The 72,089-nt window shown below is 40.8% G+C and overlaps 1 protein-coding gene across 3 annotated transcripts; it reads left to right on the plus strand.

Annotated features, from left to right (window-relative positions):
* Nucleotides 1-6,365: 6,365 nt before the first annotated feature.
* On the plus strand, nucleotides 6,366-58,595 carry LANCL1 (LanC like glutathione S-transferase 1). 3 transcript variants are annotated; one of them, XM_088827830.1, is made up of 10 exons: nucleotides 6,366-6,418; nucleotides 6,731-6,827; nucleotides 10,181-10,298; nucleotides 30,814-31,021; nucleotides 43,592-43,727; nucleotides 44,273-44,419; nucleotides 47,412-47,594; nucleotides 54,250-54,426; nucleotides 54,869-54,941; nucleotides 55,539-58,595. In XM_088827830.1, the coding sequence occupies exons 2-10, from the start codon at nucleotides 6,747-6,749 to the stop codon at nucleotides 55,613-55,615; spliced, it is 1,200 nt and encodes a 399-aa protein (XP_088683956.1). In that variant the 5' UTR covers nucleotides 6,366-6,418; nucleotides 6,731-6,746; the 3' UTR covers nucleotides 55,616-58,595. The 3 variants fall into 3 exon arrangements, with proteins under 3 accessions (XP_088683956.1, XP_055253485.2, XP_055253486.2); XM_055397510.2 differs by having other exon boundaries at nucleotides 6,399-6,522; XM_055397511.2 differs by lacking the exon at nucleotides 6,366-6,418 and adding an exon at nucleotides 6,426-6,556.
* The last annotated feature ends 13,494 nt before the right edge of the window (nucleotides 58,596-72,089 follow it).

Consider the following 72,089-nt stretch of genomic DNA (forward strand, 5'->3'; position numbering starts at 1 on the left):
AAGAGAGTGAAAAGGTTGGCTTGAAGCTCAACATTCAGAAAACGAAGATCATGGCATCTGGTCCCATCACTTCATGGGAAATAGATGGGGAAACAGTGGAAACAGTGTCAGACTTTATTTTTGGGGCTCCAAAATCACTGCGGATGCTGATTGCAGCCATGAAATTAAAAGACGCTTACTCCTTGGAAGGAAAGTTATGATCAACCTAGATAACATATTAAAAAGCAGAGACGTTACTTTGCCAACCAAGGTCCGTCTAGTCAAGGCTATGATTTTTCCAGTGGTCATGTATGGAGTGAGAGTTGGACTGTGAAGAAAGCTGATCACCAAAGAATTGATGCTTTTGAACTGTGGTGTTGGAGAAGACTCTTGAGAGTCCCTTGGACTGCGAGGAGATCCAACCAGCCCATTCTAAAGAAGATCAGTCATGGGTGTTTATTGGAAGGACTGATGCTAAAGCTGAAACTCCAATACTTTGACCACCTCACATGAAGAGTTGACTCACTGGAAAAGACTCTGATGCTGGGAGGGATTGGGGGCAGGAGGAGAAGGGGACGACAGAGAATGAGATGGCTGGATGGCATCACCGACTCGATGGACATGAGTTTGAGTGACCTCCGGGAGTTGGTGATGGACAGGGAGGCCTGGTGTGCTGTGATTCATGGGGTCACAAAGAGTCGGACACGACTGAGTGACTGAACTGAACTGAACTGATAACTGTAACTTAGCGTTCACCCTAATACACATCATAGCATTTTGAAATTTAGATCTTAGAAGAGAACTAAGGAGCTCACTGATGATACATGTTTTCTCAAGGAAGTTTAATATAACTTCCCAGATTTCTAGAAGTATTCTTTTTTTTGTTTGTTTCTTTCAAAATCTTTTTCTTTTTAAGTAATTAATTTATTTTTTATTGGAGGCAAATTATTTTACAATATTATATTGGTTGGTTTTGCCATACATTGACATGAATTCGCCCCGGGTTTACATAAGTTCCCCCTTCTGAACACCCCTCCCACCTCCCTCCTCCCTTTATCCTCCCTCTGGGTCATCCCCGCACACCAGCCCTGAGTATCCTATAACATGCATTGACCCTGAACTAGTGATTCGTTTCACGTATGACAACATACGTGTTTCAATGCCATTCTCCCAAATCATCCCACCCTCACCCTCTCCCACAGAGTCCCAAAGACTGTTCTATACATCTGTGTCTCTTTTGCTGTCTCGTATACAGGGTTATCATTTGCATCTTTCTAAATTCCATATATATGCGTTAGTATACTGTATTGGTGTTTTTCTTTCTGGCTTACTTCACTCTGTATAATAGGCTCCAGTTAGAAGTATTCTTTTTTAAAGGAAAGAATACAATAACTGTTTCCTAATGGTCCACACAAAAAAGATTCACAAATTAAGAGAAAGAACACTATAATGGTTTTTTTAAAAAAATCTAAATTTATCAAAAGTGAATGGTCTTTGAAAAATAATCAACAATCAAACTGGTATTAACCACAGATGTATGCAGACAGCATTGCCATATATGAAAATATAAGCACTATTATGGGTTGAATTGTGTTTCCCCAAATTCATTTGTTGAATCCCTGACTCCCAGTACCTAAGCACATGGCTAAGTTTGGAAATGTAGGCTTTTCAAGGAGATAATTAAGGTGAATTGAGGTCATGGGGTGGGCCCTAATCCAATATGACTGGTGTTCTTATAACAAAAGAAGATTAGTTCGCAGACACTTATAGAGAGAGGACCATGTTAAGACACAGGAGAAAACAACCACGTGCAAGGAAGGAGAGAGGATTCAGGAGAGATCAAGCCTGCTGGAACGTTATCTTGGATTTCCAACCTCAGAACTCGGAGATGATAATTTCTGTTGTTGAAACCAACCTGTCTAATTCTATTCTGTTATGGCCACCCCAGAAGGCTTATACAAGTATGTCAGTGTCAATCACTTTTCTTCTGAGTTAGAACCAAGGAGAAATTCTTTGGGTTTCTTCTAAAACAAGATAAATGAGTTCTATTTGCTTTCTAGTCATTACAATCTTTGATTTTTTTCTAATTAATAAAGAGAGGATTTGTCCTGCTTTGACTATATCTGAACTTTCAAAACAATTCTATACCCTTCCAAAATAATTTTGGATCCAGGCTTTACACTATATTCATAACTAAACTCCAGATAGATTAAAGACCTAAACATAAAAGTAAAAAACTAAAAAAAAAAAAAGTAAAAAGCTAATAAAATAAAATATAAGTCACCTTTGAAACAGGAATGGATAAAGACTTTTTGCGCATGAAGTTAATCCTGAAATTACAGTGTTAAAGTTGAATTGGTTTACCTTCATCAAAATGAAGAATTTTGGTTCAATGGAGAAAATCTGAGAAAAAGTTAACAGATGAGAAGATATCTGTAACATCTAAAGCCAAAGGAGATTAATAACTGGAATAAACTCTCCCTCCATCCAAAAAACAAAACAAAATAAAAACTCAACTGCTATAAATCAACAAGAAAATAATACAGTGCCCAAAGAAAAATGGGTAAAATATGTAAGTAGGTAAATCTTAGGGAAAGGTCAGATTGTCTAACAAGTATACGAAGAACTCAACACCATTAGCAATGTTCTGTTCTGTTCTGTTCAGGTCGCTCAGTCGTGTCCGACTCTTTGCGACCCAGTGGACTGTAGCCTACCAGGCTTCTCCATCCATGGGATTCTCCAGGCAAGAATATTGGAGTGGGTTACCATTTCCTTCTCCAGGGGATTTCCCGACCCAGGGATCGAACCCGGGTCTCCCGCATTGAAGGCAGACGTGTTAACCTCTGAGCCACCAGGGAAGCCCTCCATTAGCAATAAAAGTACTGAAAGTTTCACAATCAATGAGATTTCACGTTGCCCATTGGAACTGCAAAAAACAGAATACTAGATAATATCAAGTGTTGGAGAGGACATGGGAATGTCAGAAGCTATTAGGTACTGACAGGTAGCTATTAGGAGGGAATATAAAATTGACCATTAGTTCTGGAGAGCAATCCAACAGTACTGGGAAAGTTAAGTTGAAGACATCCTATGATTTAGAAATCTATTTATGGTACATATCTCAGAAAAAAGTCACAACCAGATCCTTTTAAACACAAGTACTTGGATATTCCTGGCTGTATTATTTGTGATATAGAAGTTAGAATCAATGCCTATCCTTGAAGGAAAGGATAAGTAAGATGAGTTGGAGACATATCATAAAAATACTAAGTATACAAGTATCTAAAACAACCAAGCATACACAGAGCAACATGAATAGATATAAAACACAAGTTGTTACTTATAGCACTACCCCACTTATTAAAAATGCATACCTACACAACCGGACATATTTTCCAAATATTATCTAAAGTAAACATAATGTTGTGATTGCCTCCTGAAGGAGAAAAACGAGTGAGAAAAGGGAATTAAGGGAAAAATTGAAATAGAATATGGTCTTTCATGCAGTGGTTTATAACCAGAGTCAATTTTGTACTTCCCTTTCCCCAGGGATACTTGGCATTTGGCAAAGTCTGAAAACGTTAGTTATCACCACTCGGTGACAAGGTACTACTGTCATCTAATGGGCAGGGGCCAGGGATGCTGCTAAATACACTACAGTGAACAGGATAGCTTCCACAACAAAGAGTCATCCCTTCCAAAATGTCAATAGTGTGAACATGAGGGTCCCTACACTATCTCACTACATTATCTATTCCCTTCTTTGGTTGAGAGGCTACCTTTCAAGCTGACTAACATGTTCCTTTCTTCTTTCCCATCTTCCTCTTCTACTTTCTCTCCCTGCAGCCTCCTTCCACTCTTCTTTCATTTCTGCTCAAGCACAATCTACTGTTTTATGATGCCTTCCTTCTTCTGAGTAGTTAAGTTGTGTCTGACTCTTTTGCAACCCCGTGGACTGGGGCTCCTCTGTCCATGGAATTTCCCAGGCAAGAATACTGGTGGGTTGCCATTTCCTTCTCCAGGGGACTCTTCCCGACCCAGAGATAGATTCCTAGTCTCCTGCATTGGCAGGTGGATTCTTTACCACTGAGCCACCTAGGAAGCCTGACTCCTCTAGTAGTCATGAGTATACATAAATATCACTCTGATTTTAATTGCTCAAAGACTGTGAATAGGATAAACTGATACTAACCCTTAAATAATTAAAGAAAAACAATTGAAAATGGCTCTCACTCCATTTCTTTCCTCTTATGAGTTGCTCCTCCACATACCCATCTATTATAATAAGAAGAGTTCCAATTTAAGAGTCACTGAGGGCTTCTACTAAATTTTCATGAATTTGATGAAGGAGCTAACAAGTGTCCTAGTAAGGCAGTGGTTCAAAAGAACAAACTGAGCCAGAGCAAGGGCAGAAGGAGACTTTTGGATGACAGCCACAGAAGAACAAGCTTAGGCCAAGGTGGGGATGGGCTGGGGATTGAGCTTCCACAAGAGGTTTGGGGCTAGGGACCTTCACTGGAACACAAGGAAGGAAAGAGAAGAGAAAGTGACTATTTTTTATCATTTAACTTAAATTCAAAATTATCTGAGCAACAGAATGGGCCTAATGTGTACCAGGTGGGATTTAAATTTAAACGGAAGCAAAATTTTTCAAATACTAGAGACTGTTAAACATTGAAATTGAATGTTATGAATTGAATGTTACGCCTTGCTCTATTGGACATTGTTATCTTTTTAAAGGGCTTGGGTATACAGTATTGTGGTCTAATTTAAACTAAAGGAGCAGATTAAAGTTAAGAGTTGTGATTTATGCTTTCATGTTATTTTCCTTGAAGTTTTAGCAGCTGCCATGTGACACCTTGCCATTGGCCACTCACACTGACTGAGTGCCTTTGAGGTTAAATTATCATAAATTATCTCCAAAGATCTTTGTCACTAAGAGTGATGATGGTGTTTTATTACATTTTTTGTTTAAGGGGAAAAAAAAAACCTTTCAAATCTCTGGAGAGACGAAATCCTCCTCAATTTTATTCAGTCCTTCAGTCCTAGCAGTAGGACTATGAATGTGTTCAGATCTCAAAGTTTTCTTCTCCAAATTAAAAAAAAAAAAAAAAAATCAAGTTCTTGCAAATCATCTGGACTTGAATCAGTTTACTTGATTTTTTTTAATTTAAAGGAGAATAAAGGTAGGCTTCCCTGGTGGCTCAGAGGTTAAAGCATCTACCTCCAATGAGGGAGACCCGGGTTCGATCCCTGGGTCGGGAAGATCCCCTGGAGAAGGAAACGGTAACTCACTCCAGTATTCTTGCCTGGAGAATCCCGTGGACGGAGAAGCCTGGTAGGCTACAGTCCACGGGGTCGCATAGAGTCGGACACGACTGAGCGACGGAACAGAACGGAAAGGTAGGAAACATTGCCCACCGTTACACATTACTCTAAGATATGTTCCCTCTCCAGCTCTCCAGGAATAAATCACCTGTCCCACCCTTTAGAAACAACACTTCTATCTCTTTCAGTTCAGTTCACTTCAGTCGCTCAGTCGTGTCGGACTCTTTGTCACCCCGTGAATCGCAGCACGCCAGGCCTCCCTGTCCATCACCAGCTCCTGGAGTTCACTCAAACTCATGTCCATCGAGTCGGTGATGCCATCCAGCCATCTCATCCTCTGTCGTCCCCTTCTCCTCCTGCCCCCAATCCTTCCCAGCATCAGAGCCTTTTCCAATGAGTTAATTCTTTCCATGAGGTGGCCAAAGCATTGGGAGTTTCAGCTTTAGCATCAGTCCTTCCAATGAACACCCAGGATTGATCTCCTTTAGAATGGACTGGTTGGATCTCCTTGCAGTCCAAGGGACTCTCAAGAGTCTTCTCCAACACCACAGTTCAAAAGCATCAATTCTTTGGTGATCAGCTTTCTTCACAGTCCGACTCTCACATCCATACATGACCACTGGAAAAACCATAGCCTTGACTAGACGGACCTTTGTTGGCAAAGTAATGTCTCTGCTTTTTAATATGCTATCTAGGTTGGTCATAACTTTCCTTCCAAGGAGTAAGCGTCTTTTAATTTCCTGGCTGCAATCTGCAGTGATTTTGGAGCCCCCCAAATTAAAGTCAGTCACTGTTTCCACTGTTTCCCCATCTATTTCCTATGAAGTGATGGGACCAGATGCCACGATCTTAGTTTTCTGAATGTTGAGTTTTAAGCCAAACTTTTCACTCTCCTCTTTCACTTTCATCAAGAGGCTTTTTATTTCCTCTTCACTTTCTGCCATAAAGGTGGTGTCATCTGCATATCTGAGGTTATTGATATTTCTGTCTCTTTAACAAACTGAAAATGAGAAGAGGGCGGGCCTCTGGAGTGACGAAGGCTCTGATTGGCCCAGCTGGCAGGAAGTGGGCAGTGAAAGCGTCGCTTCAGTGTTTGTCCGGAGGCGGCCGGGTGAGTGGCCAGAGACCGTACAGGGCTTTGGGACATTGGACGGGCAGTTGCGTGAAATCGCAAGAGTGTGAACGTGGGGTGCAAAACGGACCCCCTTCGTCGCGGTGGGTTAGGATCCCTGGCAGCCCTTTTGCGGAGGTGCCACTCCCTGACGGCTGGGCCGCGGGGGGCCAGGGGTCCACTCGAACCGCCAGGACCGCGCAGTGGCCGAGGGACTGGAAGGAAGGTGTTCCCCGGGCGCTGGCCTCCGCCTTCGCAACGCGGCCTGGGCCCGTATCTCAACGTAGATTCTCTTTTTCCCCTGTTCTGCAGGCTCGTTTCTGGCATCATGGCGCAAAGGGCCTTCCCGAATCCTTATGCTGATTATAACAAATCCCTGGCCGAAGGCTACTTTGATTCTGCTGGGAGGGTGAGTTTGGGAAATATCTGCCTCCATCCCTACCTCCAAACCCCAGTGTTTGGAAAGGAGTTCGATTTTGCCTGAAAGAAAGGGATGACCATCCCTTTTTTAAAAATGCATAATTTCAGTATAAACATACAAAAGACTTTGTATAAAATACATATGAAAATAGTTTGAGCTCTAACATGCTGAACTTATGTAAGAAGTTGTTGATAATACTTGTAATAGTAATTGATCATTGAAACAACTTCAGTCATTAATATTTAAATTATAAAAATTGGCAGCTCTGCAATTTACTGTGTAATCTTGCCTTTTTTTTTTTTTTATCATTTTTGGTTTGTTTTTTAAGAGGTGAGAAATCCTACTGGCTTTTCACATGCGCAATGTTAACTGTTTTATGATTGAAAAGTACAGGCAGGATAAGGACAAGGGTAAACCAAATGCAATGAAGACATCTTTAAACTGCAGCTGCTAAGAGAGGTTTGGGGACATAGGCCTGAAATCTTTGTCCCATTTCCACTCAACCCCACAACTGGAAAATAAATAATGAATGCACGAAAGTGGTCAGTTAAACTGATGGGCACTTCATAAGTCACTGTAACATTACAAAGAGAACCTGGGCTTGAGATTCCAGAGGCCTGTGTTTTCTCGTGCCTGTGAACATAATTGTTAAGAGGGTATACACCTAGTCAAGAAATCCTAAGTGTTAAGTGGAAAGAGTGATCTCTTTAAATGTGCACACATTTTTAAATTTTACCAGCTAATTTCTTCTAGGCTCATCAGCCATACCAAAAGCATTTTGCTTGTGATTGAAGGACCTTAGAGATTCCATATCTGCCAAGTGAACTTTCAGTAATTCTGTTGATTCTTTCCTTAAAACACTTAGCATTGTAGTTTAACTTAAGTAGTGCAAGTAGGAGGAATGAAAGAGATGGCAGAGAGTTGTCAGATAGAAGACTGCCTAAGTGTATATGGAGCTGGAATCAATATGATTCTTTTAAGAACAGAATTGAACTGCCGAAACAAAGCCTCTAATCATTACCTTGAAGCCAGATGGCTTCCTGTTGGCTTTTTGGATCTGTGTTCTGTCTAGCTCTGCAGATCTTGAAGCTGAAGCATTTGTCTTGTCTTGTCTTTTTGGAGGAAGATCTGCAGCTTCATATTTCTTGGCAAAGAGAACAGTTGAGTATAGATCCTAATGACAGAAGCCATCAATGGAACGTAGCTCGCTGTTTAGGCTGTTTATAAAGTAAATGCTAATTACAAATTTAAGTCTGTATCTAAGGGAGAAAAATAACAATACTCATAAATTTGAACTCTGGTCCCAAAATAATAGTGTAATTTATTGCCTGACACATGGTTTTTGGACAATCCTCCTCCACTTCTAAAATTGTTTATTGTTGAACACTAAGGAACAGACCCTGGAGATCTGTCCTCCTTAACTTGTTAATGCGAATATTTCAATAAGGAACTGCTCTGTTTTCTGGCATCTATTGAAAAAGGGCTTTTAGAAACTGCATATTATTGCTAGGTTTGAATAATTTTTTGGTCTGCCACAAGCAATCAATATTCTTAGGCATGTAGCTTTTATTAAATGCAATTACGTGCCAAATAGACGGTAACGTCCCTTCTTGAGGCCGAGGCATTCTCATTATTCTTGGTCGCTTACAGTAAGGTCAGGCAAGATAATAAATTATCCATGATCTACGAACAGAATATGACATGTTCTTATGTAGATGAACTCTTCTATCTAGTTAAGATTTATAGGCCTTTTATATTAATACTGAAGTATATTTTATCTTACTAAATGTATTTTTAAGGCTTGTTGAAATCTTAACGTCTTGTTTGACATTGTTAAATGATGGGCGTGTGTCCGTCAAACAATGTGGTTTCTTCTTCAGAGTGTGAAATAAGGGATCATAGTGATGCTTTAGAATAAATAACCCAGGTATGGTTGATCATCTGATTTGCCTTATCAGAGGTACTCTTCAAAGTATCAGTAAAATTTGATGTCTTTTATTACCACTAATAATTCTGATACTGCCTTGCCTACATTTTTTTCCTACTGCCTTCCTACATTTTTTAAAAATGCCCTTTTTTAAAAAAATGAGGTTATGATGCTTGCATTGTTACATATGTTTTTACTATCCTTATGTGATGAAATGTTTGTACCTTTGTAATGTTCCCCAACATTATTTCACTATTTTGTTGCTTTGTGAAATCCAAGTCTGAGAATCAGAGCAGATTACTAAAAATAGAGGTATATATTAAAGTGACCTTTTAAGACACTTCATGTTTCAACGTGTCCAGAACTTTGTAAATGTTTTTCAGTTATTAGAACAAATAACATAACTTTTTGGTAAGCCTCACCATTTGCCCTTCATCTGTGGTTCTTTATATGGATATCACCAACCCCATACCCCAGTCCTAGTGTGTTTTCAGTCTATATCCAAAATATTTTTATAGACCATTGGATTGCTTAAAATAGTAAAAATGTCACCATTAAATCCCTGAATGCAAAGGGTATGAGACCCACGATCTCATTTGGTCCTCAGTGCACCTTTGACATTGGTGAGTCAGGTGTTATTCTCCTGACTTTACAAGGCAGCTGAAGCATAAAGAAGTTACAGGTTGAGCATGGTCACTCAGCTAATAGCAGACAAGGATGTAGCCTGGCTCATTCACTGAGCGATATTTGTGAGGCCCGTAGCCTGCCAGGCACTGTGCTGGGCGTGGGTTTTTGTGTCTTGATCCAATGCCCTTTCCGCTCTGCTGAGTTCCTAATATCTGTGAATTTATTTAGCTTTTCTATGCTACTTCTACAGTTTTTTAAAAATGTTTATACATTTTTTTCTAAATGGATTTTTTAAAATAAATATTTATCATAATTTTTTAAACAACAGAAGCAATTAGTATTTCTTTAGGGAATTAACATTGCATCTGCCTGAATACTAAAAATACAATTGCTTGAAAACAGCAAATATCTTCTGTTTTGTGCTTAGTTTAGTAAAATGGTTTTTAAAAAAAAAAGAAATATTGATTTAAATAATAGATGATTCCTAGTAAATGGAAATTACTGTGATCCTGTTTATCATCTGCAGTATAATACTTAATTAAAATTTTTATGTAAAACATTTAAATTACATCAAAAATATTTCCTCACTTGAGTAAGAAAATACAGTAGTACTTTTACATTTTGTTAATTCATCCTTGTTTAAGAATAAAATAATTGTCCCGTTCTCTCAGGCAAAAAACTGCAGCTTGAAAGGAAATGAAGTACCCTCCTATTTCTAACAGCCTATAGTCTTAAGACACCAAGTGTCATATATTTTTTGATACTTGTTTTCCCTTTATATCTACAGCTGACTCCTGAGTTCTCACAACGCTTGAACAATAAGATTCGAGAGCTTCTTCAGCAAATGGAGAGAGGCCTGAAGTCAGCAGACCCTCGGGATAGCACTGTTTACACTGGCTGGGCAGGTATGAAGTGCTGACTGGGAGCTGGCGCAAGCATAGGAGAGGCGAACTGCCTGGCTGAATGGCACACCCTTAAGTGCTTCCTGCATCTGCATAGGAGTAATTGCTTCTGGGGAGAATGCTGTGCTCTCAACCTAACCTTGTAGCTTCTGGATCTTTAACAGTGTCCAGAATTTAGAGCAGAGTAAGCATATTCCTAGAATTCATGCTTGACACAAATTTGGATGGTTTTCATACTTGGGTGAAAAATTGATGTTCAGTGTTAGATAGATAATTCAGCAATGGAATTTCACTGAGAAGAGTTGGGAAGATTCCCAAAATGCAGTGCATGAAACAATAGAATTTACCCATGGAAAATAAAACATGTCCAAAATTGTCTTTTTTTTTTTTTTTTAAGTTACCATGTAACAGGTGTCCATACAGGAACTCAGGGAATAGATTCCATGAAATAATCCTCCAATATAGTCATTGCTCATTGATGTACATTCATTGTTTTGCTAGTCATTGAGAGGTTGAGAAAGTTTGGGAGGAAACTGTACATAGATGTCAAAAAAGTGAGAAAGAGGGAAACCAAAGAAGCAAAGTTGAACTGCAGCTAGCTTACAAATGCAGAGGGCGAAGACAGCTTTCTAATCTTGAAGGAAACACAGCTTAGGGACTTAGTGTTTCCCAGTTATTCTGAAAGGCAGACAAGAAGGAATAAGTTTTTAGCTTAAGAAGTTTGGATTTTATTTTAAGGCAATGGTGCTTATCGTAAAAATGCAGTTTCTTAGGCCTCACGGCAAGATTCTGCTTCAATAGTCTTGAGCAGGACCCAGGAATCTGCAGTTTACAAGCCTCCATGGTCCGATGCAGATGGTGATGGTCTCTCTGTTTTTTTTTTTTAACTTATTTAATTGGAGGCTAATTACTTTACAATATTGTATTGGTTTTGCCATACATTGACATGAATCTGCCCCGAGTGTACATGTGTTCCCCATCTTGAACCCCCCTCCCACCTCCCTCCCCATTCCATCCCTCTGGGTCAACCCAGTGCACCAGCCCTGAGCATCTTGTATCGTGCATTGAATCTGGACTGGCGATTCGTTTCACATATGATAATAACATGTTTCAATGCCATTCTCCCAAATCATGCCACCCTTTCCCTCTCCCACAGAGTCCAAAAGACTGTTCTATACATCTGTGTCTCTTTTTCTGTCTCACATACATTGTTATTGTTACCATCTTTCTAAATTCCATATATATGCATTAGTATACTGTATTGGTGTTTTTCTCTCTGGCTTACTTCACTCCAGTTTCATCCACCTCATTAGAACTGATTCAAATGTATTCTTTTTAATGGCTGAGTAATACTCCATTGTGTATATGTACCACAGCTTTCTTATCCATTCGTCTGCTGATGTACATCTAGGTTGCTTCCAGGTCCTGGCTATTATAAACAGTGCTGCGATGAACATTGGGGTACATGTGTCTCTTTCAATTCTGGTTTCCTCGGTGTGTATGCCCAGGAGTGGGATTGCTGGGTCGTATGGCAGTTCTATTTCCAGTTTTTTAAGCAATGTCCAGTCTTCTCCATAGTGGTTGTACTAGTTTGCATTCCCACCAACAGTGTAAGAGGGTTCCCTTTTCTCCACACCCTCTCCAGCATTTATTGCTTGTAGACTTTTGGATAGCAGCCATTCTGACTGGCGTGAAATGGTACCTCATTGTGGTTTTGATTTGCATTTCTCTGATTATGAGGGATGTTGAACTTCTTTTTGGTGATGGTCTTTCTCAGAGCATACTTTGAGAGCTTTTCTAGGAGAGGAATTTACTCTTAATAATAGCAGTCTCTTAGTAATCCTGTGTTATGGCAAGTGATTCTGTTCCTTCTCTTGAGTATGGGAAGGTAGAGAAAATGAGTAAAATTTTATTCTCTCAGGGACGTTTAAGGTCAGTATTTTATAAAACAAAAGGAGTGGTCTAGATAGTGTTATTGTTAGTTGCTCAGTTGTGTCTGACTCTTTTGAGACCCCACAGACTATAACCTGCCAGGCTCCTCTGTCCATGGGATTGTCCAGGCAAGAATAGTGGAGGGATTTCCATTCACTTCTCCAGAGGATCTTCCCAAACCAGAGGTCGAACCTGGGTCTCCTGCATTGCGGGCAGATTCTTTACCATCTGAGCTACATGTTGGACCCTCCCTTTTATTGTATAGTATTATAATTTTTGTGGATTTAGAAGCTTAAAACAAGAAATGTTAAGTTGAGAATAAAATTTTAAGAGAGACATTATAGCAACAGCTGTCATTTATTGAGTAGCTATACTGTGTTCCAGGTGTGCAGTCATTGGTAAATGAATCTTATTGTTTAGTATTACTCTTCTTTATTTATAATTATGAGGGTTTGAACAGAACAGGACAACTGAGACAGATGGCTGGATTTCATTCCATTATTGATTGTTAAAAGAATGACATAAATCTGTAACTCACCTCCTTCAGGTGAGCTTATATTATTATATATCATAAGATACCTTGCTTTAGGAGCAAAAGAAGTGGTGATTGACTTCAAGTTTGAATTGATCATTTGACAACATAAGGAAAAACTTCACTGTTGGCAGAGCTGGTTGAGAATCAAAGTTAAAATTTCCTTGGAAAAGAAAAAAGAAAAAGTTACTCCAAAGTAGAATGCAAGTTTGTTTAAAATTTTTCTGGCAATATGGAGTTTTTTGCATCATTTTCTTTGAATTGCCTGTGTCCTTCAACTCTTTTATCCTTCAGTATCTATGATATTCATTGCTGTCTCCTGAAAGCAGAGGCGAATTGACATAGTAAGCAGTTAAGGATTTCTTTAGTTGCTGGTTATTTTATGATGTAGCATATAAAGTTTTCTAGATAAATTTGATAATGGCTTTCAAGGCAAGGTTCCTAATGCCTCCTGATCAAGCACTGTTATAAAGCCGTTGTTCCCACATAGAATGGATTGTCTCCTCCAGTGTTTTCCTAAGTAAAATGCTTTCCTATGCAAATGTTCCATCTGAACAACATAAAATTTGTTGCGGGAGAAACTAAAGCTGATCAACCACAGAATATCATGATATCATATTATGTCTTATCAAGTATCATCTATTCATAACTGCAATTTTATTAGCAGAAATACATTCATGAGCATCTTAACACAATAAAAATACTTTGTGTTCTGTCTCAAAGCAGTGTTTACATAATAATGGTGGCTTTGTATGTTACTTTTGTGTCTCATTATCTTTCAAAAAGTAATTCTTTTGAGGAAGAGAGGATTATATATTTTTAACTTTGTTCACCAAATTTAGGGTCATATTTCTATAAATATTATTTGCTCTAGTTATTAATTTTTCCAAAATAACACTCCTCTGGGAAACACTAATTATAGAAATTTTTAAAAACTTTATTTCCTTCTTCAGCATTCACGGCTATTAAATATTTATTATCATATGCAATGAAACTCTTTTCATATAATATGTAGTTTATTTGAGAAACTATGATTGTAACATGATTGGTACAATTAGAACCTTAAATTTCTATCTTATTTTGTTAAGTTTCATTCCCCAGTAGAAATATGGCCTGATATCTGTGCTGATTTGAATAGGATTGTTTTTGGAATAGGAGTGGGTTCAGTTTCATATACCCAAAATACTCAAACACAGTAAAATTTTTTCTTTCTCTGATGTGAAAGAAGAGTCATTGCTTTGCTGACAAAGGTCTGTATAGTCAAAGCTACGGTTTTTCCAGTAGTCAAGTGTGGATGTGAGTTGCACCATAAAGAAGGCTGAGTGCAAAAGAATTGATGCTTTTGAGCTGTGGTGCTGGAGAAGACTCTTGAGAGTCCCTTGGACAGCAAGTAGATCAAACTAATCAATCCTAAAGGAAATCAACCCTGAATATTCATTCAAAGGGCTGATGCTGAAGTTTCAATACTTTGGCCACCTGACGCAAAGAGCCAACTCATTGGAAAAGACCCTGATTCTGGGAAGGAAGCAAAGTTTGAGATGGTTAGATAGCATCACTGACTCAATGGACATGAGTTCGCGCAAACTCAGGAAGATACTGAAGGACAGGGAAGCCTGGCATGCTGCAGTCTGTGGGGTAGCAAAGAGTCAGACACGATTTAGCAACTGAACAAAACAAAAAAGATGTAAAAGAAAGCCAGAGGGAGGTGGTCCAGAGCTAAGGTGATGGCCTCAGGATGTCAAAAAGAACCCAGGCTTATTTCTTTTTCTCTATCGTCCCTCAGCCAATCCTTCGGCATTGCCCTTTTTTGGATTTCAGAGAGTCAGACACCACTTAGCGACTCAGCAGTAGCTACAACATCCCTCAGCACTAGCTTCTCTCCCTTGACCAAATAGCAGCTGAATATCCAGCCATTATATCGGCTTTTCAAGGCTGCAGGGAAGAAAAAGGCAAAGAAAAAATGCATTTATTTCCTTTATAATAAGGCTTCCAGGAATTCCTACTCAGCATTTCAATTCTGCGTTCTTTGCATTGGGTAGAACATAGTCACATGGGCATACCCCTTAACAAGGAAGGATGGTGAATGTAGTCTAAGCTGGGGTCTGTTACTGGAGGAAAGAGGAGCGTGGATTTGGGTAAGACCTAGCAATCTCTGCTGTAAGTTCTGTACAACATAAAAAAGGAACCTTTTTTCTTCCTATGTTTGCACAAGGCATCTAGACAGTAAGCCACAATTTTTTCCATCTGCAAAAGGCTCTCTAACCTGGCTTTCTAATTTGGGAGAATTTTTATAAGAATAAATTTATCATTAACATGAGTTTGAGTAAGCGCCGAAAGTTGGCAATGGACTGAGAAGCCTGGCGTGCTGCAGTCCATGGGGTCACAAAGAGTCCAACTCTTTCTCAGACTGAACTTCTGAACTGAACTGAACTTATAAATGTTTGAAATACGCTAAGCAATATTGTGCCTACTTTGTATTTCTAGGGAGATTAATATTTGGATTTTGATTGAAAATTTCTTACTCACTTTTAAGTTCCTTAATTTCTATAAGTAATAGTCTTTTCATAAAGCCTGCCATAGAAAGGAAGTATTCTAGAAATGCCAAATCATAAATCATTTTTCTAGAGCCAAGTGTAACGTAAACTTAGAAATGGGACTACAGCAGGTTCTAAACACTGAGAAACATTAATGGTTTCTCAGCCTGAGTAAGTCGGAGAAGGCAATGGCAAGCCACTCCAGTACTCTTGCCTAGAAAATCCCATGGATGGAGGAGCCTGGTAGGCTGCAGTCCGTGGGGTCGCTAAGGGTCGGACACGACTGAGCGAGTTCACTTCCACTTTTCACTTTCACACATTGGAGAAGGAAATGGCAACCCACTCCAGTGTTCTTGCCTGGAGAATCCCAGGGACGGGGGAGCCTGGTGGGCTTCCGTCTATGGGGTCACACAGAGTCGGACACGACTGAAGTGACTTAGCAGCAGCAGCAGCAGCAGCCTGAGTAAGTCGGAGAAGGCAATGGCAAGCCACTCCAGTACTCTTGCCTAGATAATCCCATGGATGGAGGAGCCTGGTAGGCTGCCGTCCGTGGGGTCGCTAAGGGTCGGACACGACTGAGCGACTTCACTTTCACTTTTCACTTTCACACATTGGAGAAGGAAATGGCAACCCACTCCAGTACTCCTGCCTGGAAAATCCCATGGACAGAGGAGCCTGGTAGGCTGCAGTCCGTGGGGTCGCTAAGGGTCGGACAAGACTGAGCGACTTCACTTTCACTTTTCACTTTCACACATTGGAGAAGGAAATGGCACCCCACTCCAGTGCTCTTGCCTGGAGAATCCCAGGGACGGCGGAGCCTGGTGGGCTTCCGTCTGTGGGGTCACACAGAGTCGGACACGACTGAAGTGACTTAGCAGCAGCAGCAGCCTGAGTAAACAGCTCTCTGCCTCTCCTTTCCGCTTCCTCTCAAAGTCTTACTGACTTGTCACAGGGTTATAAAGTCCTTAATTTCTTTGTAACATATATCAATCCACAGTACACGCTGCAGTCATGTATCTGTTTTTCTGGTTCATGACTCCAAAGAAAACTACTGGGGTAGGCTGCCCAACTTCTTGATATTTCATTCATGCTATGCCTAGATTTGTCTCAGTTGTTCAACTTGATCTTGAAAGAGTTTCAGTGAAGAGAAAAGGCACCTATATGTTTTTAATGTTACATATGAACTTAAATCTGAAAAACAGGACTTGCATTATTTTTTAATTTTCCACCAAAAATTGAGACTAATAGTGATAGATTACTTTGCTACTAGAGTACCTCTGTGTGTTGTATGTGCTTCAGTTCAGTTCAGTCGCTCAGTCGTGTCCGACTCTCCGCGACCCCATGAATCACAGCACGCCAGGCCTCCCTGTCCATCACCAACTCCCGGAGTTCACTCAAACTCATGTCCACAGAGTCGGTGATGCCATCCAGCCATCTCATTCTCCGTCGTCCCCTTCTCCTCCCGCCCCCAACCTTTCCCAGCATCAGAGTCTTTTCCAGTGAGTCAACTCGTCGCATGAGGTGGCCAAAGTATTGGAGTTTCAGCTTTAGCATCAGTCCCTCCAATGAACATCCAGGATTGATCTCCTCTAGAATGGACTGGTTGGATCTCCTTGCAGTATAAGGGACTCTCAAGAGTCTTCTCCAACACCACAGTTCAAAGTGCTTCAGAAAACACTATACTGCTTTACTGGTAAGGGTGACATCCGTTCCATTCCGTTCATTCGCTCAGTCATGTCTGACTCTTTGCGACCCCGTGGACTGTAGCCTACCAGGCTTCTCCGTCCATGGGATTCTCCAGGCAAGAATACTGGAGTGGGTTACCATTTCCTTCTCCAGGGGATCTTCCCGACCCAGGGATCGAACCCGGGTCTCCCGCATTGGAGGCAGACGCTTTAACCTCTGAGCCACCAGGGAAGCCCAACTTTAAATTGACACTCAAAAGAGGCAGATCATTGCTTTAGAAAGTACTGAACATCCACTTCACAAACTCTTTTATGACTAAAATTATCTTGGCTTTTATTTTTAAATAAAAGCAGAGGATATAATATGGTGATGAGAGTTATTAACATAAACTTTTAATAGGATTCAGATACCATCTCTGAAGCCTTTATTTATAACTGTGGGTTGTCATCGTGCAGTTTTACAAGCTGTATTCTTTTGCGTTTTATCTTTTTTTATTCACCATAGAGAGGTAATATGCTTTGATCCTTAGGTGGGAAAGAAAGAATAATTTTAAAATCCCATAACTATCTCTATTGGCAAATGAAGCAATTTTTACCACAAATCCCTCTGGTCTCTTTTTTGCTTATTCAGGAATGAAGTGTTGTGAATAATCAATTTTTTCAGTCAGTAATTGAGAGTTAACACATCATTACTATACATTAATGTTCAAAACACAATTCAGTACTTTAATAATAAAATACATTGATTGAGTGAATTTTGTCTCCTAAAGGAATGAGGATCATCAGTATGTAATTTCATGATTATTTGACTGTGGAAAGATAAGAGGAAAAATTCAAAATTTGAGTCTGGTTAATAAAATGCTAATAGGATTTACATTTGAATGACAGGAGCTAGTGTGTGTGTGCATGTGTGCCAGTCACTAATGTTACATGCCAGGCTCCACGCAAGTGCTTCGCATTAAATACACAGCTACATCTCAAAACAACTCCATGGCATGCATACTATTCATGCCCTGATTTCGAAGATGAGAAAACTGAATCACAGCAAAGCTGAGTTCCTTTGTTCAAGGGTACCCAGCTAGTTAGTGACAAAGATAGAGCCCTGCTCTTTAGTCCCTGAGAATGTGTATGTATGTGTGTGGGGCGGGGGGAGGGAGGGGGATAGGAGTTTATTCTCCACTCCTACATTTGGGTTTACTCCATACATTCGATAGGTAAAAAAGTGAAGAAGACCGACATATAAGCTATGAGATGAAGTAATGTGAGCCATACCAACTTTTTAGAAATGGCTAATGGCTGGTCAATTATAAGTGTTTTAGAAAAAATCAGAATAAGCCTTGCAAAAACATGACAGGAATTTGGAAAGATTGAGGGAATCATGGCTTGTTAGAAAGGCAAGAATAACTACTATTAAAATGTCTACAGGAAAAAGTTATTTGGGACTGGACATAGAGTAAAAACCCTAGAAAGATTTATGGGCATTTACAGCTAGAAAAGTGTAACCTTCAGCTTTGTTCCTTAGAGCGTTCTTCTCCTTTCTAATCCTAAATTAATATATTCAGAGCATGGCTTCAGGATAGAAAATTAACTGGGCCAAAACAGAAGCTTTTCCTTATAATTGCTTGTATTTGCAAAGGCTTGTTGAGGATCCTCTTGTGTAAAACATTACCCATAGTCTGAAAGCAATCAGTAGCTCTTGCAACTGTTAATAAGCGATATTTGAAATGAACAGCCTCAGTTCTTTTCACTGAAATCCTCCTCTGTAAAATGTAATACACTGAAGTATAGTGCATCATGATATTGATGTATGATATACACCAGCAGTAAGCATTGAGTTGTTCATTTTTAGCTTTAATCCTTTCCCAGTAGAGTTTCAAGAGTTCTTTGTTATACACTCCCAGCTTAGGAGGCAAGGGAAGCCGTTTAGATCTTTAGGTGCCCCGTCAAGAACCATTCAGTGTGCCCATGCACACAGCAGACGTGTAGAAAAATAGCAGGCATGGAAACCCCTTATGATCAAATCTGAAGTCCAGCTATTAAGTTATGGTAGGTGATGCCCCTGCCAGGGACTGAACCCATACCCCCTGCAGTGGAATCATGGGATCCTAACCACTGGACCGCCAGGAAATTCCTATACTAGTAAATATAGTTAATCACAAATTGAGATTATTTTCAATGGTTATTTTTCAGAGATAACTCCAGATCAAAGACCCAGCAAGGGTTAATCTATTTCTGTTCAGCAGCTTGTTTTTTGAACTATCCTAAAGCACTATCAGAAGATAAGGGTATCAATAACTTTTAAGTAAATTATGGTTAAATGAGTTAAGTTAAAAAAAATTCATCTAATAACTTGCTCGCATTTAAAAAATGAATAGGGACTTCCTCGACAGTGGGCTTCCCATGTGTCTCAGTGGTGAAGAATCTGCCTGCCACTGCAGGAGATGCAGGAGACATAGGTTCAATCCCTGGGTCAGGAAGATCCCCTGGAGAAGGAAATGGCAACCCACTCCAGTATTCTTGCCTGGGAAATCCCATGGACAGGGGAACCTGGTGGGCTACAGTCCATAGGGTCCCAAAGAGTCATACAGGACTGAGCATGCAAGCACACAGGTGGTGTCCAGGGATCTGTGGGGACTCACAAGAGGACATGACACCCCCTGCCATCTGGGTTTTGCTCCAAGTAGATTTGTTCTAGCAGGGAGAAGATTGTAAAGTGCTTTATAAAATGGAAAACATGAGGTGCTATTACTATAAAGGATTAAGTGAGCAGATGAAGTTTTCTTGCGTTAGAAATTAGCATTTAGTAGGAAAGATTGCTTCCCTTGCAGATAGCAAAGTAAGAAAAGTAAACCCAAGGGATGGCTGATCTCACTAGTGTCTTTATGAGGGAATGAGGAAAAGTACTAGCCCTCATTTAATTTCATTTTTTCCCACTCTTAACTATGATAATTCCCAAGGGAAATAATGATTGGCTCACACTTAAAAAATACACACAGGACTCTAGTGGCTTTAGTTCTAAAAGACATGACCCAATCTTCTGTACCAACTCGCAAAGTTAATGAGGCTAAGATTGGCATATATTTCCTCTTTTCAAGTATTAGATAACATTTTAAATAAGAGGATGTGCAGCATAATCCCTAGAGTAATATTAGCTCACGCTCTAAATGCAAGTTATTAAAGTGTTTCAAGATGCTGTTCCTCTGATCTGCCAAATGTATAGCCTCTGAGCTACAGTTTTAGCATGTGGGTCTTAGTTTCTGCTGATACCGGATATTTGAAAGGAATTGCTCTGGCCAGGTGTCTTTTCTTTGCAATTTGAGATTCTTCTAAGTAGCTCTTCATCAGAGCCAGCATTTCAGTGCCTAATGTGAGCCTTGACCAAGTGTCCTTCACCGTCATGAGAGGCATCTGTACCTCCCACCCAGCACTGTTAGGACAAATGGAAGGAATCAATGGCATGGATCTCCACTGGGTCTGTGGGGGCCCTTCACAGTGATCACTACATAGATGCATGCACCATGAATGTCGCCTGCTTTCTTTGTGTCTCCAGTTTATAAGGTACTGATGTCACTGTGCTGTCAGTGATCTTATAAATGGCTGAGACTCAGGCTTGAAACAGCTGTAGGGTTTCGATATCACCAGTGTGCTTGGGTGAAGCACAGAGCAGGATGAGAGTGTTTGTAGGTAGATCAGAAGAATTGACAGGAGGTAAAGAAAGAAGACATATATCTAAGCATTTGATTTTTACCCACAATACCAGGTGGCATGTCTTGTCAGTTTCATTCCATTAACTTTAGTGGTTAACACAATGCCAGTTCCATAGTTGGTGCTTAATAAATATTTGTTGAATGAATGAATGGATAAATGAAAGGAGAATGACCTGTGTTTTACTACTCTAGCTACCATCTGTGCAAACTAAAAGCAATAACAAACAAAACTAGACAGAATGGGGAAAGAATGAGAATCCAACTCATTTCATGTCTCAAGGATGTGAAAGAGTTAATCACATCCCATTCCCTTCAACCTCTGATGCAATTGAGAAGTGAACTCAGCAATGAGACAGGGCTCATACATAATACTCACTTTATACTTGGCAGAGTTGGATAAAGAGCATATCGTTTAGACCTGGACATAAAGTGGGCTTCCTCCTTCTTGCCCCCAATTTAAACTTACCTGCTCTCGTGTGCGTGCATGGTCAATTGTGTCCAATTCTTTGCAACCCAGTGGACTGTGGCCCATCTATCTCCTCTGACCAAGGGATTCTCCAGGCAAGAATACTGGAATGTGTTGCCATTTCCTGCTCCAGAGGATCTTCCTGACCCAGAGATCAAAACCCAAGTCACCTGCATCTCCTGAATTGTCAGGTGGATTCTTTACCACCATGCCACCTGAGAACTCCCTAGACTTAAAGAGCCTCTGGACAGCCAAGGAGTGGATGAAAACAGGATTGAGGGAAGATTTTCAGAACACATGCAGGGAACACTTTGCTAACCCTCCTCAGAGGAGCCAGTGAGAGAGGAGAGAGGCAGGAGATAGGAGGAGGAAGAAGAATATGGTTCCCTCTGTATTTTCTGTCCCTTTAGATCAAGCATCAGTGATGAGACAAAGCAACTCATTCAGCACTCAGAATCACAGACTAATGGGGATTGGGCATTTATTGAGTAGCTGCTGGGTGCTGGAGACTGTTGTACTGATCAGAATGATTTACAGTAACTGTGGAGTAGCTGGGCTTCCCAGATGGCGGTAGTGTTAAAGAACCTGCCTGCCAATTCATGAGACACAAGAGACACAGGTTCGATCCCTGGGTCTGGAAGATCCCCTGGAGGAGGCATGGCATCCCACTCTAGTATTCCTGCATGGAGAATCCCATGGACAGAGGAGCCTGGCAGGCTATAGTCCATGGAGTCACAAAGAGTCGGACATGACTGAAGGGACTTAGCATGCATGCACACATATATGGAGTAGCTATTGTTACTTCCATTTGATAGATAAAGATGCTCAGGCACAGAGAGGTTTAATAAGTGGAGTAAGATCACACAGCTAGGAAGTAGCATAGATAGGCTTCAATCTCAAGCAGTGATTCATGAACCTGTACTGTTAATAACTATTGTGTTAAAGGATTTATCACCTATTACGGTAGTCTAAGGCCTACTCATGGGGTCGCAAAGAGTCGGACATGACTGAGCGACTGAACTGAACTGAACTGAAGGCCTACTTGGTGATTCAAACAGTAAAGAAACTTCCTGCAATGTGGTAAACCTGGGTTCGATCCCTGGGTCAGGAAGACCCCCTGGAGAAGGGAATAGCAACCCACTCCAGTATTCTTGCCTGGAGAATCCCGTGGATAGAGGAGCCTAGCGGGCTATAGTGCATGGGGTCACAAAGAGTCACACACAACTGAGTGACTAACACTTTCACTTTTCATGGTAGTATGAATAACAGAATAGGAGCACTTCCTAATTTGACAGTTAGGAAGCAGTACACTGCAGGGCACTGAGGGAAGGAAGGAGGAAAGTATAATATCCCCCTTTTTTAAAATTTTAATCTCTTTTCCTGTTTAGTTCTGGAAATAGATAATGGAGAAAAGAAGAGACACCTCTTCAGCGTGCTCATTTGCCTTTTTTTATGTGCAATTCCACCTCTTCGTTTGGGTCAGTATTTTTAAATTAAGGATGTAAAGTCACAACTAGTTTCCTCCTCAGATTACCTGTATTAAAAATCCTGGAGTATTTGGAAAGCCGGCACTACGCCCAGCTTTAATCTGAAGACAGACTGGATGTACTAGTCAATGCAGTGTTCACATCCAGGCTTTGTGGAGAATAACTGCAGGGACGGGGAACCCTGCCCTGAAGACCCTGTCATTTTGTTGAGGGAATGGAAACAAACACACACAAGGTTAAGATAATTGTTAAAAATAATGCATTAGAAAATACCAGCCTGCTTAGAAAGCAGGTGATCATACTATATGAGGTTATTTAGAGGAAACTTTCATGTCTCATATTTCCATTAATCTGAATGAAAAAAAATTGATGAGCTTTTAAAATTTCAACTAGGGAACAGTTTATTTGAAACTTAGGTGACACATCCCATCCCCTTTCCTTTAGGAAGTTCTTGTCTCCATATCAGTCAAAACTATTAAGACCCACTCTTGGGCGTTGACTGAACATCTCCAATGGTTGCAGCAGTATCCATAATCCGAACGTGATTTTTCCCACCAGAGCATACATGAAGAAGAGTCTTCAAAAGCCCCTTGCTGCTGCTGCTGCTGCTGCGTCACTTCAGTCGTGTCCGACTCTGTGTGACCCCATAGACAGAAGCCCACCAGGGTCCCCCATCCCTGGGATTCTCCAGGCAAGAACACTGGAGTGGGTTGCCATTTCCTTCTCCATCAAAAGCCCCTTACCTATAAGGAAATAACTTGCAGAGCTGAAGTACCATGGCAGAGTTTTTTATGTCATTGTAGACTGGTTGTAAAATAAATGAATAATGTTAAGGAATAATCTCAAATGCAGAATTACAGAGAAGTGCTTTGAGAGCTTCATACATCTGTGGAGATTTTTATCATCTCCATAGACATTTGCGATGCATCAAGGTCTTGATTGGTCAAGATGAATAGGACTAATGATCCCTCAGAAATTCAAAGGCTTCCTATTAATGACTTCTCAACAGCTGGCTATATTTATAGTACTGCTGGGGATAAGTAGCTGAGTAAGGAAATTGCAGATTTAGAAGTGTCCCTAAACAATTCACCCTCCCTTGACAGAGTTTTAGCTACAGAAGGAAACAGAATAGAAAGAAATCTGGTTCAGAGCATCTATACTGAAAGCCAGGATGGATTCCGTTGCAGCAAAGTTTTGCTTGTTTTTCTTTTTGTCTTTCAAGTAAATTAGTTGTCAGCAATTTAAAACCAAGAGATTCCTGGGATGATCTCTGAGCAGTGCCAGACATCCTGAGCTTTTTATATAAAGAAGGACATCTGTCCCTAATGCAGTGATGTCCTTGAACCTTTCTGCAGTGATGAATGTTTCTTTGCTGGCCATTCAGCAGCCACTAGCCATATGTTAATTACACTAGCCATATGTTAATTACATTTCCAAGCGTTGGAAGTGTGGCCAGTGTGACTGGGAAACTGAATTTTAAATTTGTTAATTTTAGCTAACTAAGGTTTCTGTAGATACTTACGGTTGCAGTCTATCATAGTGAACACCGTAGTTTTGAGCAACCAGACAGATTCCACAAGTTATTAGATCGAAGTAATAGATATCTGGGTTTCTACTGGCCTCTGAGATCACAGGAGATAAGTAGGTTCTTTTTTTATTTTCTGGAGGACATTTGTCCAACCTCTCGTCCATAAACTACTTGATATCTCCACTGAGATGTCTAATGAACATCTCAGAACTGACCTCTCCAAGATTTGGCTTCCTCTTTCTGCCACCTCCCCCCCAGGCCCTGTGTCAGACACTTCTAATGCTCATTCATATCTGGTTGTCCCTCCTTCTTGGTTTCCAGGAGGGTTAGACCTCTCAACTTCTTTCTTGTTAGGTGAGACCACCTCTTCTGGTCCAGGGGCTGCACGTGGAAGCAACATGCGATTGCTGGCATGATGCCCTGCAGTACCCTTCGTGTTATGTGTGTCCCTAGTGAAGTCCTCCATGTTCAGTCCCATCTGGCAGGACCTAGACTAACACATACAGCTAAATTTATCTTTGAAAAATACTATTTTTGAATACTCCTTCTTCACCTAAATTGACAATAGATTAGCATTAAATCTAAATTTCTGTGTCTATATTTTAACAATTTGAACCCCCGAGGAGTCCAGTCTTACTCGCCAAGTCATCCCCTAGTGTTCTTGTCCACGTGGATTTGCTTAGATGATTCCACGTGCTGGGAGCACTCTCTGCATTTGCTCTGTTTCAGGCTTCCCACAAATGAAGCTTCCCTTTCAGTCCACACTCTGCCCATACCTACTTCCTGATGATGTTTTTTTAATCTCTGGGGTAGAAAAGGGTACTGTGTCCACCTGTCCCTTCTCCACCAAGTCAGCATCCAAGGTTATGAATAACTACACAATTAACATGTGATTTCTAAAACAGTTACTGACTTACCGTGCTTGATTCTAAATGGTACTTTATTGATTCATTTTTACTGATATTAATTAATTGTGTCTGATTTTACATGTAAACTAGAGGTGGCAGCCCAGTAACAACTTTCCTGTACCTTTTGGGAAATAAAGACACCATCCACAGTAGGAATGGTCTCTTGTTCCTGAAGAAAAGTACTCATTGCTTAACAGAATTAGAATATTATCCCCAGTGCTTCTTATGAAGTCACCTTTAATGACTTGAAGATTAATGGGAAAATAATAGATTAGATTTTGCTTTACTAATAATCTCAGTGTATAGCTTCATGTGATTATTTTCTGTTTTAAAATAGGTCAGTATGTTTCCTAACCAGATAGTCGAGACCAAAAAGCATTAGTTTTCATAGTTTAGTGACAGTGGTTATCATGGAGTGGACCAGCTGAAATAATAGAAGAATATTTTAACTTAAATTTTATATCAATGGAAACTTCATCCAGATTCATAAAAGGTGGGGCAGTCTTTCCTTTTTCTTAAAAACATAATTCTAAAGTCTAAAACAATCTGGAGCATATTTTTACAGTTAACTGCAAACAAATTTTAAATCTCATTTCAGTCTTTTCTGGTCTAGAAAAAAAGGTGAAAGGGTAGAAAAAGGAAGGAAATCTTGATTATTCTACCATTTGCTTACCAAACAGTAGAGAAGGACATTTTATCTGCTGCTCAAATTTGAGCCCAAGGATATTCTTGATTATGTAGCATATTCTGTGATTGATGAAAGCATTAAAAAGTTTAAACTCCATATATCATCCTGCATTGAGCCTCATGACCAGTTCTGATGGGTGTTATCCTAGAAACCACTAAAAAACATTCTTTCTCATTACATTAAACATCCGTTAGGAATTGGAATCATATTTGGGGGTGAGTTTATGAATGGATACAGCTGTAGTCAGTCTTCCCTCCTAAGTGGCCCTCCCCTGGAGCTGTTTGCCATCTCAGAGGATGGCACCATCGCCCATCCAGCCATTGAAGGTAGGCATCTAGGAGTCATCTTGATATTTCCCTCTCAGTCATCCCCCAACAGGTTCTGTTGACTTGTACCTTCCAGACAGGTGTCTTTCCCATTCAGTCTCACTTCATCTCTACTAGAGCTACTCTGCCTCTCGCTCAGCGATCCTCCTAACTGCTCCTCCTGCATCCACTGTTCCATATATTCTTTTCCAAATCTTACAGTGCAATTGCAGTGAAATTTTGTTTTTGTATAAAATATTTTTTAATTTATTTATTTTTAACTGAAGGATAATTGCTTTATAGTATTACATTCAGTTCAGTTCAGTTCAGTTCAGTCGCTCAGTCGTGTCTGACTCTCCGCGACCCCATGAATCACAGCACGCCAGGCCTCCCTGTCCATCACCAACTCCCAGAGTCTACCCAAACCCATGTCCATTGAGTCGGTGATGCCATCCAGCCATCTCATCCTCTGTCGTCCCCTTCTCCTCCCGCCCCCAACCTTTCCCAGCATCAGAGTCTTTTCCAGTGAGTCAACTCGTCGCATGAGGTGGCCAGAGTATTGGAGTTTCAGCTTTAGCATCAGTCCTTCCAATGAACACCCAGGATTGATCTCCTTTAGAATGGACTGGTTGGATCTCCTTGCAGTCCATGGGACTCTCAAGAGTCTTCTCCAACACCACAGTTCAAAAGCATCAGTTCTTCGGCAGTCAGCTTTCTTCACAGTCCAACTCTCACATCCATACCAAACATCAACATGCATCAGCCATAGGTTTACCCATGTCCCTCCCACTTGAGCATCCTTCCCACCTCCCTCTGCAGTGAAATATTAAAAACGCAAATTTAGTTGTGCTCTTAAATGGTGCTTTTCAAATAAAACCCCAAATCCTTAACTGGTTTACAAGATCCTATGTGGTCTACCTTCTGCCTACCTCCTGAGCTTTGAAGAGAGCTATGTTCTTTAGGATTAGGCTTGCTCGCATAAGGGGAATACACCCAAAATAACAGTAGCTTTAACACAACAGAATTTCTGTCTTGTGTAAGATAGTCATGGTGTGGCACCTTCACAGTCCTCTGGGTTCTAAACTTCTTTGATCTTGATGTTTTACCATCCTCATCACAGAACTACCACTTCATGGTCTAAAATGGCTGCTCTAAGGTACACCATCACCTCTACATTCCAACCTGGAAAAAGGAAACAGCAGGTTTGCTCCCTTCAAGAACATTTTCTGAAGTTACCCCTCTTATTTCCACTCTGTCTCATTGGTCAGAACTTACCCATGCACACGTTCTTACCCAGACTGTTCTGGGTAACCGTGTGCCTAGCTAAAATCCAAGGCATTATTTTTTACAGAAAAGGGAAATAAATTTCGGGGTTCCACTTAGCTGTCTCTATTTTCTGGAGTGAAATGTGAATCAGAAGTATTTGATGAAGAAAAATTGAGAGAAAGCACATAGCATATTGAAATACGGAGGCAGATACTACAAGAAATAACGAAAATTATTGAAAGTGGTTGCTTCTCGGAGGCAGGAATAGAAGTAGGGCTACTGCTGCTGCTGCTAAGTCACTTCAGTCGTGTCCGACTCTGTGTGACCCCATAGACGGCAGCCCACCAGGCTCCCCCATCCCTGGGATTCTCCAGGCAAGAACACTGGAGTGGGTTGCCATTTCCTTCTCCAGTGTGTGAAAGTGAAAAATGAAAGTGAAGTCTCTCAGTCATGTCCGACCCTTAGCGACCCCACGGACTGCAGCCTACCAGGCTCCTCCATCCATGGGATTTTCCAGGCAAGAGTACTGGAGTGGCTTGCCATTGCCTTCTCCAAGAAGTAGGGCAAGAGACTGCAAATGTATATTAAGCGTTGCAGTACTGTTTGACTCTTTCCATGAAGAACACATTTATTTTGATTTAAAAATTACATATGAAAAGAGTTTAAAAGCCTGGATTGAGGCCAGGGTTGTGAGGAAATGTAAGGACTGGATGAGTTTACCCTGAGAGCCCTTGAAGTTGTATCTTTTCTTTCCCACCTTGCCAGTTATCAATCAGCCTTCAGTATTATGCAAAGATGATGTTGTATACTTGACTGTTGTCAAAAGTTAGAAGATCATAAGAATCAACTTCAAGATGTTTGGTCACAGACAATTCCCTCATTTTTTCTATTATTAGGCTCCCTGGGGTATAAAATATTGATGGGGCATTAAATGTCTTTGACTTAATGCATCTTGCCTTATTTTCCTGACCTAGACTGATTTATGCTTCCCTGGTAACTCAGATGATAAAGAATCTGCCTGTAATGCAGGAGACCTGGGTTCAATCCCTGGGTCAGGGAAGTTCCCCTGAAGAAGGAAAGAGCAACCCACTCCAGTATTCTTTCCCGAGAATCCCCATGGACAGAGGAGCCTGGTGAGCTATAGTCCATGGGGTCTCAAAAGAGTCTGACACGACTGACGACTACCACACACACACACAGACTGATTTATAATAAACTTGCCTAGGTAGATTTTTCTAATTGGCAGTAGCACTCCTTACTCGAAACCCTTTTCATCCTTGAGTGTCTCATAGCAGGGAAGAAAGTAGGTAGTGTAAACTACAAACCTGCAGAAGATTGCTTAATCAAAAATATGTGGACACAGAGGCCCAGAATGAAAACACAGAAATAGAACCTGAAGCTGTGGAAAGCTAATTTTCTGCTGATCAAAAAGAAATAAAAAAAAATTTCCATCTAAGTGAAGTATCATGAGACTTGTAAATGATTGCATTTTTTCATGAGAAATGCATCAGACTTTAAAATTGCACACACCTTTAATGAACTTTGTTTGTTAAATGTTTAGTCCAAGAGGAATTGTTGATAATGAGAGACAAAGGTCTGAAAAGGAAAACAATCATTGGGTTTGTATTTAATCACTTTTTATTTTCTCAGATCTCAGTCATGTCATTATCTGGCTTTGGTGCCTACATAACTTAATTAGGGGAGTTCAGGCAGTGATGGGAACAAGAGGGCAAAATCAAAGAGTAACAGTTTAAACAGATTGTCTGCAGACGCCTGGTATGGATGGAGATGAAGCCTATTAAGAACCTAATTCTAGAAGAAGCTCTTGACGTTGATCGTTTGTGAAAAGGAGAATTTTTTTTTCTAACCTACATGCATGGTTTTGTACACTTAGGTCTACAAACCTTAAAGTATTGGTATGTCTGATCAGCAGCTTGTGGAATTACTAACGCCAGGCCACTTTGAAAGAGCAGACAAGGTTATTAACTTTGGCAGGAAATGAAAATTTGGCCTTAATACACATGCGAAATTGAATTGTCTGTAGCACAAAGCTTTGGAGGTTACCCATGCAAAATGAGAAAACTATCTAAATTCAAAATTATCCTCAGTACAGTGAAAAGTAATTTTGCAAACTGCATTTTTACAGCCCCGAAATCCATGAAGAGATTGGCTCTATTAATTTAGATTTAAACAGAGGCTCTGTATCTTCTAAAAATGGTAAATGAGATGGAAAATGTACTTTAAGGGAAGAAATGAGTTTCTGGAAATGCTGCAGGCAGGCAGGCTCTCTACCCCACCTCTCTGAGTCTGCCCTGAGACCAGTCGGCTTCCGAGAAAAGGCTCTATCTACTGTGACAGGCATTTAGAATGAGGACATGCACACAAGGCCTCAGTTACATATAGCAGCCTTCAAGAGCAGGATAAGAAGCAAATCAAAGCCCAAAGCAAAAGTTATTGGCAGCTTTTCTAGTATAGTTCCTAAAGTGGCTGGGTCTTCAACAGTGTTAAAAAAAAATTTGAGAAACTGAATTTATTTTCTTAGATCTCAAATAACTTAATAGTTTTCATATAATCCCTGCCTGGAACGGTACTGGGATGGAGGATTTGGTTATTTATTACTCTACCTACCTTCTCATGCAAAAAATGATCTTCTATACAAAGAAAAATTGAGTTTTTCATTCCCCAGTCTTTGAATTTTTTCAGCTCATAAGAACAAATGTTTCTTGTTTATTATTAAGTAAATTATTATTTGTAAAATAGGTGATGATTTATTATACCAAAATTTGGTGATGTATAATTTTTGCTACCAAAACCAATACATCAGGGGAGTCCCTGGTGACTCACTGTTAAAGAATCCACCTGCCAATGCAGGAGACACAAGTTTCAATCCTGATCCGGGAAGATCCCTCATGCTGTGGGGCAACTAAGCCCATTCACCGTAACTCTTGAGCCTGTGCTCCAGAGCCCAGGAGCCACAGCTGCTGAGCCTGTGTGCCACAGCGACTGAAACTCAAGTGCCCTGAAGTCCATGCTCCACAGCACCAGAGGCCACGATGAGAAGCTGGCGCACTGCCGCTGGGGAGCAGCCCTGCTCACCGCAACCAGAGAAAAGCCCATGTGGCAGTGAAGACCCACGACTGCCAAAAATAAACAAGTAAAGCAGAAGGACTCTCAAAAGAGAAAAAGAACACACTAGCTGGAGTGTAACAAGGATTCATAGTAAACTTGGGTTTAGATCTTAGAGTTCCTATTTTAATTTTGAGTTGATGAGGAAACTGAGAAAAAGTGAGTTTTTTCCTACTGTTCTTAGAGCTGCTTAGTAATAAAGCTGAGTCTAGAACTAAGGTCATCTGAATTTCCAGATAATTTACATATTTGCTGTTAGCTTATCAAAAATCAACACTGCTGAGTAGACAGTACCCCAGAATGATACAGTCAGCTGCTCTTTGCTTGTCTGTCCATGATCTTTTTGCTTTTCAGGTATTGCTGTGCTTTACTTACACCTCTACGATGTGTTCGGGGACCCTGCCTACCTCCAGATGGCACATGGCTACGTAAAGCAAAGTCTGAACTCTTTGAGCAAGCATTCCATAACCTTCCTCTGCGGGGCCGGGGGCCCCCTGGCAGTGGCTGCTGTGGTGCATCACAAGATGAACAATGAGAAGCAGGCGGAAGAGTGCATCACCCGGTAATCATGTTTCTGTTTGAGAATTGCTATCTAGACGTTTTGCCTTAACTCTGTGTGTGTTAGCAGAAGAACATTTTATTGAATTTACTTTTCTCTCAGCAGTAAATCTTACTGCTGTCATTTGATCAGTTCTCACATTATTCCTGAGTTGTAGTTAGGGAACAACCGTTGTAATCCTTATTTATTGCAAGATGTAATGACACTGACATGTTCCAGATCAAACGTCAGTTCCTTAACATAAATGAGGTCAAAAGCATAGTCATGTGATTACTAGTCCAGGGTGCTATCCAGGATCAGTAATTGGAAGAAATGTGGTGCGTGTGCTGTAGTGGGCTGGGAGAGGCCTCCCAAGGGATCACAGAGCCAAAATGGCTCTTCTTACAGAAATAATGACTTGCAAATCCGGTTTCATTTTAGTATAAATCAGGGCAGCCCCGAGAAGCTTGTGAATAATGAAGAATTATGAAACTTTTATACAAACAAACTAGTTTTTGCTTTAGTAAAGCAACTGAACACTTTCAGAATTCTACTAAGAAATCTGTCTGCCATGCAACTCTGCATGCCATACTGTTAAAAGTGTGTTCAGCAGTACTGTGCCGTACTGTTAAAAGTGAAAGTCACTCAGTCATGTCTGACTCTTTGAGACCCCATGGACTGTAGTCCATGGAATTCTCCAGGCCAGAATACCGGAGTGGGTAGCCTCTCCCTTCTCCAGGGAATCTTCCCAACCCAGGGATAGAACCCAGGTCTCCCACATTGCAGGCGGATTCTTTACCAGCTGAGCCACCAGGGAAGTCCAAGAATACTGGAGTGGGTAGCCTATCCCTTCTCCAGGGGTCTTTACGGCCCAGGAATCAAACCAGGGTCTCCTGCGTTTCAGACAGATTCTTTACCAGCTGAGCTACCAGGGAAGCCCAGGGCTCCCCCTAAATATTCTAACACACAGAGGGTTGCAATTCCAGCAGAGGTTTTTGTTTTGTTTTGTTGTTTAACAGACCTGACTTTTCAGAGCATTTTTCAGTTCACAGCAAAACTGAGAGGAAGGTACAGAAGCTTCCCATACATCTTCTGCTCTGTACACACATAGCACCACCACCCCACCCCCACCAGTATCAACATCCTCCACAGAGGACACTAGCTACAGTTGATGAACGAACCTGTGTTGACACATCATGTCACCCAAAGGCTGTAGTTTACTCTTGGCTTTGTACATTTTATGGGATTGGATAAGTGTATAATGACATATATACATCATTACAGTATCATACAGAGTAGTTTCACTGCCCTTGAAATCCTCTGTGCTGTGCTTATTAATCTCTCCTCCCTTCTTCCTATTGTTCTTTTTTCTATCTCCATGTTTTTGCCTTTTCCAGAATGTCATAGAGTTGGAATCGTATAGTATATAGCGTTTTCAGATTGACTCCTTTCATTAGTAGTATACATTTAGATTTCTCCATGTCTGTTCAAGGTTTGATAGCTCTTATTTGTAGCATTGAATAATATTCCATTGTCTAAAGGTACCATAGTTTATGTATTCATTCACCTATTGAAGAACACTCTGGTTTCTTTCAAGTTTAACCAACTATAAATAAAGCTGTGAAAAACATCCATATTCATGTTTTTGTGCAGACATATGTTTCCAGGTCTTTTCAGTAAAATACCGAGGATCATAATTGCTGGATTGTATGATAAGACTATGTTTCGTTTAGGGAGAAACTTAAACTGCCTTTCAGAGTGGCTGTACCATTTTGCATTCCCACCATCTTTGTCAGCATTTGGTGTTGTCAGTGTTCCAGATTTTGGCCATTTTAATAGATGTGTATTGGTATCTCATTGTCTTAATTTGCATTTCTGTGATGACATATGTTGACGGGCATCTTTTCATATACTTATATGCCTTTTTTTTTTTTAATTTTAAATTGGAGTCTAATTACTTTACAATATTGTAGTGGTTTTTGCCAAACACTGACATGAATCAGCCATGGGTGTACATGTGTTACCCATCCTGAAGCCCCCTCCCACGTCCCTCCGCATCCCATCTCTCAGGGTCATCCCAGTGCACTATTTTTATATCTTCTTTGGTAAAGGTGTAGCCCGTTTTTCAAGTGGATCCAAGATTTTAATGAGGAATCATCTCCAAACTGACCATGGTTTTTGATTCCCACTCTTCATTCCTATAAATTACTGTAAGAATAGCATTAGTATTTCTGGTTTTATTTGCTGAGGATCCCTCTGCTTTATAGATTCGCAAGAAAGTCTCATTCAATAAATCACTCTTAAGTTTCATAAAAATAAATTGTAGTAGCCTTGAAAACTCAGCAGTGGCCACAGGACTGGACAAGGACAGTTTTCATTCCAGTCCCAAAGGAAAGCAGTGCCAAATAATGCTCAAACTACCACACAATTGCACTGATCTCACTAGCTAGCAAAGTAATGCTCAAAATTCTCCAAACCAGGCTTCAACAGTATGTGAACCTTGAACTTCCAGATGTTCAAGCTGGATTTGGAAAAGTCAGAGGAACCAGAGATCAAATTTGCTGATGTCCGTTGGATCATGGAAAAAGCAAGAGAGCTGCAGAAAAACATCTACTTCTTCTTTAGTGACTAAGCCAAAGCCTTTGACTGTGTGGATCACACAAACTGTGGAAAATTCTTAAAGAGATGGAAATACCAGAGAACCCTACCTGCCTCCTGAGAAATCTGTATGCAGGTCTGGAAGCAACAGTTAGAACTGGACATGGAACAACAGACTGGTTCCAAATCAGGAAAGGAGTACATCAAGGCTGTATATTGTCACCCTGCTTATTTAACTTATATGCAGAGTACATCATGAGAAATGCTGGACTAGATGAAGCACAAGGTGGAATCAGATTGCCAGGAGAAATATCAATAAGCTCAGTTATGAAGATGAGACCACCCTTATGGCAGACAGCGAACAAGAGCTAAAGAACCTCTTGATGAAAGTGAAAGAGGAGAGTGAAAAAGTTGGCTTGAAACTCAACATTCAGAAAACTAAGATCATGGCATCCGGTCCCATCACTTCATAGGAAATAGATGGGGAAACAGTGGAAACAGTGGCTGACTTTATTTTGGGGGGCTCCAAAATCACTGCAGATGCTGCTTGCAGCTATGAAATTAAAAGACGCTTACTCCTTGGAAGGAAAGTTATGACAAACCTAGATAACATATTAGAAAGCAGAGACATTACTTTGCCAACAAAGGTCTGTCTGGTGAAAGCTATGGTTTTTCCAGTAGTCATGTATGGATGTGAGAGTTGGACTCTAAAGAAAGCTGAGCACCGAAGAATTGATGCTTTTGAACTGTGGTGTTGGAGAAGACTCTTGAGAGTCCCTTGGACTGAAAGGAGATCCAGCCAGTCCATCCTAAAGAAAATCAGTCCTGAGTATTCATTGGAAGGACTGATGCTGAAGCTGAAGCCCCAATACTTCGGCCACCTGAAGTGAAGAACTGACTCATTAGAAAGACCCTGATGCTGGGAAAGATTGAAGGCAGGAGAAAAAGGGGACAACAGAGGTTGAGATGGTTGGATGGCATCACCGACTCAATGGACATGAGTTTGAGTAGGCTCCGGGAGTTGGTGATGTACAGGGAGGCCTGGTGTGCTACAGTCCATGGGGTCACAAAGAGTTGGACACGACTAAAGGCTGAACTGAACTAAACTGATATTCTACATATAATGTCAGCCTCTCTCATAATATGTACAGCCAAATAGTAATAGTTTCATAAGCGACAAATGTTATTAGGTATTAAATGAAAACAAGATTTGTGTATTCAGATGCAGTGTGGAAATACTAATTAAAGTTACATGCGTGCTTTTATTGGCTGCTCAGAGTCTTCAGTAGGTTTTAAACACAGGGGAAACTCAGGTGACTCTAGGGAGCAGAATTGGCCACACTTGTCTCTTAGGCAACCTCAGGACATCTTAGGGTCTGTTGTTCTAAGAAACACTCTTTGGGGAATAATACCATTTATTAATATTGGCTTATTATAAAACACTTAGAATAAAATTTCTTTTTTCTTGATACCTTGGTATTAAAAGTGTTATTTATATCATTTTTTGTTTTATGACATTTCAGCAATATTTTATTTATAGACTTAAGGTTTAAAATATAGAATGCAGATGTATGATAGGGAAATACCTCTTTTTGGCCTCAAGTTTGATTTTTTAGATTCCTAAAGTTCATGGCAGACCAAAAAGAAACAGAATTATTTATAAATTACTTTCACATCTCCTCCTTTTTAAGGGAAAAATTTCAGTCTTTTCAGTTTAACTTCAGAAAATCCAAAATTACTTGATGAAATCGGTTATTTAATAAACCTGCTCACTTGTTTATTAAACTTGTTTTTACCAGGCCTCCCTGGTAGCTCCGTTGGTAAAGAATCTGCCTGCAGTGCAGGAGACCTGCCTTCTATTCCTGATCGGGAAGATCCCCTGGAGATAGAAATGGCAACCCACTCCAGCATTCTTGCCTGGTAAATCCTATAGACAGAGGAGCCTGGTGGGCTACAGTCTATGGGGTCGCAAGAGTTGGACACGACCTAGTGACTAAACCACCACTCCCACTTACTTGTTTTACTATGTGCCTAAGCTTCTTCCTCTCATCACACAGTCCTTTTGTGTCCAGAGACATTCATGTTCTCCACGTGCCATCCATGTACTCCACTGCCAGCATTGTATTTCAGCTTACCATTCCTGTATTTTCTTAATATAGCAGTCTTCCAGAATCATGATCTTGAGTTTAGAAACCAAAGGACCTTTGGGATTAATCCTTAGACAAATTGAAATCCAAAGAAATCAGTGTTTCCCTAAGGTAGGGCTTCTTAGCTTTGGAATCTTGAGAAACTTCGGTCTTCCAGGGGTATATAGAAAACTCCTAAATTGTATTCAGTATGGAGAGAACATTTATACTTTTCTTGGAGGGTTCTGTGACTCCCCAAAAGGACTGTGTGTAGGTGTATGTGTTCTTGTTCAAAATTATCCGGCAGTTGGCTGAGGCAAGTGGAGAGGAAGATAACAAATAGTGCTAGTTCTTCCTACTGCTTGATTTATACTATTTTCTGCCTTCCTTCTACACAGCGATAGTTGGTGCTACCACGTGAATAAAGAGCACTGCCTGTTTTGTGCCCAGTTAAGTGACTTACACACTTCCCTGGTGGCTCAGACGGTAAAGCATCTGTCTACAATGCGGGAGACCTGGGTTCGATCCCTGGGTCGGGAAGATTCCCTGGAGAAGGAAATGGCAACCCACTCCAGTACTCTTGCCTAGAAAATCCCATGGACAGAGGAGCCTGGTGTCCATGGGGTCGCACACACAGCATGCTTTCAGGCTAGTACTTAGAGTGACGAAGAAGTTTGGCTTTCTGGTCAGAAAATGTATACCCTTTCTCTTTTGTAGTGATGAATAAGAAAAGGACTTCTTTTTTAAAAGCTACAAACCTTTTGATGATAAAAGGCAAAAACTCTTCCTGGTAACACCCTGGGGAAATACTGCTAGGAGTGGAACAGAATTATCCTGTTTTTATGTCTTTGCTCTTGCTTCAGTGACATTTCAATGACTTGTCTCTTCTAAAGATCGGTTGCTATTAATATCCACATAGCAAAACAAATAAGTGGAGCTGCAGTGATGTGCTTCTGGGTTTGAGAGTTTCTGAAAACACATAAAATAACCATTATGATCGATAAATGCTGTCATTTCTTCATTTTGTCTTAATAATGTAGCATCTAAAGCATGACGTTAAAAGTCCTAGTTTTAGTAATTGCTTTAGTCTTTCTCTTTCTGACTTTGTTTTTAATGTTTATTGAAGTATAGCGTGTGTTAGTCACTCAATTGTGTCCAACTCTTTGCGACCCCATGGACTGCAGCCCACCAGGCTCCTCTGTCCATGGAATTTTTTAGGTGAGGATATTGGAGTGGGTAGCCATTCCCTTCTCCAAAGGATCTTCCTGACCCAGGGATCAATCCTGGGTCTCCAGCATTGCAGGCAGATTCTTATCGTCTGAGCCACCAGGGAAGCACTTATTGAAGTATACTTGATTTTATATAAATATGGGCTTCCCAGGTGGCTCAGTGGTAAAGAATCTGCCTGCTAAGCAGGAGACACAGGTTCAGTCTCTGGATCAGAAGAATCCCCTAGAGAAGGAAATGGCAACCCACTCCAGTATTCTTACCTGGGAAATCCCATGGACAGAGGAACCTGGTTGGCTACAGTCTGTGGGGTTACAAAAAAGTCAGACACGACTTAGTGATTAAACAATTATATATAAATATATAAGATATATATATATGAGTTCCCTGTGCTACATAGTATATCCTTGTTGATTGTCTATTTTGTCTATAGTAGTGTTTAGGCAATGGCAAGCCACTCCAGTACTCTTGACTAGAAAATCCCATGGACAGAGGAGCCTGGTAGGCTGCAGTACATGGGGTCGCTACGAGTCAGACATGACTGAGTGACTTCACTTTCACTTTTCACTTTCACACATTGGAGAAGGAAATGGCAACCCACTCCAGTATTCTTGCCTGGAGAATCCCAGGGACGGGGCAGCCTGGTGGGCTACCGTCTATGGGTTCACACAGAGTCGGACACGACTGAAGTGACTTAGCAGCAGCAGCAGCAGTGTTTATATTGTAACCCCAAACTCCTAATTAATTCCTCCCCTGACCCTTTCCCCTTTGGTAACCGTATGTTTGTTAACTGTGTTAGTGACACTGTTTCTGTTTTGTAAATAAATTCGTTTATATCATTTTTTAGATTCCACATATAAGGGATATCATATAATATTTGTCTTTCTCTGCCCAACTTACTTCATTTAGTATGGTAATCTCTAGGTCCATCCATGTTGCTGCAGATGGAATTATTTCATTCTTTTTATGGCTGAGTAATCACTTCATGGGAAGTAGATGGAAAAACAGTGGAAACAGTGTCAGACTTTATTTTTTGGGGCTCCAAAATCACTGCAGATGCTGATTGCAGCCATGAAATTAAAAGACGCTTACTCCTTGGAAGGAAAGTTATGACCAACCTTGATAGTGTATTAAAAAGCAGAGACATTACTTTGCCAACCAAGGTTCGTGTAGTCAAGGCTCTGGTTTTTCCCATGGTCATGTATGGATGTGAGAGTTGGACTGTGAAGAAAGCTGATCACCGAAGAATGGATGCTTTTGAACTGTGGTGCTGGAGAAGACTCTTGAGAGTCCCTTGGACTGCAAGGAGATCCAACCAGTCCATTCTAAAGGAGATCAATCCTGGGTGTTCATTGGAAGGACTGATGCTAAAGCTGAAACTCCAATACTTTGGCCACCTCATGTGACGAGTTGACTCACTGGAAAAGGCTCTGATGCTGGGAAAGGTTGGGGGCGGGAGGAGAAGGGGACGGCAGAGAATGAGATGGCTGGATGGCATCACCGACTCTGTGGACATGAGTTTGAGTGAACTCCGGGAGTTGGTGATGGACAGGGAGGCCTGGCATGCTCTGATTCATGGGGTCGCAGAGAGTCGGACACGACTGAGCGACTGAACTGAACTGAATATTCCATTGTATATATGCACTACATCTTCTTTATCCATTCATCTGTGCCTGGACTCTGAGGTGGCTTCCATGTCTTGGCTATTGTAAATAGTGCTCTATGAACACTGTGTTAGATAAATTGCAACTAGTGAGTTTTAATGAATTCAAATCTATAAAAAAATGAGGTACTTCCTTCTTAAGTACTCATTATAATAAGATGCACTGACCAATACTTTTATTTTCAACTATTTGAAAATAAGTACTTGCCATCTACTTTGAACAACCAAATGTTAGGTTGCAAAATAATTGGTATGTCGATTATATATCGCCACCTAGTGGTTCCTTGTGGAAGTCACCAGGCTTTCCTGGTGGCTCAAACAATAAAGAATCTGCTAGCAATGTGGGAGACCTGGGTTGGATCCCTGGGTTGCGAAGGTCCCCTGGAGAAGGGCATGGCAAGCCACTCCAGTATTCTTGCCTGGAGAATCCCCATGGACAGAGGAGCCTGGTGGGCTACCGTCCATGGGGTCACAGAGTCAGACACGACTGAGAGACTAAGCACACACCTAGTGGTGATGCAGGTCATGACAATGGCAAAGAAAAGAATGGTATTTCCTAATTCACTGGTTCAGACACATTTTATTTAGATGAGGACATCATTGGAGTTAATACAATATGTAGTAATTGTTTTTAGGAACTTCCATAGAGCAGTGTTTATTTTAAAAATTGCTAGTGATTTCACTCTGAATAGTTCTTTCAATAATACCCTTTACAAAAATCAAAAGTGCTTTTCTATCTCTAAATTCTGTACAGTTTGATGCATTTATATTAATACTTTGTAATGAATTCTTATGAAAACTCTGGGATGTTTATTCTGTTTACTGCAACAGTTGAGTAACAGATTTTATTTATTAAGTTCTCAACATTACTGAGCTTCCAGTTCTGGAGTGAGGAAAAAAACAGAATTTTTCTTAATAAATGTTTTTAAATTATTTTAAAATATTAGAGATTTGTGGGGATGAGGGAGGGTATTAAAGTAGAAGAAAACCACCCTGTGGTTATAGACCAGATAACCCTGTTGGCATTGGAGGGGGAAAAAATCAAGCAAGGTATTACGAGAAAATTGAAAGCAACCTCTGACCACTGTGTCCTTATTACTAATAACCACTGTCCCACTGAGAGTTTAATGCCTGTGTTTGTAATAGAAAAGAAATACATGAGCCAGCATTTGCATGTTTAACCAATTTGATTGAGATGACTCCATTTGTTGAGGTATAAATATGGAAGCATTTAACTTTGTCAGTAACTGCAACCAGCCAAGCTCTTTTAAACCTCTCTTTCCTATAGGGGAGTAGGTTCCCTTAAGGATGCTTTCCTAACTTTTTCTCAGTTATTATTTCATAACTGTCAGCCCTTTTTACTCACTAAAATCATCTCATTCCTCTGGATGTGCCACAGTTCGCTTATCCACATCACCTACTAATGGACAACTTGGTTGATTCTGAGTTTTGGTAATTATGAATAAAGCTGCTGTAAACAACAAAAAAATCAATTCATTCTGCTTATTAAAGTGTGTCTTCTTCATTTTTAATCCTAAGAGTTCCCCTCCCTCCACAGGCTTGTGGAAGTGGTCGGGGAAGGTTCTGGAGAGGAGAGTTGTTTTCTCTTTCACAAGTACCTTCCTTTCAGAGCTAGGACTCTCTATCTACTGATGTATAGCCTGGTGGTAACAATTGTTAGGTTCTTGTTTTCCTGTTTGTTTTTGTTGTTTGTAGATATTGGTGGCCTCCAGAAATCAGAGGTAGGGGGCTGTGCACTCTCTCAGCTATAACCTTCATTTTACCACTGAGTAAATGAAGGCACAAGCAGTTAAGCAAACTCTACCAAATGTACAGACTCTTATTAGGAGGAAGACACACGCACACAATTAGTCCTCTGCCCTGTTCTTGTGGCTCAGATAAAGCCACATCCTCCTCTCATCCTTCTTGGATCTTACTCATCAAACAGTGGCTGGAGCCTGTACCATCTCCTAAACACCCCACCCATCCTCACCACTCACTCCACCAATATTTCCTAACATTCTTTACTCCTCATGTTATCAAATCCTCTGGTGTAAATTTTGATAAAGTTATTTGAAATGCCAGGTATCTCTGAATGTTGATTCCTTACTAGAATACTTCAGTTCACTCACTCGCTCATGTCTGACTCTTTGTGATCCCATGGACTGCAGCACTCCAGGCTTTACTGTCCATCACCAACTCCCAGACTCACTCAAACTCATGTCCTTTGAGTCAGTGATGCCATCCAACCATTTCATCCGCTGTCGTCCCCTTCTCCCGCCTTCAATCTTTCCCAACATCAGGGTCTTTTCCAGTGAGTCAGCTCTTTGCACCAGGTGGCCAAAATATTGGAGCTTCAGCTTCAACATCAGTCCTTTCAATGAATATTCAGGACTGATTTCCTTTATTTTTTTTTTTTTGGTTAATTTATTTTTTATTGGAGGCAAATTATTTTACAATATTATATTGGTTGGTTTTGCCATACATTGATATGAATTTGCTCCGGGTTTACATAAGTTCCCCCTCCTGAACCCCCCTCCCACCTCCCTCCTCCCTTTATCCTCCCTCTGGGTCATCCCCGCATGCCAGCCCCGAGCATCCTATAACATGCATTGACCCTGAACTAGTGATTCGTTTCACATATGACAACATACGTCTTTCAATGGACTGGTTTGATCTCCTTGCAGTCCAAGGGACTCTCAAGTCTTCTCCCACATTACAGTTCAAATGCATCATATTTTTTGGCGCTCAGCTTTCTTTATAAAATACTTGAGATATAACCAATCACTCTAGGGGTATGATTTTTTTGTTACTTCAAATGCTTATTAAACATTTTTAGTATGTAGACTGAAGTTAGATAATATACATAAGCAGGCATTATTTATACTTCACTGCTTTAAAAATAAATGTTTAAATTGGAAGGCATCATTCATTTTATAGTTGAGAAATTTAAAGTATAGAGATTAAGTAGCATTTTTAATATCATAAGCTACCTGATGACAAAATCTTTTTTTTTCCTTTGGTAAGACTAATGGCCTCATTACTCCTCTTTTCCAGAAGTCCCCTGACTCTCTCCCTCCATGCTTTTTTAGTATACTGAAATAATTTTGTCAAGTCTTATCAAAACCTAAATCACTTTAATAATTAAAATGATCTCACATTGAATTTGTAGGATAATTTAGGGATAATTGAGATGTGCTTTCGAAATTTCATGTGATGAAAAATGCAAAATAGCATGGACATTTTCCCTGGCTATCATATTTTCTGCCCCCCACCAAAGGAGAAAAAGAAAAAAAAGTTCGTTGTCAGAGTTCAGACTGCAAGTATAGTTGCTTCTCTTAGCTCTTATCCCTCTGTGAACTCCACCTACTTTCTGGTTCCCTGGGGCTTCCTTTTTTGATTCTCCGGAAAGAAATGAGGCTTCGGTTACCCTACTCAGCCACACACTTCCCACGATTGTGCCTGCATCTGGGGGGTCAAGTGATGGGGAGGCTGGAAAGAGAAGTGAGGCAAAGGGCCTCCTGCCCCCTCAACACTCCTGGGACTCCGGCCTCTCCAATCTGTGTGGACAGGTCCCTCTCTCAGAGTTTTGACCCCTGTGGGCTCCAGTTGCCTTCGCTTCTGCTGCCAGCATGAAATTGCTTGTGGCCCGGGGAGTGAACAGAAAAAATGAAGTGTTTTTCTCTGCTATTAAGAGTTCCCTTTCCTCTTCTTTTCTGAGACAGAACTGAAGGGCTTCTTCAAGACTCTTTGAGTCCAGTGATGCCCACTTCCAGGCTTCAAGCAGCACTGAGTTCAGGCCAGGGAAATACCAGAGGGGAAAATGTGGTAAACTCACCACTGGTTTGGCAGTACTTCAGATTCTAGTCATCCCCATTCTGCTGGCTGCTATTTACTTTTCAGGTTTTTTGAATAGCTTCACACATTCTCTATAGGTTCTGGACCTACATGTGCTGTGAGAGGCAGGATGGCATATCCTTACTCCATCTCACCTGGGACCAGAACCAAAAATAACTTTTTTGGGGGGGAAGCTGAACTGAGTCTATCAATAGGGAACTAATAAATTATAATCATTCGGTGGAATACTATGCACCTATGATAAAGAAGGAGATTACTCTGTGTGTGCTGATCAGGAATGATTGTCAAGATGAATTGTTAAGTAGCAGAGTCACAAAAAATTTGGGGAAACATGTTTGTAAATAAGTTTATGTATTCTTATCTGTGCATAAAATAATTCTTGGAATATACAAGAAATTGGTAACCAGGGTTATTTCTGAAAGGAAGGACTAGATGCTGAGAGACCGAGGAAACAGGCAGCCTGACTGACCCCTTTGTGCTGTTTCTTTGTGTAACTGATAGTGGTAGATCAGGCTGCTGTACAAACACTTCAGCCAGGCCAGATGACACATTTCAGAAGTAAACCAGGAAAGGAGATAACTGGGGCGCAGCAGTCATTTCATTTTATGGAAACGGATGGCCCTTTGAGTGTTGACTTTTGTCATTTCCTCAGACTAAATGTTATACTAGCCAGTAGTTCTTAGCTTCTCAGATGTCAATTGCTGGTCTCCAGGTATACTGTCAGGAGGGGCTAGGGAAATTGTAGGTGGTCCCAGCCATAATCATGTGTTCCTTCATTCTTTGAATTTCTTGTCAGTTCCCTTGTGAACTGAAGAAAAGAAATGTAGTTGATGGTTAATCACTGACCCCTGATTACCCGTTTATGGTCTGGCCCAGCCTACTTAATATTTAGAGTATACAAATATAAGTTATATGCAAATATATTTAAATATTATGTTTTATGTAAATATATTTAAATAGTATGTTTTATATATTTAATATAAATAATAATCTCACATATGTGTATATATATAACTCTATATATATATTTGTATGTATATGTGTTTTCATTGTACCATTTTTAAGTAACTATCTCTACCCAATCCCTTTCACGTTATCTTAGGCATGCATTTTTATTCCCAGGCTAATTCACTTAAATAAGATTGATCCCCATGCTCCAAGTGAAATGCTCTATGGACGAATGGGCTACATCAGTGCTCTTCTGTTTGTGAATAAGAACTTTGGAGAGGAAAAGATTCCTCAGAGCCATATTCAGCAGGTACCACGTTTTTGTGCTTTCTGGCGTCTTTTTAGGATCCCACTTCCTGTCTGCCTAAACTGTTGGTTTTGTTTCCCTCATCAGCACATCCCAGGTAGCTGGCCAGAAAGGTGTATCTTGACCTCTGAAGGTCAGACATGATCCCAGCACCACCAGCTTCACATGGGGTGCTGCGGGACACTGAAGGGAGTGACTCAGAGTAAGAAGTCCAGCTGCTCCATTTGAGAGCTCAGGGGCCATTCAGAGGGAGATAAGGGCCAGAGTTGACCTCAGGTGCAGATGTTCCTTCTGTGCCTGAGGGAGTTTTGCTTTCCTTTGACAGGTGAATTCTTATGAGCTGTAGTAAAAAGAGTTCAAAATCTTCCAGACTCACCCTCTTTGAGGCAGAATAATCCCATGTGCTTCTCTGGGTACAGAGTCAAACTGTGCCCATTCATGGCCCATAAGGTGCTATCTAACTTGCCATGTTCCCCAGTACCTGTTAGCAAAAATCCTTTGTCTCCATTCTAATTCTTTGCTTATTCTGGTTGGGGTTCTCTCTGTAGATTTGTGAAACAGTCTTAACTTCTGGAGAAGACCTAGCTAGAAAGAGAAGGTTCACAGGAAAGACTCCACTGATGTATGAATGGTACCAAGAATATTATGTGGGGGCTGCTCATGGCCTGGCAGGAATTTATTACTACCTGATGCAGGTAAGAGGTGATGATGATGAAACTAGATGTGGTTCCTACTGTCTTATCTAGGATGAGAAGACAAGTGCTCCAGCTCAGTTTTTTCATTCTGTCAACTGCTGCATCACTCTCTGGGTAATAACCTGGCCTAGATAAACAAGAGTAGTGCCTGCCAAGGGCTTCCCTGGTGCCTCAATGGTAAAGAACCTGCCTGCCAATGCAGGAGATACAGGTTCAATCTCTGGGTCAAGAAGATCCCCTGGAGAAGGAAATCACAACCCACTATAGAATTCTTGTCTGGGAAATCCCATAGACAGAGGAGCCTGGCAAGCTATAGTCCATGGGGTTGTAAAGAATCAGACACAATGCAATGACTAAACAACAACAGAGCTTGCCAAAGTGTATTTGAAGTGTATTAACATAAAAGGCACTGTGCTTTGAGATGATGTTTGATTTGTAGGTGACCACACTTGCCCACCTCATGCCACTTGTGCGGAGTAAGTGTTTTGACCTATTCTTCTATATGAAGTGCCCTCTGCTCTGCTCTTTCAGCAAATGCCTTGAATTAATACTGCTCCTCATTATAAGGCACAACCCGTTGAAAGAAGTTCCAGGAGTAAGAACAAAATCAGTAGAAAACAAGGAAGGATCTGCTGCCTAAAGCGCAGTTAGAGAGCAAAACTAAGGAGCCTTTTCAATGGATTTTGTATAATTTACCTGAAAAATAGCTGAATATGCCATGTTCCAAGGTTTCCCTGGTAGCTCAACTGGTAAAGAATCTGCCTGCAATGTGGGAGACCTGGGTTGAATCCCTGGTTTGGGAAGATCCCCTGGAGGAGGGCATGGCAACCCACTCCAGTATTCTTGCCTGGAGAATCCCCATGGACAGAGGAGCCTGGCAGGCTGTAGTCCAAGGGGTTGCAAAGAGTTAGATGTGACTGAGCGAGTAAGCACAGCATATGCCATGTTCAGCAGTTCTTTGGTGCTAATACTTTTGGGGGACATCAGCCAAAGCCAGATAGACCGAGGGCAAATAGAGTATTACAGCAAACATAACCTGGAAGGGGAAGTCAGAAGAGGGCTCCTCATGAGACCATCATTTCCAGGGGCTTGTCTAACTCTGCTGAAGGAGAAATTGGCACTTGTGCTTAAGAATAAGAATTCATGGCAAAAGAACACTGATTTTTAATGATGGTAAAGGTGCCCCCCCTCAATTTCCCAAACTACAGTGTAGTATAACGAAAAATGTTTCATTAATACGTTCAACAAGAGAACTTAGATGTAAATGCCCATAGCTGGTTGAGCAGCTGTAATAATGCCAAATCAAACTCCACCTGTCATTTCCCTGTAACTAAACAAGAACAGCAGAGCTGAAAAATAAAACCTCATTATTGCTTTGAATGCATAACCATACTTGGAGTGTTACTGGCAGTAAGAGACCAACGGTGACATTTATTCTGCACTTCTTAAATCAGAGTTTTATAATTAGGGGTTTTGACACTTTAAACTTAAATTCTTTTATTTTTCTGGCACACTTCCCTCACTGACTCTCTATTTCTAGAAGTAAATACAGATTCTTGAAAGTTTTCAGGAAAGAAGAACAACCTTGACGTGCCAAGATGAGTTAGAGTCATACATGTCAGTGACTGGATGGCCTCATGACCTTTCTTCGAAGCAGATCATCAGGACGTTTCTTACCCTCTGCTTCCATGTGTTTGGTTATAATAAGAAATCTGGAAACCCAAGTATTGCATTTTCCATTTGCACATTATTATCTATTTGAAATGATTTAATTTTTAATCCTCAAAGTCCATTCTGATAGGTGCATAAGTATCAACATAAAATGTAGTTTTTAGGCCATTTTGAGAACTTCTGCAAGTTTGAGGAGAATCCAGTCATTCAGCTCTTGCATTTTAAACTGCTCTTGAACAATATTCTTTGCATAAAGTGGAATCTGAGTGTGTCTACAGAACTCGGTGCATGTTCAGTGTCCATGAGAGCCTTGTGGTCAGTATCATCTCGTTCCCTGCCACCACTGCCTCCGGCCTGACTTCACAGCACTGCCTCCCTCCCACCCCAAATTCCCAGCCCCTGCCCGGCAAAGACAACACTGAATTTGTCGTTTAAAAGAAGTATGCAGTACACTGAATTAGGACCAGGACCAAAACTAAAAATTATATCAAAAGTAGAGGCTCATATGCCATATGGCACCAAATCCTGTAGTTCTGTTCGTTATTGTATCTAAATAAGTCTTCATAAGTATCAGTTCTAAATCTTTTGCAGACAGACTTAATCTAGAGTCACACCAACTGGGGATTTAGATCCTAGGTCTCCCAACTTGTTAGCATCTTCTTCTCTTGGAAGTATCACCCACCAGCATGCTAAATGGGCTTCACTGGTGGCTCAGTCGGTGAAGAATCCGCTTGTAATGCAGGAGACCCAGGTCTGATACCTGGGTCGGGAAGATTCCCTGCAGAAGGAAATGACAACCCACTCCAGTATTCTTGCCTAGGAAATCCCATGGACAGAGGGGCCTGATGGGCTACAGTCCATGGGGTCTCAGAGTTGGACACGATTTAGCGACTAAACTACCACCTCTACTACTTTAGATGACAGTTGTACCTGATTTGTCTAATACATCTCTTTGTGGTCCTTAAAGTGTGTTTAAGGTACTAAGACCTTAGGAAACTTCTCTTAGCTCACATTCTTAAGCATTGGCTTTGGAAATTTTTATATGTATCTAGATAAAAATAAATATTGAAAATAATATGTATATAAGGTTCCATATGTAAATCGATTGCCTAATTTTGGTTTGTGCCAGTAGGTGAAAAAACTGGCTCGAATCCAAAACCATTTAATGACTTCCAATTCATTTTGGTCATCTTTTCCTCTCTTTTTAAACACATCCCTGAGCAAAGTGTCTGACAGGACTGAGTGACTTACACTTTCACTTTGAGCATTAAGAAGGACTGTTTGTTTCAGTAAAATTAATAATTCCCATTCTTGTTTTTAGCCCAGCCTTCAAGTGAGCCATGCGAAGCTACATAATTTGGTCAAGCCCAGTGTAGACTATGTCTGCCAACTGAAATTCCCTTCAGGCAATTACCCTCCTTGTGTGGACGACAGTCGTGATCTGCTAGTCCACTGGTGCCACGGTGCTCCCGGGGTAATGTACATGCTCATTCAGGCCTATAAGGTAATATGAATTTTCTCATTTTTAGAAATAAGTTAGCAAACAGAATATAAAATTCTATCACCTTAATTAGTTTTCTGTATAATTCTTCAAGGATCCATAGACAAACCACTTGTTGGACATGAACTCACTTGGCTATATGAATTATAATTCATTCTCAGAGTATCCATTTATACCATAACACACATTATTTCACAGAACAAGGAACCGCTTCACTGATGGGTAGAGTAGCCAGGATCTATAGTATTAGTGGCAAAGACAAGATAAATATCCCAGGAGCTCAATTAAAAATAGAAAGGATTCTCCCTGGACATTGCTGGTGGCAATATAAAATGGTACAGCTACTATAGAAAGCAGTTTGGCAGTTCATCAAAAAATTATACACAGGATTAAACATATGCTCAAGCAATTCCACTCCTTGGTATATACCCAAAAGAAGCGAAACTGAGGTTTCAAACAGATATATGTACAACAGTGTTCCCTAGCAGCATTGTTCACAGTAGCCAAAAAGTGGAAACAATCAGCGTGTACATGCAACAGAATATGATTTATCCCTAAAAAAGAATTAACTTCTGATCCATACTACAACATGCATGAACCTTGAAAACATGCCAAGTGAAACACGCCAGAAACAAAAGGGCAGATCAGTATGACTCCACTTACATGCTGTGATGGTTAATGTGAGATATATAAAGTAGGCATATTCATAGTGAGAGAGTAGAGTAAAAGTTACCAAGGGCTAGCAGAGTGAGAATGATTACTTCACGGGTACAGAGTTTCTGTTTGGGATGTTGAAAAGGTTTTGGAAATAGATAGTGGTGATGGTTGTTTTAACAAATATCAGTACAGTTCAGTTGATTAGTCATGTCCGACTCTGCAAACCCATGCTTTGCAGCACGCCAGCCTTCCTTGTCCATCACCAACTCCTGGAGCCTATTCAAACTCATGTCCATCGCGTCAGTGATGCCATCCAACCATCTCATCCTCTGTCGTCCCCTTTTCCTCCTGCTTTCAATCTTTTCCAGCATCAGGGTCTTTTCCAGTGACTCAGTTCTTGGCATCAGGGGGCCAAAGTATTGGATCTTCAGCATCAGTCCTTCCAATGAATATTCAGGACTGATTTCCTTTAGGATGGACTGGTTGAATCTCCTTGCAGTCCAAGGGACTCTCAAGAGTCTTCTCCAACACCACAGTTCAAAAGCATCCATTCTTCGGCGCTCAGCTTTCTTTAGAGTCCAGCTCTCACATCCATACATGACTACTGGAAAATGCGTAGCTTTGACTGGACGGACTTTCGTTGGTAAAATAATGTCTCTGCTTTCTAATATGCTGTCTAGGTTGGTCATAGCTTTTCTTCCAAGGAGCAAGCATCTTGAAATTTCATGGCTGCAGTCACCACCTGCAGTGATTTTGGAGTCCAGAAAAATAAAGTCTCTCAGTGTCTCCATTGCTTCCCCGTCTATTTGCCATGAAGTGATGGGATCATCACTTCATGAACTAAGATGCCATGATCTTAATTTTCTGAATGTTGAGTTTTAAGCCAACTTTTTCACTCTCCTCTTCGACTTTAACCAAGACACTCTTTAGTTCTTCACTTTCTGCCATAAGGGTGGTTTCATCTGCATATTGAGGTTATTGATATTTCTCCTGGCAATCTTGATTCCAGCTTGGGCTTCAGCCAGCCCAGCATTTCACATGATGTACTCTGCATATAAGTTAAATAGCAGGGTAACAATATACAGCCTTGACATACTCCTTTCCCGATTTGGAACCAGTCTGTTGTTCCCAGTCTGTTGTTCCATGTCCAGTTCTAACAGTTGCTTCCTGACCTGCATACGGATTTCACAGGAAGCAGGTCAGGTGTTCTGGTATTCCCATCTATTTAAGAATTTTCTACAGTTTGTTGTGATCCACACAGTCAAAGGCTTTGGCATAGTCAGTAAAGCAAAAGTGGATGTTTTTCTGGAACTCTCTTGCTTTTTTGATGATCCAACGGATGTTGGCAATTTAATCTCTGGTTCCTGTGCCTTTTCTAAAACTAGCTTGAACATCTGAAAGTTTACGGTTCACGTAATGTTGAAGTCTGGCTTGGAGAATTTTGAGCATTACTTTGCTATTGTGTGAGATGAGTGCATTTATGTGGTAGTTTGAACATTCTTTGGCATTGCCTTTCTTTGGGATTGGAATGAAGACTCAAAATGCAAAATTTGCTGGCATACTGCGTGCAGCACTTTCACAGCATCATCTTTTAGGATTTGAAATCACTCAGCTGGAATTCCATCACCTCCACTAGTTTTGTTCATAGTGATGCTTCCTAAAGCCCACTTGACTTCACATTCCAGGATGTCTGGCTCTAGGTGAATGATCGTACCATCGTGATTATCTAGGTCCTGAAGATCTTTTTGGTACAGTTCTTCTGTGTATTCTTGCCACCTCTTCTTAATATCTTCTGCTTCTGTTAGGTCCATACCATTTCTGTCCTTTATTGTGCTCATCTTTGCATGAAATGTTCCCTTGGTATCTCTGATTTTCTTGAAGAGATCTCTAGTCTTTCCCATTCTATTGTTTTCCTCTATTTCTTTGCATTCATCACCAAGGAAGGCTTTCTTATCTCTCCTTGATATTCTTTGGAACTCTGCATTCAAATGGGTATATCTTTCCTTTTCTCCTTTGCTTTTAGCTTCTCTTCTTTTCTCAGCTATTTGTAAGGCCTCCTCAGACAACCATTTTGCCTTTTTGCATTTCTTTTTCTTTGGGATGGTCTTGATCACTGCCTCTTGTACAGTGTCACAAACCTCTGTCCATAGTTCTTCAGGCATTCTATCAGTTCTAATCCCTTGAATCTATTTGTCACTTTCACTGTATAATCATAAGGGGTTTGATATAGGTCATACCTGAATGGTCTAGTGGATTTCCCTACTTTCTTCAATTTCAGTCTGAATTTGGCAAATAGGAGTTCATGATCTGAGCCACAGTCAGCTCCTGGTCTTGTTTTTGCTGACTGTATAGAGCTTCTCCATCTTTGGCTGCAAAGAACATAATCAATCTGATTTCAGTCTTGACCATCTGGTGATGTCCATGTGTAGAGTCTTCCCTTGTGTTGTTGGAAGAGGGTGTTTGCTATGACCAGTGCAATCCCTTGGCAAAACTCTATTAGCCTTTGACCTGCTTCTTTGTATTCCACGGTCAAATTTGCCTATTACTCCAGGTAGCTCTTGACTTCCAACTTTTGCATTCCAGACCCTATAACGAAGAGGACATCTTTTTTTTGGTGTTAGTTCTAGTAGGTCTTATAGGAATTCATAGAACCATTCAACTTCAGCTTCTTCAGCATTACTGGTCAGAGCATAGACTTGGATTACCATTATATTGAATGGTTTGCCTTGGAAACGAACAGAGATCATTACTCGTTTTTGAGACTGCATCCAAGTACTGCCTTCTGGACTCTTTTTGGACTGTGATGGCTATTCCGTTTCTTCTAAGGGATTCCTGCCCACAAGCAGTAGTAGATATAATGGTCATCTGAGTTAAATTCACCCACTCCAGTTCATTTTAGTTCATTGATTCCTAAAATGTCGATGTTCACTCTTGCCATCTCCTGTTTGACCACTTCCACTTTGCCTTGATTCATAGACCTAACATTCAAGGTTCCTATGCAATATTACTCTTTACAGCATCGGACTTTACTTCCATCACCCTTCACATCCACAATTGGGTGGTGTTTTTGTTTTGGCTCCATCTCTTCATTCTTTCTGGAGTTATTTCTCCATCTTTCTCCAGTAGCATATTGGGCACCTACCAACCTGGGAAGAGTTCATCTTTCAGTGTCCTATCTTTTTGCCTTTTCATACCATTCATGGGGTTCTCAGGGCAAGAATACTGAAGTGGTTTGCCATTCTCTTCTCCAGTGGACCACATTTTGTCAGAACTCTCCACCATGATCTATCCATCTTAGGTGGCCCTACATGGCATGACTCATAGTTCCATTGAGCTAGACCAGGCTGTGGTCCATGTGATCAGATTGGTTAGTTTTCTGTGATTGTGGTTTTCAGTCTGTCTGCCCTCTGATGGAGAAGCATAAGAGGCTTATGGAAGCTTCCTGAAGGGAGAGACTAACTGGGGGGGAAACTGGGTCTTGTTCTGATGGGCGGGTCCATGCTCAGTAAATCTTTAATCCAGTTTTCTGTTGGTGTGTTCCCTCTCTATTGCTTGACCTGAGGCCACACTATGGTGAAGGTAGTGAAGATAATGGTGACCTCCTTCAAAAGGTTCCATGCGGGCACCGCTGCACTCAGTGCCCCCAACCCTGCCGCAGGCCACTGCCAACCCACACCTCTGCCGGAGACTCCTGGACACTCATGGGCATGTCTGGGTCAGTTTCTTGTGGAATCACTGCTCCTTTCTCCTGGGTACTGGTGCGCACAAGATTTTATTTGTGCCCTCCAAGAGTCTCTTTCCCCAATCCTGTGTAAGTTCTGGTAGTTCTATGGTGGGGTTACTGGCAACCTCTTCCAAGAGGGCTTATGCCATACCCAAGTCTGCTGTACCCAGAGCCCCTGCCCCTGCAGCAGGCTACTGCTGACCCGTACCTCCTCAGGAGACACTCAGACACAGTTCTGGCTCAGTCTCTGTGGGTTGGGCGTGTGTTTTGTGCCCTTCCCAGATCTGGGCAGCTCAGACGACCAGTTTCTTGGTGAGTGCACTGTCCTAGGTGGGCCATGCGTCTTAATCACCTCCCTGGTCCCGGCCACTTGGTTTCCCAGGTGTGCCATGAGAGCACCGTCTCAGATGTGCTGTGTGTCTCCTCTGGACACCTGATCTCAGGCTGTGACCCTCCTGGCAGGTGTCAGTCATCCAGAATCTCAGGAAGATTTGGTTAGCAGCTGGGAGCCTGCTCAGTTTGTTGGAGGATGCCATCTCTGTGGCTGAGATTGCAGCAGCCTCTTGCCTTCTGGCTCAAGGCGGGGAGGGGCTGGTGTGCAGGGTGCTAGCTCTCCTTTGGTATTCCCTCAATCCTTTGTTCTGTGAGCAGGCCAGACTGTGCATTAGGTGTTAGGTTACAGCCTTTCATGGGAAAGTTCTTTTCCACAGTTGCAGTTAGGCATGTATTCTGTGGTTGGTTGGTTTGTTTTTTTCTCCTGGTTATGTTGCTTTCTGAGATTGCAAAACTCCCCACAGACCCGCCTGTGAGAGGATTTCCTACTATATGGAAACTTCTCCTTCACTACTCCCTCCCCAGGACAGGTCTCCGTCCCTAACTCTTTTGTCTCTCTTTTTGTCTATTATATTTTGTCCTACCTCCTTTCAAAAAGAATGGGCTGCCTTTCTGGACGCCTGGTATCCTCCACCAGTGTTCAGAAGTTGTTTTGTGGAAGTTGCTCAGCATTCAAATGATCTTTTGATGAATTTGTGGGGGACAAAGTGGTCTCCCCGTCCTATTCTTTCACCATCTTGAAACAACACAGGAGCTGTAATTAATGCCATTGAATTGTCCACTTTAAATGATTAAAATGGTAACTTTCATGCATATATTTTACCATAATTTTTAAAATGCAAGTATCACTTCTAAAAAAGCATGTTATGACAGAGCCATAATCAAAGAAGCAAAGGTTTTCATTTGAGGGGGGAAAAAATAGAAGTAAACCAAGATATCGATGTTCATTGGTATGTGTTCTACAAATTACAATTTTATAGACTCTGAATAGTCTCTGGCATCTTATGGTCTGAATAAGCTCTAAACTGTCTTGCTCTACTTTATACTGCAATGAGATATTAAAAATACCTACTCAGAAAATATTTCTCAGGAATTCCCTGGCAGTCCAGTGGTTGAGACTGTGTCCTACTGCAGAGATGGGTTCAGTCCCTGGTTGGGGAACTAAAATCCCACAAGCTACATGGCACGGGAAACAAATACACACACACATACACACACATATGTTTTTCACATCTTTAATCAAGAGTTAGGAGGTCATGATGCATCTCAATTTTTCTGACAAAGTATAGTGTTTTATAATCAAGTTTATAAAGAGTTTCTTCTCCAAGGTATAAAGAAACTTTCTAATAGTGAAGAGCATCATTGTTACAGAGAAGATAAGTGTTTATCCTTTGCAAAGTGGCTAAGGATAATAGCAAGTTGCAAGTAAATAAGGCTACTTCACCAGTAACATTCAGGTATACAAACACCATGGCTCCATGATAAAGAATCCATCTGCCAATGCAGGAGACATGGGTTTGATCCCTGGATTGGGAAGATCCCCTGGAAAAGGAAATGGCAACTCACTCCAGCATTCTTATGTAGGAAATTCCATGGACAGAGGATCCTGGTGGGCTGCAGTCCATGGTGTCACAGAGAGTCCGAAAAGACTTAGCAATTAAAAAACAGCAACGACACAAACACACATGCATATAAAAATTAGATCATATGGACAAGGTCATGTGCAGTTATGTATTTAAAAACAAAAAGCTAGTGAATTATTGTAAGTTTTCCCAACCAATTTAACATATCTCTGTGTCTCTGAATTCTTTACTCTTTCTTACTAAGCCACCTCCCTTTCTCTTCCTCCCTTTTCCCACCTCCTTTTCTCTCCTATCAGGAAGGAAGGTCAACAGAAGTGTCTTTTATATCCCTTATAATAACCTCTGTCCCTTGACTCTGCAGGTGTTCAAAGAAGAACGGTATCTCAATGATGCCTATCAGTGTGCGGATGTGATCTGGCAGTACGGCTTGCTGAAGAAGGGGTATGGGCTGTGCCACGGCACTGCAGGGAATGCCTACGCCTTCCTGTCACTGTACAGCCTCACGCAGGATGCGAAGTACCTGTACAGGGCCTGTAAGGTAGGATTCAGGACCGCCGAACAGCACACCTTTGCCCAGGAGGTTATAGAAGTGGCTCGGTTATAGAAGTGGCTCTGGTTAATCTGATTCAATTCATTTATTTTTTTAAACCGTAAGTCTATAGAACAAACACAGTTTAAGAAAAACCATTCAATTGAATTAGGTTTTTTTTTTTTTTTTTTTTTAAGGATATAATTCTACTCAACAGCATTGGCAGGGGATATTGTGTTGCTGGGAGCTGTAAGGTGGTTTTGTTCCTTTCTTCTTTGATAACCAAGGGGACGTGACTCAGAAGCTCATTAAATTCCTCCCATGCTTTGGAGTTTCTTTTAAGACCATCCATTTCTCTGGGTTAAACCCTTTCTTAGAGACAACTACTGTCAAACTTTTAGCAGTCTCTAGAAGAAATCATTTCAATAATTTAAGTTGGTCTCATTTTCAGTTTGCTGAATGGTGCTTAGATTATGGAGAACACGGATGCCGGACACCAGATACCCCCTTCTCCCTCTTTGAAGGTATTTTCCACACATTACTTATTTGCCTTATAATATCACCATCCACTTCTCTGCTTAGTAATATGTTTCATTTTATCAACAAATTAATTTTATAGTTACTTCTTAAACTACTTCTTTATTTCCTAATATGATAACTCAGTATTAAAAATCCATTAACACCCAGACCACCGTGGATCCAATAGTAGTAATTATGTTGACTGCTGTTTATGGAGCCAGGCACATGCTAGGCATTTTGTAGATGTCATCATAAATCGTCTCATCAGAAATATGTATTATTATCCTCATGTCATAGATGAGATCTCTGAGGCTCAGACAGGTAAGTGGGGCCATGATGAAGGAGCTCACATATGGTAGATGGTAGGGCCGTGCCTTAAACCAGTCTGGCTCCACTCTCCCTCCTGTGTTCTACCTGCATAAAGAGGCTGGGCACCTTACTAGTGATTCCCTCTACTGAGCTGCAACATATAAAAACAGACACCTACTTCATTTAAATCATATAAATTATATCGTCATGTTGTTTATGCTGCAAAATGAAGCCACTCTATAAAAAATATCATCTTTTGGTGTAATAACTTTTGACTCTTTCTTTTCCTTCAGGAATGGCTGGAACAATATATTTCTTGGCTGACCTCCTAGTGCCCACAAAAGCCAGGTTCCCTGCATTTGAACTGTAAAAGGAAAGTTCCCCCTCTGCGACTCACTGCATGAACCTGTTATCAAACTCAAACCGTAGCTAAAGCAACAATAGAGTCAAGCTCTGTATGTAATTTAGTTGACTGTTTTTTCAGAATATGTCTTTAAGTTCGGTTCCTTTTTGTTATTGATTTTTATTTTAAAACATCCAAGGAAATCTTAAGTAACTTCAGTTTCTTCTAAAGGGAAGGTAGGTGATATGTATAGTATTTTAAGGGCATATATGTATATATTTCAGAACTTAGGGACAATTGTATTCTTACTTAAGCTTATGAATATGATCATCTGTTACTGTTCTAAAAATATTTAAAAGAAACTAAATGTAGATAAAGACATGCTTCTTGTTTGATATTGCCCTCCACCTCTTCTCTTTAGTATTTTAATAACAGTTTTATGACTTTGCTTTTCTCTAAGCGATTGATTATGAAAGGGGACAAAATTTGTAAAAGTTGTCAACTGGGCTAGGGACCTAAACACCATTTTTCAAATTCACAATCTATCTAAACTAGAGATAAACATACTTTTAAATTTGCCCCTTTTAGGGGAGCATTCAGGCTCTATAATCCAACGCCTTTATCAAAAACTTCTAAAATGGGGTAGTCGTTATATGAAAATTATGATTTGATGGTTATTTCAAGATAAGCTAACAGAAAGTTTGTTTTTTCCAGATAAGCTAATATGTTTTGAAATTACTAAATATAAATGTGTTTCTTCTTTGGAATTAGTAAGATCAGGAAATGAGATTTCTATGTGTGAATATATTATGGCCCAGAATTTGAGTCCACCCTTTCTGACTGACCTTCTAAACTTTAACTTGTGTTTTACTTATCTTGCAAAGACTATGCTTGTAAAGTGTTCCCTGCTTGGTACAAGCCATAAGATATTTTCCTTCCTGTCTATCTAGATGTTGGTCTTTTCAATAAATAGTCGAGCATTCTACTTGTTTAAAGAGGGGGAGGGATGCTATATGGCAGAATCGCTAAGTTTTTGATAGAAATGCTGTTTATTGAGACAGTATTACCCAGTGATCATTCTTAGAACAAATGGCTTTTGTCTGTTTGCATACTCTAGGCTTTAACACTCATCAATTTCTGAGCCCTCAGGACCGGTTATTTATATAGTAGGTGAAGAATTCCTGGTGCTTTAAATTCCGTACCAATGTTTTGACTTATCAGCTCCCATTCCTCCTCCTTCCACTGCTGATTTTCCCAGGCTTGTTTTAACTTTTCTATATATATCCACTGATTTTGAAACATTTCGCCACTTTAAAAAACAGGGTCTAAGAATTTTAAATGTGCCGATTTCACAGCTCTCTCGATCACAAAAATATGCTATTTTTAACTGGAACTTTGAACCAAATTCCCACTGAGTGTATGTTGGTTCCTGTGGGTAGAAATCCCCTATTATTTTCCATGTAGCACCAAAATAGCTAATATTGTTGGAAACTGCCTGACGCTTTAAAGGCTAATGACAGCGAGATCTAAGACACAGTTCACTGGCTCAGTTCCCAGGATTAGCTTATTCTGTGACTTGTGTTAGTCAGGACAACCTTGTGCTTCTCAGATTTTGAAGTGCTGCTGGTAAGCTGTGTGCCAGCTTTGCCTTTCTCGTGAGCATGAGCATTTCACGTCAAAGGTGTCAGCATTCACTATAAAGCTAATTTGCCTTTGGATGGGTGTCCAACTTGAAGGAATAGAGCCCGTATGGTTTAGTTAAATGTCTTACTATACTCTACCTGCACTTTTAGCTACTATAATTACTAACCAAGGGAAAAAGAACAAAAAACACTTTCTACTAACCAGAGGACACCGATAACAGTGCTTCACCAAACATCTTAATTAGTTTAACTCCAGGAAGACATCAAAGCAAGGAGAAGAACATTTTGAATAAGATTCTTGTTTGTATTTGGATTACAGTTTACCTACTGCCATCCATTAGCAAATTTATCAATATTGACATGATTAAGTTATCAATTATTAAACAGACAAGATTTTATACTTGTGCCATTGTTTGTTTTATTTATATTTACGAGCTCAGAAAGTTTGATAGGATTTTAAACTCAGGCAAAGGGTATAAAACTCAGACTAATAATGTAACACCATGGTAGAATGAAATTTTATACTAGTTTTCTTAGTTTTGAAAGGAAGAGGCATCATTTCAGTTCTGTTTCTGTTATATCATTTTTCCCTCAGATATTTTTCTCTTTGTTAAAAAAGCAAAACAAAATGAAAAACTTCTCACAATTGCTTTCCAGAAAACTCAGTAGTATCTTTTGTCTCTATGTAAAAACTAAGTAGTAAAACCTTAAAACTGTGTCAGGCAGTATTCATTTATCCTCTCGTGTGTTTCTGTGAATGTCACATCAATTATTTACATCAATCCTATTGATCTGTGGTCCCATCAAGAAGTCAGTCTTTAATCCTTAGAGTCATTTGACTCCCTTTTCATCTTTGATGTCAGTTCCAATTATTTGGCATCAAAAGCCTTCATGGTAGGTAGAGTTTTAGGTAAAAGTGGCCATTTTCTCTCTTTTATTACAGCGTCCCTGCATAACTTAATTGAGAGATATGCTTTGCTCATATGTCCTCATGTTAATTTGTGTCTGATTTTATAATGCCTTGCCTTCTCTTGACTGAGTTTGAAATACACAATGAGGAGAGTGAACATTTATTCATCTACTCTTTCAGCCACTTGAACTCATTTGTAGTCCTCCTTTATTCATGCCAAATTCTGTCTCCAGTGCTACCCACCCTAAATAGGTCAGAGCACCCCACTTCTGTGTTGTTAAGCTATAGAAGAACTGTTTCTCTCCTACAGGTACAAAACAAAGCGTTTGGGATATTCAGGAATCCTACACCAATGTTACATTGCCATTTATTGGAAAGGGCTGGAATTGTATGTATTTCTATGTTCTATAAAGGATTTAACGTACTGGTTCTCAATAAAATTTTATGACGACCATACATTGTCATGTGCTTCTTGTTTGCTCTGGTTTAAACTTAAGAAATATTTTCTTTCAGTGGTAAATGATGGCTTTTTCTTTATACTCATTCCCTAGGACTTGCTGCTGACTTTTTCTTCATTGTTGAGTCAAACAAGATTTGAAATACTTTATGAATATAAAGATTTATTAGAGGAAAACATTTTAAAATCTGATCATTAATAGAATTAAGAAGAATCTACTAGGCTTCAAGCAGGGCAGTATATTAACCGTCCCATACGTATGAGAATCCACCCTGTGATTAATAAAAGTCTCATTCTAGAAATTGATTTCTCTGCTGACCAGTTCTGAAGGGAACTTTGAATGGAGGGGGAGATTAAATGAGGCATAATTATAAAATGTATGTACAGAGGTTGGAAAGGAGTTCTGCTCAGTCACCTGGCATGCCTGTACTACTTCCTTTCATGACTCAGCCATTTAGTGTCACTTAGCACACCAGAATTTGCCAAATTATAAAATACATGTTTCCATCCCCAAGTTATGTTTTGTTCCCTGTACCTCTAATTAAAATGCCCTTCATTCCCCTTGTCTATCGTTTGAATGACTTATATTACTAAGGCTAAATTCAGTTATTTTTATTTTGCTCCTTTGATCAAATGAAGGTAGAGATGAGGGCACCCCATCTTTAGATGTGGGCACAGTGCTGTGGAGAGGAAGGTGCTTTGCAGAGGCCACCTAGAGACTCCAAAGTGATGTGTGGAGCATTCCCCCTACCTCTTCACAAGATTACATTTCAATTGGTAAGACAGCTAGCTTTGTTCTCTGGTTTACCATTTCCTGGCTCATCTTCCTACCAGAAGAAAAACAATGACAAGTGCTTTCAGTTGCACCACAGTTGTAACCTCATGAGCAAACAAAACTTGAAGAAGTAATACATCTCCTGCAACTTACCCACAGTAGTTTATTATTTTCCTACACTTTGCATTAGAAAAAGCCTTTGCCCCCCTGCTTCTCATACTCTCTGAATAGAATAATCAGTTTTGTGTTATTTCTTTTTCCCCAAGATAGTTCCCACTGTGGACTGTGTTATAAAGTCTCATGTATTCTCGACTCTTACAGGCATCATTTAAAGTAAGAAAAAACTACAAGTCAGTCCCCTGATAATTTGCTTTCTCATTCTGTTTCCTATCCAGATTCACCCTCTTCCTTCTGAAGCTGAGGGTCAGTTAACAAGGCAAGAGAACACTGGGCTTTTTCACATGTTGGCTTCATTGGTCCCATTATGTAAGCTTTGCAAACACTGTTTTCCAGTAGAAGCCATGTGCCAGTGCATCCTCTGGGACTTATTTGACAATTTTGTGAGTAATGGAAGAAAGCAGCAAACACAATAAGCCACGAGGTGAAGTAACGAGGATAGATGAATGGATCTTAGCAGGACTGCTGCTCACAGTCGACCAGTTTAATTTCACAGTTCTCCATTATGTTAACTTTTCATCCACATGCAAATCACAACCGTGGTGACATTAAATCTGCAGCTAACGTTCTATCACTCTACAAGTAAGCAGCAGAGAAAGTATTTGTGAGGCACTTACTTAGTCATTATGCAGGGAAAAGCAGGACTCTTGATAAATCAGTTTATAAAGTAGTTGCATAATTTCTCTTCTCTAATGGAGCTAGGGTATTAAGAAAGGTATCCGTAACCAGAAAAACACTGATAATGGCTCACGGTGAAAGTTAATGGATAATTTTGATTGACTATCTGGCATTCAGGTATTAACATCACCCCCTGCTGATATAATCTGAACTGCTGGCAATATTCATATGCTTCAGACTGCCATTTTATTTAATCATGCCTGAGAAATGCTTTAAAAACTATTTTATTCCCCAAATTCATTAAGCATGTATATTACAAGCAAGATGCCTGGCGGGGGATTCTGTGTGCATGAGACACACGTCCCAACCCCGACAACTCAGTCTGGTGAAGAAGATGGGGGAAGAGACAACTGATTACAAGGAAACATTTTCAAATATTCCTGTTCACCTTCCAACTAGTCTTTCCCTTATTCCACAAGTTTCAAGTGTGTCCCAAGTTTTTCTGTGACCTATGGTTTCTATCTGTATTTGTAGATAACTGAGTTCAGTACTCCTGCATAGTTGTTATTTTTAGTCGCTAAATCTTTGTGACCCCATGGACTGCAGCCTGCCAGGCTCCTCTGTCCATGGGATTCTCCAGGGAAGAATACTGGAGTGGGTAGCCATTTTCTTCTCCAGGGGATCGTCCAGATCCAGGGATCCAACCTGGGTCTCCCACGTTGCAGGCAGATTCTTTACTGTCTAAACCACCAGGGAAGCCCGCCTTATCTGCATACAAATCATTAGGAATCTTGTTAAGATGATTCTAAAATGCCAGTCTGGTGGGCCCTCGGAGTCTGCACGTCTACCAAGCTCCCCATAGCGCGGGACTAGATAATGCATCACAGAATTCTGACTCTAGAGAAGAAGGAAGGAATGTCAGGAGTTGGCAGATGAATTGAGAGAACTGATTGATGTGATCAAAGAGCACGTGCACTAATCGCAAGAGCATCAAGGAGCTGGGATGACTGGAGTCTGATCACTGATGCGACACAATTCCAAACAGTGTCAAAGCAGAGGGTACAGCCTCGAAGAGATCAATTGTCTGTGATAGTGACTGTAGCAAGGGAAAAGAATGGACTTGGAACAAATATGTGTTTGTAATTTTAATAGAAAAATTGCCAAAGGTTTGGAATCTTTCAGTGTCCTAAGCTTCTGGTAATATGAGAATCATGTGGAAGATAATCTATACTAAATAATTTGAGTCATCTGGAATCAAGATTTGTATGAGGAAAATTAGACCCTTCCCATTGTTTAGAATCTATAAGGAGCCACGATTAGTCAACAAATTGTTAAAGGTATTTAAATACAAACAAAGATCGATCGCGTCCCTTTCTCCAGTTTCTTTTTCTTAGCATGTTCTGAGTAGTAAATGTACACCAGAGGTGTCACTTACACTTTATTTGCCATCATCTGTCATTCGCTGTGTTTCCTAAATGAGAAGTTCATAAAGTGATCTGTACTGTCACAGAGGTCATTTATCCAGGGACACTTCAGTGCATAAGAACAGGGCTGAACCAGGAAGCTTGGAAATGTCACTAGAAATAGGAAAACTCATTCATTTTTAACTTCTACATTGAAACACTGATAGAAGTGAGCCTAGACACTCTTATTCACAGTGTGTTCCCTGCATGTTCTGTACTTAGGCTCATGATCATGGTTAATCACTTAGTCGTGTCCAACTTGTAACACCATTGACTGTAGCCTGCCAAGCTCCTCTGTCCATGGGATTATTTTGAGGCAAGAATACCGGAGTGGGTTGCCAGTTTCCTCCTGCAGGGGATGTTCTGTACTAGGAATTGATGTAAGATTAGATGACTCACACAGCCAAAGTATTGTCTACCACTTACTATAGTGAAAGCACAGCATGTTGTATTTTACCTTTCACCAGTTCTCACCTGTCCAGTTAAGAATTAGCTTCCTTTGCATATTACTGAAATATATTAATGACCTGTAGGTCTGATTTTGATAGTGTTTTCTTCTGTTTCCCTGAAAAAGCCAAATTCATCATCTTTCTACCAGTCACTTCAAATTGCCCTTTTTGCTGAGTTTCCTAATTCACTTAATGGTTTCCTAATTCACTTACTAACTACCTAGGTGCTCAAGCCAATAAACGTGAATTAACATTCTCAGACTGTTGGTTCTCAAAGTACAATCTCTAGTCCAACAAGGTTAATTAGCATTACCTGGAACTTGTTAGAAATGCAAAGTCTAGGACCTAACCAACACAAACTAAGTCAGATATGCTGGCATAGAAAGCAATCTGCTTTAACAACCCCAGATGATTCTGATCAAGCTTGAGAAAAATTTTAAAATAATGACGTTAACATTACATATTCTGTAGCCATGTAATTTAAACTTTAGTGTTTTCAATTTTCTGTTTTCTTGTTGTATTTTACAACACACCATCAATCTGTTGGCCCATGAAAAATACCTAGGCCTGCGGGATGCTCCCAAGATGGGGAAGGAATAGGACAGAAGAAAACTTTGTCTCCCACAAATTCATCAGAAGGTCATTTGGATGTTGAGCAACTTTCACAAAACAATGCTGGCAGAGGACACCAGGCACCCAGAAAGGCAGCCATTCTCTTCAAAAGGAGGTAGGACAAAATATAAAAGAAAGAAAAAAACAGACAAAAGTCAGGGACAGAGATCCATCCTGGGGAGGGAGTTGTGAAGGAGGAGAAGTTTCCACAATAGGAAACCCTTCAACAGAGGGGTCTGTGGGGAGATTTGGAATTTCATAGGACAACATAACCAGGAGGAAAAAAAAAAAAACCCACAGAATACATGCCTAACCGCAACTGCCAGTGGAGAAGTAGCCCAGAGGCTCACGTCCCCCACCAGGGAGGCGGGGGTTGCATCATCGGTCCATAGGGTAAGAACTGGGCCTGAATTCCCTGAGGATGATCTGACGGAGCTAACATGAGACAGCAACCCAAACCATGGGATCGCCAGAGAGAAAAAAAAAACAACTTTGCCACAAAAGGCTCTAACATGCAGCCTGGCATGCTCACAGAACAAAGGATTGAGCGAATACCAAAAGAGAGCTAGCTGGCTGCGTACAGACCCCTCCCCAGCTGGAGGCAGAGAGGCAGTCTTGTGAAAGCCAGAGCCAGAAGACAAGGGCTGCTGCAATCTCGGTCCCAGAGAAAGCATCTTCCACCAAACTGTGAGCAGGCTCCCAATTGCTAACCATGTCTTCCTGGGATCCTGGACAGTTGACATCTGCCAGGAGTGTCACAGCCTGAGATCAGCTCCCCAGAGGAGACACATGGCACACCTGAGACAGTGCTATCATGGCATACTCAGGAAACCAAGCGACTGAACCAGGGAGGTGATTAAGACGCATGGCCCACCTGGGACAGTGCACTCACCAAGCACCCGGTCACCTGAGCTGCTCAGACCTGGGAAGGGCACAAAATGCACACCCCAACAGTGTCTGAGCCCTTGCAGAGTACCCAAGAACCTGAGCGGCTTTGACCTGGGAAGGGCACAAAATGCAGGGCTCACTTGGGACAGTGCCCTTGCAGAGCACCCTGAAGCCTAAGCAGTGTAGACGTGGGAAGCACACACCACCTTGGCATGTGGCAAACAAACCCAGTGTGATCCCTACACTGCAAGCACTCCCCACACATGCCAGCAACATTTGTTTGCAGTGTCCCTCCCTCCCCAAAACACAACTGAACCTAAATAAGTGACCACCTTTGCCCTCTTGTGTCAGGGCAGAAATTTGACACTGAAGGAACTGGCAGACAGAGGAAGCCAAAATAAAGAAGAGGGAACTGCTCTGGAAGCAACAGGTGCAGCAGACTAAAATCCTATAGTTGATATTGACTGTGCATTGGAGGGGGGCTATAGACCTTGAGAACAAGTACAAGCTGGAACAGGGAATTATCTGAAACTGAACTGACACCACATAGGCTACAACAGCTCCAGAGAAATTCCTAGATACGTTTTTACTATTGTCACTTTTAAATTTTTTTAAAAATCAAAGTTCTTTATTACTCCAATTTTCATTTTTATAACCTACTATTACCTAGACAAAAAAGAGCCTATTTTTAAGGCAAGTGAGATATATATACATACATATATATATATAAACTTTTGCGATTGATTTTGTTTTGTATTTTTATATTGTATTTTTGAGAGTCTAGACTCTATCCTAGATTTTTAATCTTTGCTTTTTGACATTTGTTATCAATTTTGAACTTTTAAGAATCTAATCTTAAAGTATCAATTTTTCACTTAAGGATTTGATTACAGACTTGATTTCTCTTTCTCCTTTTGACTCTCCCTTTTCTCCCCCAACATCAGTTGGATCATCAAAAAAACAAGAGAGTTCCAAAGAAGCATCTACTTCTGCTTTATTGACTATGTCAAAGCCTTTGATTTTGTGGATCACAACAAACTGTGGAATATTCTTAAATAGATGGGAATACCAGGTCACCTGACCTGCCTCTTGAGAAATCTGTATGCAGATCAGGAAGCAACAGTTAGAACTGGATAAGGAACAACAGACTGGGAGAGGAGTATGTCGAGGCTGTATATTGTCACCCTGCTTATTAACTTCTATGCAGAGTACATCATGAGGAATGCTGGGCTGGAGGAAGCACCAGCTGGAATCAAGACTGCTGGGAGAAATATCAATAACCTCAGATATGCAGATGACACCACCCTTATGGCAGACAGTGAAGAAAAACTAAAGAGCCTCTTGATGAAAGTGAAAGAGGAGAGTGAAAAAGTTGGCTTAAAGCTCAACATTCAGAAAACTAAGATCATGGCATCTGATCCTGTCACTTCATGGCAAATAGATGGGGAAACAATGGAAACAGTGACAATTTATTATTTAGGGCTCCCAAATCACTGCAGATGGTGACTGCAGCCATGAAACTAAAAGATGCCTACTACTTGGAAGAAAAGTTATGACCAACCTAGACAGCATATTAAAAAGCAGAGACATTACTTTGCCAACAAATGTCCATCTAGTCAAAGCCTTGGTTTTTCCAGTAGTCATGTTTGGATGTGAGCGTTGGACTATAAAGAAAGCTGAGCACTGAAGAATTGACGCTTTTGAACTGTGGTGTTGGAGAAGACTCTTGAGAGTCCCTTGGACTGCAAGGAGATCCAACCAGTCAATTCTAAAGGAAATCAGTCCTGGGTGTTCATTGGAAGAACTGATATTGAAGCTGAAACTTCAATACTTTGGCCACCTGATGTGAAGAACTGACTCATTGGAAAAGAACCTGATTGGGAAAGATTGAAGGCAGGAGGAGAAGGGGATGATAGAAGATGAGATCATTGGATGTCATCACCGACTCAATGGACATGAGTTTGAGTAAACTCCAGGAGTTGGTGTTGGACAGGGATGCCTGGTGTGCTGCAGTCCATGGGGTCACAAAGAGTTGGGACACAACTGAGCAACTCAACTGATTTTTCCCCCAGGTTACCTCTATCTCCTTTCTCCCTCTTCTCTGTGTAACTCTTGAATCTCTCTGGGTCCTCCAGGCTTAGGTAATTGATTACTGGCTAAACTGCTCTCTCCTCTTTTGACTCCCCCTCTTCTCCTCCTGGTCACCTCTATCTCCCTCCTCCCTCTCCTCTTCTCTATGTAACTCCTTGAATCTCTCTGGGTGTCCCTTGCTGTGGGGAATTGTTTCACCATTAACCTAGATGTTTTATCATCTGTGCTGCATGGATGGGAGAAGTCTTGAGGCTACTGTAAGAGAAGGACTGAAAGCCAGAAGCAGGAGGCTTAACTCCAAAACTTGAGAACATCAGAGAACTCCTGACTCCAGGGAACATCAATAGACAAGAGTTCACCCAAAACTCTCCATATTTACACAGAAACCAAGCCCCACCCAAGAGCCAACAAGCTCCAATGCAAGACATACCATGCTAATTCTCCAGCAAAAAAGGAACACAACCCTGAGCATTAAAAGACAGGTTTCCAAAAGCCATGCCAAACCCACAGACACCCAAAAACTCATTACTGGACACTTCATTGCACTTCAGAGAGAAGAGATCCAGCTCCACCCAGCAGAACACAGACGCAAGCTCCCCCAACCAGGAAATCTTGACAAGTCACCAATCCAACACCACCCACAGGGAGCAGACTCCACAATAAAGAGCAACCACGAACATCCAGTCTACAGAAAGGGTACCCCAAACACAGCAATCTAAACAAAATGAAAAGGCAGACAAGTATTCAGTAGGTAAAGGAACATTTTAAATACCCACCAAACCAAACAAAAGAGAAGGAGATAAGGAGTCTACCTGAAAAGAATTCAGAATAATGATAGTAAAGATGATCCAAAATCTTGAAAACAAGAAGGAGCTACAGATAAATAGAGACAAGGACTGAGAAGATGCAAGAAATGTTTAACAAGGACCTAGAACAAATAAAGAGCCAATCAATAATGAATAATGGAATAATTGAGATCAGAAGCACTCTGGAGGGAACCAACAGTAGAATAACTCAGCAGAAGAGAGGATAAATGAGATGGAAGATAGAATGGTGGAAATAAATGAAGCAGAGAGGGGGAAAAAAGAATTTAAAAAATGAGGACAATCTCAGAGACTTCTCGGACAATGTTTAACACCCCTACATTCAAATCATAGGAGTCCCAGAAGAAGACGACTAAAAGAAAGGGCATGAGAAAATACTTGAGGAGATAATAGTTGAAAGCTTCCCTAAATTGGAGAAGGAAATAGCCACCCAAGCCCAAGAAACCCAGAGAGTCCCAAACAGGATAAAACCAAGGCAAAACACCCCAGTTCAGTTCAGTTCAGTTCAGTCACCCAGTCGAGTCCAACTCTTTGTGACTCCATGGACTGCAGCACGCCAGGCTTCCCTGTCCATCACCAACTCCTGGAGCTTACTCAAACTCATGTCCATTGCGTTGGTGATGCCATCCAACCATCTCATGCTCTGTCATCATCGGATGTCAAAACATCCGAGACACATATTAATCAAAATAACGAAAATCAAACACAAAGAGCAAATATTAAAACAGCAAGGGAAAAGCAACAAATAACACATAAGGGGATCCCCATAAGAACAACAGCTGATCTTTCAATAGAAGCTCTTCAGGCCAGAGGGAATGACTGGACATACTGAAAGTGATGAAAGAGAAAAACTTACAACCAAGAATACTGTACCCAGCAAGGATCTCATTCAGATATGAAGGAGGAATCAAAAGCTTTACAGACAAGCAAAAGCTGAGAGAATTCAGCACCACCAAACCAGCTCTTCAACAAATGCTAAAAGATCTTCTTTAGATGGGAAACACAAAAAATGTGTATAAAACTGAACCCAAAACAATGAAGTAAATGGCAATGGGATCATACTTATCAATACTTACCTTAAATGTAAATGGGTTGAATGCCCCAACCAAAAGACCAAGACTGGCTGAATGGATACAAAAACAAGACCCCCATATGTGTTGTCTACAAGAGCCCCACCTCAAACCAAGGGACACATACAGACTCAAAGTGAAGGGCTGGAAAAAGATATTTCATGCAAATGGAGACCAAAAGAAAGCAGGAGTAGCAATACTCATATCAGACAAAATAGACTTTGAAATAAAGACCGTGAAAAGAGACAAAGAACACTACATAATGATCAAAGGATCAATCCAAGAAGAAGCTATAACAATTATAAATATATATGAGCCAACATAGGAGCATTTCAATACACAGGCAAATGCTAACAAGTACGAAAGGGGAAATTAACAGTAACACAATAATAATCAGTTCAGTTCAGTCGCTCAGTTGTGTCCGACTCTCCGCGACCCCATGAATCACAGCATGACAGGCCTCCCTGTCCATCACCAACTCCCGGAGTACATTCAAACTCATGTCCACAGAGTCGGTGATGCCATCCAGCCATCTCATTCTCTGTCATCCCCTTCTCCTCCCTCCCCCAACTTTTCCCAGCATCAGAGTCTTTTCCAGTGAGTCAACTTGTCGCATGAGGTGGCCAAAGTATTGGAGTTTCAGCTTTAGCATCAGTCCCTCCAATGAACACCCAGGATTGATCTCCTTTAGAATGGACTGTTTGGATCTCCTTGCAGTATAAGGGACTCTCAAGAGTCTTCTCCAACACCACAGTTCAAAAGCATCGATTCTTCAGCGATCAGCTTTCTTCACAGTCCAACTCTCACATCCATACATGACCACGGGAAAAACCATTGCCTTGACTAGACGGACCTTGGTTGGCAAAGTAATGTCTCTGCTTTTTAATACACTATCAAGGTTGGTCATAACTTTCCTTCCAAGGAGCAAGCGTCTTTTAATTTCATGGCTGCAATCAGCGTCTGCAGTGATTTTGGAGCCCAAAAAAATAAAGTCTGATGCTGTTTCCACTGTTTTTCCATCTATTTCCCATGAAGTGATGGGACCAGATGCCATGATCTTTGTTTTCTGAATGTTGAGTTTCAAGCCAACCTTTTCACTCTCCTCTTTCACTTTCATCGAGAGGCTTTTGAGTTCCTCTTCACTTTCTGCCATAAGGGTAGTGTCATCTGCCTATCTGAGGTTATTGATATTTCTCCCGGCAATCTTGATTCCAGCTTGTGCTTCTTCCAGCCCAGCGTTCCTCATGATGTACTCTGCATATAAGTTAAATAAGCAAGGTGACAATATACAACCTTGACGTACACCTTTTCCTATTTGGAACCAGTCTGTTGTTCCATGTACAGTTCTGACTGTTGCTTCCTGACCTGCATACAGGTTTCTCAAGAGGCAGATCAGGTGGTCTGGTATTCCCATGTCTTTCAGAATGTTCCACAGTTTATTGTGATCCACACAGTCAAAGGCTTTGGCATAGTCAATGAAGCAGAAATAGATGTTTTTCTGAAACTCTCTTGCTTTCTCCATGATCCAGCGGATGTTGGCAATTTGATCTCTGGTGCCTCTGCCTTTTCTAAAACCTGCTTGAACATCTGGGAGTTCACAGTTCACATACTGCTGAAGCCTGGCTTGGAGAATTTTGAGCATGACTTTACTAGCGTGTGAGATGAGTGCAATTGTGCGGTAGTTTGAGCATTCTTTGGCATTGCCTTTCTTTGGGATTGGAATGAAGACTGACCTCTTCCAGTCCTGTGGCCACTGCTGAGTTTTCCAAATCTGCTGGCATACTGAGTGCAGCACTTTCACAGCATCATCTTTCAAGACTTGAAATAGCTCAACTGGAATTCCATCACCTCCACTAGCTTTGTTAGTAGTGATGCTTTCTAAGGCCCACTTGACTTCACATTCCAAGATGTCTGGCTCTAGGTCAGTGATCACGTTATCGTTTCTATCTTGGTCGTGAAGATCTTTTTTGTACAGTTCTTCTGTGTATTCCTGCCACCTCTTCTTAATATCTTCTGCTTCTGTTAGGTCCATACCATTTCTGTCCTTTATCGAGCCCATCTTCGCATGAAATGTTCCTTTGGAATCTCTAATTTTCTTGAAGAGGTCTCTTGTTTTTCCTATTCTGTTGTTTTCCTCTATTTCTTTGCATTTATCACTGAGGAAGTCTTTCTTATCTCTCCTTGCTATTCTTTGGAACTCTACATTCAGATGCTTATATCCTTCCTTTTCTCCTTTGCTTTTCTCCTCTCTTCTTTTCACAGCTATTTGTAAGGCCTCCTCAGACAGCCATTTCACTCTTTTGCATTTCTTTTCCATGGGGATGGTCTTGGTCCCTGTCTCCTGTACAATGTCACGAACCTCCGTCCAGAGTTCATCAGGCACTCTATCAATCAGATCTAGTCCCTTAAATCTATTTCTCACTTCCACTGTATAAGGGATTTGATTGAGGTCATATCTGAAGGTCCAGTGGTTTTCCCTACTTTCTTCAATTTAAGTCTGAATTTCGCAATAAGGAGTTCATGATCTGAGCCACAGTCAGCTCCTAGTCTTGTTTTCGCTAACTGTATACAGTTTCTCCATCTTTGGTTGCAAAGAATATAATCAATCTGATTTCGGTGTTGACCATCTGGTGATGTCCATGTGTAGAGTCTTCTCTTGTGTTGTTGGAAGAGGGTGTTTGCTATGACCAGTGCATTCTCTTGACAAAACTCTATTAGCGTTTGCCCTGCTTCATTCCGTGCTCCAAGGCCAAATTTGCCTGTTACTCCAGGTGTTTCTTGACTTCCTACTTTTGCATTCCAGTCCCCTATAATGAAAAGGACATCTTTTTTGGGTGTTAGTTCTAAAAGGTCTTGTAGGTCTTCATAGAACCGATTAACTTCGGCTTCTTCAGCATTACTGGTTGGGGCATAGGCCTGGATTACTGTAATATTGAATGGTTTGCCTTGAAAACGAACAGAAATCATTCTGTCATTTTTAAGATTGCATCCAAGTACTGCATTTCGGACTCTTTTGTTGACCATGATGGCTACTCCATTTCTTCTAAGGGATTCCTGCCCACAGTAGTAAATAGAAATGCCATATGACCAAGCAATCCCACTGTTGGGCATACACAGAGTAAACCAGAATTGAAAGAGACAGATGTACCCCAATGTTCATCACACTGTTTACCGTAGCCAAGACATGGAAGCAACCTAAGTGTCCATTGGCAGATGAATGGATAAGAAAGTAATGGTACATATACACAATGGAATATTACTCAGCTATAAATAAGAACACATTTGAGTCCATTCTAATAAGCTGGATGAAACTTGAGCCTATTATACACAGTGAAGTAAAGTCAGAAAGAAAAACACCAAATACAGTATATTAACACATATATATAAGGAATTTAGGAAGATGGTAACCACGATCCTATGTGCAAGACAGCAAAAGAGACTCAAAGGAAAGAACAGACTTTTTGACTCTGTGCGAGAAGCCGAGGGTGGGATGATTTGAGAGCATAGCATGGAAACATGTATATTACCATATGTGAAATAGATGGCCAGTTCAAGTTCCATGCATGAAAAGGCACTCAAAGCCTGTGCACTGGGATAATCCAGAGACAAGAGATAGGGAGGCAGGTGGGAGAGGAGTTTGGGACAGGGAGACTCATGTACACCCATGGCTGATTCATGTCGAAGTGGGCAAAAACCACCACAATATTATAAAGTAATTAGCCTCCAATTAAAGTAAATTAATAAAAAAATAAAAAAGGCCCAGAATAAAGGGGCACAAACAAAAATAAAAGGAAAAATACCTAGGCCCAAGGCACTATGTATTGCCTAATGGGAAAAATGATACTGCTCGGGTTTATTCTTTCTGCAAATATGGTCTTGGAACAATGCGTACCATGTGATTGCCCTGCTGCTAAAAAAGGAAGCCCTCTGGATAGAACACATTCTGAAATCATCTGTTTAGAAATGTTTTTCCCCACTAGACTCTCCACTTCTTGGAAAAGGCCCTGTCCAAGTACTGAACCCACTGTGTGTATAGAGAGGCCAATGCATAGAGGGCCCTCAGAAAGTGTGTATTAAACCACCAAACTGAACATGGCTTAACCGACAGGAGAAATGGACTTAGAAAACTTTACTTAGATTTATTGCTTGTTGATGAATGATTTATGTTTAGCTTAGTTCTACTTTCCATTTTGTTTCATACAGCTTTGTTTGTTTGGTAGTAACCATCTAGTTGGGCTTCCCAATGGTAAAGAACCCACCTACCAATGCAGGAGACAAAAGAGACATGAGTTTGATCCTTGAGTTGGGAAGATATCCTGGTGGAGGGCACTGCAACCCACTCCAATATTCCTGCCTAGGGAATCCCATGGACAGAGGAGCCTGGCAGGCTACAGTCCATGGGGTAGCAAAAGAGTCAGACACAAGTGAGTGACTAAACACAAGCAATCATCTATTAATAACTATCCCAGGGATGGGGGAGCCTGGTGGGCTGCCGTCTATGGGGTCACACAGAGTCGGACACGA

Source organism: Moschus berezovskii, chromosome 2 (genome assembly GCF_049115385.1).
Source record: "Moschus berezovskii isolate FMDL1 chromosome 2, NW_MosBer_1.0, whole genome shotgun sequence".
In the NCBI taxonomy this organism is placed as follows: domain Eukaryota; kingdom Metazoa; phylum Chordata; class Mammalia; order Artiodactyla; family Moschidae; genus Moschus; species Moschus berezovskii.

Excerpts from the sequence above, each read along its gene's own strand:
- LANCL1 (XM_088827830.1), top strand. The coding sequence starts at position 6,747 with ATGGCGCAAAGGGCCTTCCCGAATCCTTATGCTGATTATAACAAATCC. Across the intron at positions 10,299-30,813 it reads TGTTTACACTGGCTGGGCAG|GTATTGCTGTGCTTTACTTA; the intron begins GTATGAAGTGCT and ends TTTGCTTTTCAG. Across the intron at positions 54,427-54,868 it reads ACCTGTACAGGGCCTGTAAG|TTTGCTGAATGGTGCTTAGA; the intron begins GTAGGATTCAGG and ends TCTCATTTTCAG.